General features: G+C 37.9%; 4 protein-coding genes across 5 annotated transcripts in view; all 4 read right to left on the reverse strand.

The window, feature by feature from the left end:
- The window catches only part of LOC122053465 (UDP-glucose:glycoprotein glucosyltransferase-like), a 34,038-nt gene extending 23,882 nt beyond the window's left edge, over window positions 1-10,156 (reverse strand). Inside the window, exons 1-12 of the mRNA XM_042615519.1 lie at window positions 9,763-10,156; window positions 8,833-9,258; window positions 8,576-8,729; window positions 7,581-7,752; window positions 6,124-6,197; window positions 5,924-6,020; window positions 5,678-5,790; window positions 5,467-5,582; window positions 4,512-4,569; window positions 683-835; window positions 473-571; window positions 186-344 (exon numbers count right to left, since the gene is read on the reverse strand). Coding sequence (XP_042471453.1) covers window positions 186-344; window positions 473-571; window positions 683-835; window positions 4,512-4,569; window positions 5,467-5,582; window positions 5,678-5,790; window positions 5,924-6,020; window positions 6,124-6,197; window positions 7,581-7,752; window positions 8,576-8,729; window positions 8,833-9,258; window positions 9,763-9,926 — 1,785 coding nt within the window. The 5' untranslated portion in view covers window positions 9,927-10,156. The remainder of the gene's footprint in view (window positions 1-185; window positions 345-472; window positions 572-682; window positions 836-4,511; window positions 4,570-5,466; window positions 5,583-5,677; window positions 5,791-5,923; window positions 6,021-6,123; window positions 6,198-7,580; window positions 7,753-8,575; window positions 8,730-8,832; window positions 9,259-9,762) is intronic.
- Window positions 10,157-27,362: 17,206 nt separating this feature from the next.
- On the reverse strand, window positions 27,363-28,253 carry LOC122053466 (zinc finger MYM-type protein 1-like). The gene has a single exon (XM_042615520.1). The coding sequence runs from the start codon at window positions 28,251-28,253 to the stop codon at window positions 27,363-27,365; it is 891 nt and encodes a 296-aa protein (XP_042471454.1).
- A 4,434-nt stretch (window positions 28,254-32,687) lies between these two features.
- On the reverse strand, window positions 32,688-49,120 carry LOC122051037 (serine/threonine-protein kinase tricornered-like). Of its 2 annotated transcripts, XM_042611948.1 has the most exons (13): window positions 48,275-49,120; window positions 46,005-46,179; window positions 44,326-44,651; window positions 44,017-44,245; window positions 41,110-41,189; window positions 40,948-41,032; window positions 39,240-39,371; window positions 39,040-39,153; window positions 38,900-38,947; window positions 35,464-35,548; window positions 33,757-33,810; window positions 33,051-33,133; window positions 32,688-32,966 (listed from the first exon to the last, which is right to left on the reverse strand). In XM_042611948.1, exons 1-12 carry the CDS (start codon window positions 48,475-48,477, stop codon window positions 33,093-33,095), a joined length of 1,572 nt encoding a protein of 523 aa, XP_042467882.1. In that variant the 5' UTR covers window positions 48,478-49,120; the 3' UTR covers window positions 32,688-32,966; window positions 33,051-33,092. The 2 variants fall into 2 exon arrangements, 1 of the variants encoding a protein (XP_042467882.1); XR_006131302.1 differs by lacking the exon at window positions 32,688-32,966 and having other exon boundaries at window positions 33,045-33,133; window positions 39,040-39,098; window positions 39,210-39,371.
- Window positions 49,121-50,769: 1,649 nt separating this feature from the next.
- LOC122051038 (probable E3 ubiquitin-protein ligase XBOS34) lies at window positions 50,770-60,301 on the reverse strand. Its single transcript, XM_042611949.1, has 9 exons — window positions 60,041-60,301; window positions 59,865-59,979; window positions 57,012-57,092; window positions 56,830-56,918; window positions 56,646-56,737; window positions 56,416-56,497; window positions 54,749-54,851; window positions 52,230-52,315; window positions 50,770-51,930 (listed from the first exon to the last, which is right to left on the reverse strand). The coding sequence occupies exons 1-9, from the start codon at window positions 60,140-60,142 to the stop codon at window positions 51,148-51,150; spliced, it is 1,533 nt and encodes a 510-aa protein (XP_042467883.1). The 5' UTR covers window positions 60,143-60,301; the 3' UTR covers window positions 50,770-51,147.
- Between the last annotated feature and the right edge of the window lie 647 nt (window positions 60,302-60,948).

Consider the following 60,948-nt stretch of genomic DNA (forward strand, 5'->3'; position numbering starts at 1 on the left):
ATGGGGCAAATTGAGCACAGAAGTCACACAGTTGTTAGATCTAAAGGTACAATAATCATTCATCGTCATTATATCAGTTATAACATTTATCAGAAGTTGATAAATGGATTTTTGATGTTTGCCGCAAGTACCAAAATGCAAATTCCAAAAAGATATTGCATAATGTACATGAAAGTAGGACTTACAAAGCTTGAAACATCTTCTGCCCTCTTGTCATTGTGCAGAGATGTAAGAAGATGGCCATCATTTTTGTTTATAGCCTTGACAAGTTTCGAGGAATACAGTATGATGCCAAATCTCATTGGAATGCTGCTTTGATATAAAGATAGAACCATGTCGATGATCTGAAAGTTTTTTTTTTAAAACACCAAATTAGAAATTTCAGGACTTCAAATATTTAAATAGTGTAAAATGCAAAGAGAAGAAGAAACAAGTTTAGATGTGCTTAATTAAATGGAATGTATTTACATGCCTCAGCACCACAGCTAGTTGCAGGATCAAATACATATACAGCATGGAACAAATTTTTTCGAATGTAACGAAACTGACCAGGGAAGACTGGCATCAATATCTACAGAATCAGAAACAAACATGTTCAAGAACGTAATCATCAAGAAATAACAGAGGGATAAGAAAATAAATAATTTTAGCCTTGTTCATATGGAATAAAAAAGAGAAGCACCTCATTAATGTTGCTTCGCCAACGATTGTACATTGCATCCTCTTCTAGATTATTCAGGTAGTGCACATATCCAGATCGGAAGTCAACACGAAATATATTAGATTCAGAAGGTGGAGTTGCTGACAATAATTTCTGAATCACACTCGAAGGAAGCTGAAGAAAATTTAAAAGAAAAATGTCCTGAGCAGTTCTGATGGGAAGATATGAAAAATACATTACATCAAAAGCAAAAGTTAACATTCAAGCAAACATTTTGAACGTCTTCTCTGTAATAGAGGATACCTTTAACTGAGTTCTTTAGGGCACTTAAGCAGTTATGAGTGATGATAAGCTTAGATGGTGGATAGACTTTACAGATCCCTGTGTTTTATTGATGGTTTTCCAGACACGCAATGGATATCTGAACTACAAATGCATCTCTCTCCTCTGTAGCCATATTGGAAACCAGAATGCATGCAGAGACACATTTAGCATGGTCACCCGGTATTCCCATTGATCGTGTTTAAAAAAATTTAGGCATGCTGGACACTTGATTCCATAATCAAGAAGCCACGACATTAGCTCATTAATCCTTTTGCAGGCCTCAATGCAAATGTGGAACTGGGCTATGCCTATTCCTTGATAAGATCAATGAGAATAGTTCAGGAAGTTGCACCCTATGTAGACCATAATGGAGTGCAAAACTTCTGATCTCATGGACTCACATTGGCCACTCTATAACCTGTACATTTTAGTTTACTTCATCAGAATTATATGTTGGTGCAATCGACCTTTGGTCCAAGTTGACCAAGCTTGAGTTAGCTCGAGTGAGTTGGGTTTCAATGTTTGATTAATAGATTTGATGGTTGAGAACATAATGTCAAGGATAAGGAGAGATTTTTGTCGAGAAAGATTGTTGGTGCAATCGACCTCGGATCAAAATTGACCAGCACCGTTTAAGTGTCGATGTTTAATGGTTGAGCGAAAAGTCAAGTCAAGGTCGACTAGATATTTGAAGACACTTGGCATGAGAAGTGAAGTTCAAGTGGATCATAGAAGATTGGACACTTGGCATAAGACATGAAGTTCAAATGGGTCAAGTTGACCGAATACTTAACAATGGTGGAAGTCCCAACAGGTCATAGAGAACCGGATGTTAAGCATGTGAAGGGAAATCCTAACAGGACATGGAGGATAGATGTTAGGCATGTGGAAGTGAAGTGGTCATGGAGGATCGGATGTTAGGCACGAGTAGTGAAGTCGGTTGTGGAGAACCTGATGTTAGGAGTGAAACAGAAAGTCTAAACAAGTCAAGGAGGACTCGATGTTTGCCAATGATGAAGTCCTAGTAGGTAGACTGATCGGACACTAGGCAATGGTGAAGTCCTGGTAAGTCAAGGTTAATTGAATACTAGGCATGGGTGAAGTCTCGACATGTCAACGTTAACCGAATGTTAGGCAAAAGAAGTTCTGACAAGTCGAGGTTGATCAGATATTAGGTAAAAAAAATCAACTTTGGTAAGGCTGAAACAGAGATATCAATCCACTGATGTGGAGTAACAATTGATTGATAATTAAAACACGAATTCGGAATTTAAGGGGGTTTGCAGTGTGATTAGTCTATTGACACTGTTGGAACAAACCGAATATTTGAAACTCGACTGATCGCCATTAGTCAATTGATGGACAGGAGCAATCGACTATTGTTGAGCTGGATGGAACAATTAGGCTAACAAAGTATGGCAACGTTTGAATCTTGATTAGAGCAATCGACTAATGGGAGCAAGTAGTTGACTGTTAGGCGGATTTCAACCCCAACCTGAAGCCTACAAAGGAAGATTTCGTGGAGGATTTTGAAAGTCAAATCTTGGAGGTTATATGGGAAAATGTTGTTGCATTCCCGACCCTTAAGCGACAATCTAAAAAACTACAACGCGAGCAAAGCAAAAATTTGTGTAAATTAGTTATTTACGTTGTATTCATTTTTCATCTTTATCTTTATATCCGGTTGTTGTTGTTTGTAAGAACAAGTGTGTAAGAGGTTTTGTCCACCTCCAAAAGGTATCCAATAATGAGAAAGCAAAGTGGTGATACCACTAGGATGCTAAGCCGTGAAGTAGAAACGGGGATTTCGAACCACATAAAATCGAGGTGTTGTACGTGTGTTTTGTTTTTTATGTTTGTTTCTTTTATTTGTCGATGCGTATTAACCTTTTGTAGACAAGCATACGAAAGCGAATCACTATCCCCCAGCGACATCAACGATCTCAACATATTATCCCTGCCAACACAATGTCCCGACATCTCATACTTCTCTAGTTCTCTTGCTATATATGTTCCTCCAAAGAATTAAAGATGGTTCTCAAGTACCATATGTGCTCCTTCAAAGTTTGATTCTAGTTTACTATGTTATCAAAGTTCACACCAGATACTTTTAGAAGTTCATGGAAGTTGGAACCATAGTTTCAAATTTCGTTCCGTGCTGGTTGGCATTGGCAAAATTTGTCATCCTGCCTGCCAGCTGGCACACAAGAAGAATTGGTACTTCCTGTATACAAGTGGACGAGCAGAACAGATGTGATAGGTGATTCACATGCTACAAGGGTCTTCTGCAAGCAACAAACCTTCTTCTGAATTCCTTGCGGCTCCTTCCTCATCAGTGCCACTTGCACCACAATGTCAGCACATAAGCATAGTACTGAACTTACAACTGATATAATCTCCTAATCGGGAACCAAAACTCTTAACACAAAATGAAATTGCAAACCTTAATTGAAACAACTAATTAGACAAGGTACAGAACATGGATAATGCATTTGTGAGTCTAAACAATAACCAAAAACAAGGCCAGAAGTTATAGCAAGTCACATAAATGGTTTTCCTTCCATATTCTCACTTGTCATAGCCAGAAGTTAGATATAGTTTGATAAGTACTTTGCCTTGTTCAACTAAACTACAGGGTGCAAGTTCTGTCATTGTTTTGTTGGAGCAACAAGGCCAGGAGAAAGCTTATGAGGCCTGAATCATCCCTCTGCTGAGGAACTCAAATATTTAGTTCAGAAGATCTAGAAACTCAAGAAAGAACGTTCTATAAGAAGGTTTGGCACCAGCCATCGTCTCAATTTTTATGGTGCACAGTTCACATTGTATATTATAGGTAAGGTGTGTTGTGAATTGTGATATCACAATACCTACCCATGCCAAGAGGATAGTACTTACTAGTGTAAGACTAAGAATGGATTCAATCCCCACCCTCCAAGAGAATTGGACTTTTTGCACTCTCAACACTAATAAATGATAACTTGGTTTAGCCAAAGAGAGTAAAATATATAATGATTAGGACAGGCTCAATTGATGAATAAACCTTCACAAAAAAATTAACTTTCACAAGAATTATATGTTTTTCCTATTGGGATGTTTGCAAAATTAAATTTTATAGAAACACAAGAACTATTTTTTATGGACATATTTTCATGTATAAATTAATTTAAATAATTTCTTACTAATAATTGTGTATACATTGCATGGTTGTCTAGATATAGCATATGCAATATGCAGTGATCTGACTGCATATTGTAAGCTTGTGGTTTGTTAAAACCTTATAGATGACAGAGACATTGAACAAAAGATATTGATGGAATGACAGATATCCCCTTTTCCTTCAATGATAAAATTGCCACTGCAGGTAAGAGATAACAATAATAAGGCAGTAAAATCAGATACGAAAATGAAACAGAACCAGAGATATAAAGGATATTAACAAGGTAAAAACCAATATTGAGTATAATAAACAATAATATAAGACTATTATCTATGATAGTGTTGCATGATTCTGTTTATCATAAATCACCTTTAGTTTAGAGAACTGATCAGCGAATGATAACTCTTGTTGAACAAGATCCATTAACCTGAAACCGAGCCATGAGCATCCATCAGATTCAGATTGTAATATCATGGAATGATCTAAAACAAGAATTGGTAATATTAGAAAAAAAAAACAAATTCACGAAAATCCAACACTTGAAATGCCAGCCCATCGCCGAACTTCGGCTTTGTCAGACTTCTACAGATCATGTTATAAACCAATATTAGAAGTAATAAAGGATCGTAATAAAAAATTTATTAAATAATATTATATTATAAAAATACTATTTGTTGATATTAAATTATTATTTAATAATTCACATTATAGATAGTTGTTGGGACCTAAATCAATCTGAATGAAGGTTTATAAAATTTATCCAAACCAATAATATTTCCTTCCAGTCAATTTTGAGAGATAGAAGACATGTTTGGCCTATCTAGTGTTTGTTTACAAGTATTAACAAGATTAAATGATATCGTGAGAATCTCATTGGTGTCAAGGTTGAGAAAATTAAGTTAGAAATCAAGAGAGCAAAGAAGAATATCTCCCTCTTGTGTGCATTTACTAGGATTGAAACTTGGATGAGCAATGTTTGCTAAGTCATTGAATTGTCCAATTGAACCTAAGTCAATGAATTTCAGCTATCTCATCAATTTTTGCTGTGTCATTTCCAATCAATTTCGAGTAGAATCTAACTCATTTCATTTCCAAATAATTTTCTAAAATTTTGAGTCCTTATAAAATTTCAGATGATCTTTGTGAGATAACATACTTCTCGGGTCCAAATAATTTGTCAATACCAATATAACTTGGGCAATCAGCATGAATATTAGTCAATCTTGACAACAATGACATACTGTTTGGAAATGTGCAGCCTTGATAATAAAAAAAAATCCAAAATATTAACAGTTAAAAAAACATAGTGAAAGAAAACTATTACTGATATAGATCAATATCTTCAATATTAATCAAGGCACCATTCAATGCCATTAAAGACTTTCCAGGGGGAACCATTCTCTGGTTTGCTAGTACTTCATCCTTGATTGACTCATTAAGCTACAAAAAAAATACAAAATTAGCACAGATATAACTCATCTACGTAGAATGCTATGAGCCTACCAAATATATATAGCAAATGCTTAAAACCTCACCTTCATACGAGATAATGAAGAGACTATACTCGGGAAATTTTGATTGATTTCTTGCATTGATTGCAAGGGGTCAGAAGCATGAATAATCCTTTGTACTGTTTGGTGACCTAAATCTGCATCAGAGATTGACAGAGGTCAGTTAGAAGTAGGGGCTAAAATTCATAGTAGTATACTCCCACATAATCACATATTAGTTATAATCCAAACTGCTTGAATGGACTAAAAATAAACTGAATATGTCCATACCCTTAAGTTCCCAAACTTCCAAGGCTTCAGACACAGTTGATGACAATAAATATTCCCTAAAAGCCATAACCTCAGTCGCCAATTCTGGTTTGCGTTCCTTTCAAATGAAGAGGGAAATTTATGGAAACAAGTGTCTCAGCATCTTAGTATAATTGAGAAATCTAAATATCACTCAAGGGTGTTAAATCTAAAGGACAAACCAGGATTTTATGAAATATAAATCCACGAATTTCTTGGCTGAGATCCTCAGTCCTAGGATCCTCGAGTATCACACCTGCATAAACCAAGCAAGACATCATAGTCAAGGTTCTGCATGAATTGCTTTGTAAAGCACAATGAGATTCTAATCACCAAATACTAAACTGCTTTCTCAATATGCACCTTAGTTCGAATTACATTTTTCCTAAATGCACTTTTGACATGTGAATGCTGCCAAATGCATCCCACTGTTACATTGACTAGCTAGGTTTTCTCAAATATGTTTTTTTATATTTCAAAGGAAATTTATAATCTAAGTTATTTTTATTGAAAAACTCATGGGACACGGTGTGATAAAGAATAATGTCAAAAACATCAAGAAAGTAACAAATTAAATCTGGTGGTAAGGGTTCATGGTCTTTTTCAAAGTATGCTTAGGGGTTAGCAGACAAGCCAATTCCTGAATCTTACTACAATTAGGCTATAGCTGAATGGGAAACATACATAATTGGTCTTCCCTTTATGTAGTATTCCCATGAAACTGGTCAATAACATCTATTCCTTTTGTTAGCTATAGTTGTAGGTTGTGTTCTATCTGTTGAGTGTATCTGAGCATAGATATACTATCTAGCAAATGTCAACTACACAACAACTTTGGTAGTTTTGCAAGATTATCCACAATCTTATCCAATAAGCTGGCAAACCATAGTAAAACGGCAAAGCTGATCATTAAACCAGCTCTTTAAAGCGTAGATTCAGATCTCATTGTATAGCAAGCGCACCACACAAAAACAATGGCTGAAATTGGAATTGATTTTTCAGCATATAGCAATATGACTGAAGCAGCATCAACACCTCCATAGTACCCATACTTCAGGATACCAAAACTAAGTATTGAACAATATTACCACCTTATGTTAGGAAAACCAATGACAACTTTCATCTCCCAAGGCCTGATTACTAGGAAGGATAAAAGAAAGAAGAGAAGAGATTGAAGAAGATATAGTATAATCAGGGAAAATATTTTTCAAAAAATAATTAAAAAAATATTCTAATTTCCACTCTGGCTAATAAGGATTGGGAAGAAAAAGAGGCCAAATAACCTTTTATCAACTGGTTTGGAGTTTAGATGGGGAATGTGACTTCAATAGGTCACTTAATCAGTTGGGGAAAAATCAACCAATCAAGTATACTATCAACCATTCCTTTTTGGTGAGTTCTGGGATGATAAAAAAGAGAGAAAAATTGTACAAATATTTCTTTTCTTTCCTCCCATTTTATCTCAAGCAGACAAGGGAAAGAAGCAATTCTTCCATTTTAAGTTGTCCTTGTTTTCTTTCCAAATAAAAGGAACCTAAAAGTGAAGTAGCTACTGAATGGAAGAAGAGTTCTCACAAGTTGGTGAGATGTAAAATAAACATAAGTATATAAATTTTCCACAGGAAGCGCCATCTATAACCTTTTCTTACAGTACTGTCATCCATTGCTTTGTACTCCATGTTCTTCAAAGCAAGTTCAACTCCATAACCAGCCAAATTTACTGCATCAGAAGAACCAACAGCACCGCAATAGCTACTGGCTGTTTGGCATCCAGGAAGCAGCACAGGTCTAACAACGTACTTAACTTTTCCCTAAGAAAAAAAGGGAACAAGAATATATAACTAGATAAATAAAAGAGATAAATGACCATGATAGAAAATAGAATACCATGAATATCACATGCTGCTGAGAAGAATAACAAAGATGTTACCATAAAAAAGAAAGAAGGAAAACATTTGTGCAATTATTTCAACAACCACAAAAAAAGGAGCTGTGTGCACCATGAAATGCTTGATAAGATGAAAAAGAAAATGAATAACTATGATCTAGCTGAAACAGCAAGCCTATGTTGGATTAAGCATATTGTTAACCAGCATCAACAACAAACCATGTTATCCCAACTGTTTGTAGCCAGCTGCATAGATCTCATCCAATATTGAACTATTTGTAGCATATTGATATGGGAAGCACCATGCTGAAATTTCAGTACTGATAGGATTGAATGGTTACAGCGCCACGTTGTACTCACATTCAACACCCTTTGGCATGCATCAAAGCATTTGGGTTTATTAATCTACAAGAACAGTATATTATATACCTTGATGGACAGCACAACACTAGATTTCAAACTAACTAACATGTCTGTCAAGAATTGACACGGTATGACATCCATTGACATGGCTAGTACAGGAGAGATTTTTCATATCAATCAATATTTGGACTCATTAATTTATAAGAATATATTTTTATAGTGCTGCCAAGCACGGACTAGATTGGATAGGCCAAATGAATAACAATTTTTGTAATGTCATCTAGAAGGATGATACTTGTAAACATATCTGCCAAGCCTAAGACTTCTTACCTATTAATATGTTATTATTTTAAAAATAAAAGTGCATAAAAAATTATTTAGACCTGTCTTGATGCTTCTGCCAGCAAAACATGAAATTCTCTGAAGCATTCTGTTCCAATAGCTCCATATAAAATGGCAACTGGACTGGCACTGTTTGAACCCGGATAGACATGATCAAATTCAAAAATTTCAATCTGCTCCATGTACTCCTTGAGTCTGCAAACATTTAACCAGAGAGTAAACTGACAAAAAGTGATGGAGTATATGTAGAAAAGTTGAAGAATAAAAAACAAAACTAATCCCTACAGATGCATCTTACCCATTTGATGAGTTTTTGAACCAAACAAGAAGTTCACTGGTGTTAAACAGTAATGCATTCCCAGTGTCCACCCAGCAACAATGTCCTCCATGGTTTCTTGTGATTGGAGTGCTCAAAAAATAGTTTGCATCAGGAATTTGTTTTTCTCCAGTTATAGAAGCTGAGTTGATTTCATCATCTATAGGATAAGATGAGAAGGAATCCTCTGCTAACTGCCGGTAAAGCACTATTCTAGGAGATGCAGATCGAAGAGTGAAAGAGAATTCAAAAATTGATCCCAAAGCTTCACTCAGAAGTGTACGACTATCATCAACAATTTTTTGTATGCAGCATCTAGCTGTCAAACAATCTGAACCTTTATCTGGCTCTAACCAAAGATCAGTGAATTCCCAAAAAAGGTCCTTGCTTTGCTTAGAGAGCAACTCCCTGTTGAAAATATATTTAGTTATGAGAAACAACTCCATAGTATGATTTTGCAGAAGACAAAATGCAAAGACAAACAGAAGATCGTAGAAGTTTTTCCTTCATCTATCATTAATTAAATCAACATGCCCTGACATCATTTCTGTATTGCCTTGTTTTGATGCCTAAGTAGCTTCTGATGCTCAAATTTCATTACCTTGATGAACTATGCAGAGTACTAAGAGCTGCTCACGCATACCTACTGCAACAAGTTTGTTAATTGATCAATCCTAGCTACAGATCACGAATTGGACTGCCAACAATGCGCTGTTCCCGTTACACTATTGAAAATTCTCAAAAGGTTAACAATCATCGTGCTTCGGTTTACCAATAAAATTACAAACTCATTCAAGAGGAATACATGGCGAAGCGGATCGCAACCGTTTTCAACAAATTTTCCAAATTCATAAGAGGTCGATTTTGGAGGGAAGACGCAAGGAAAATAAGAACATAATTTCAATAGCTCACCCCGCTTCCAACAATAATGGAGTCCCGCTCCACTTCGCTCGGAGCGAGACCTGGACGTTCTTCGGTCGGCGGTTCTCAGCGACAACCAGATTTCCACCGAGGCAGTGCAATAGCAGAGAGAACATCAACGTTATCAAAACACTCGATCGCAGGCGGCGCCCCATCCCCGAACCCTTGGAGGGGTAGCGCTCGAGATTAAAGGCAAGGAACGCAGATCCACGAATCAAACGGCGAAGGGTGCCACGGAGAATGGCAGGCGATCGAAGCGCGGAAGTGAAGCCAGGATCGTCTCGGTCTACCTTCCCGTTCCCAAGGCGAAGAGAGGGAGATCTTGTTGGGTGGTCGACTTGAAAAGTAGACTCGGCGGTCGCCGCACTCTGCGAATGCGATTAAGCGAGAGGTTTACTTATGGCCGTGTGTGATACGGAGAAACCATAATTCCTAGGTCTGATAGTGTAAAAAAATTTTAAATATGGGATGATAATGGATCGGGTTCGGATCAGATTTTATATTCTCCGTTCTCATACATATCGGGTATAGGATCTTTAATAGTATACTCATACTTATTAAATGATCGGATATGTTCTATAATTTTTTTTTTCTTTCTATCCAACTATTATCCTTCAACAAAAATATATTAAAATTAACAACCTATTAATATATATATATATATATATATATATATATATATATATATATATATATATATATATATATATATATATATATATATATATATAACTAAAAAAATAGATTAAACATCTATATAGTATCCTCCTAATATCAACAAAAATAGTAAGTTCATTTTTGAAAAAGAAAATTTTCTTTAATATATGTATATGTTCTTGTCGAAAAGCTGAGAAGACGGGCATGCCGGTATGACGTATCTAGAAGGTTGACCACATCCCCATGACCCCGCTGATGAGCTGTCTCCTGTGTTGATCAAGTCGCCCGGAATCCTCTGGTCAACAGTACATGTAGCCAGCGACCAGGTCGCGGCGGTCTCGGGTATCTCGATGCTCGAGGCAAGTCTCATGAATATATAAGTAGCCGCATACTAATGATAGAATAATGAAATAAATGCAGGAAAGGTACGATGACGTACCTTGGCCCCGGGGGGCGCCCTCGAATGGATCGATGAGCTAGTCGGGGTACGGATCGAGTCACTACGATTCTGGAGAGTAGATAGATGTCCACCAGCCGAACTAAGACGGCTCGCAGTCTAGCTGTAGCATCGGCTCGCAGGCCAAAGTAGGGGCACAAAGGCCAAACTACAATAATGGCCCGAAGGCCGAACACTATATCGGCTCGCAAGCCGCATTAAATAAATAGTACTAAACATAAATACTAGGGTGAATCTGAAGGTAATGAATCTGAAGATGACTATTTACAATACTTACAATATTTGGCATTACAGGACGTACAACCGATTTATGACACGTCCTCCTCCGAAGAATTTATCAATCCTTTTGCGAAAGCGGGTGGGAGTAAAGAAAATTCCGAAGATCAAGAAGATGATTTTTCCAATCATCTTATTGCTGCCGCAACATACTAGGAGAAGGAAGTTAGCTGGGTCACTGATTACCCCCAGCTGTCACAGCTTCAAGAACAAATCTATTCTCAAGAAGCTGTCTCAAATTATCGGCCACCTGCTGATACTTCTATGAATCCGGTAGGATACCCCACAAATCGGACCCTTAAAGATGAACCGGTAAGTATGGTACCACCCATTGAGCCAAAAGGAACACCTTTTAAAAGAAAAGATACATCAGAATGGTGGAATCTACCAACGGCGCATCAACAAACTGGAGCACTACTCACTCTGCCAATACAACTCAACAGAGTAGAAGATGTTTTCCTCAGATGGGAGGCAATTACAAAGAATGTAGTAGCTCAACAGAACTTCACTGATGCTCATGACAAGGTGGATTTCATAGAAAATCTATTAGGAGAAACAGAGAGATTGACATGGATACAATGGAGAACAGCATATCCAAAAGGGTATTCTTGTTGGAAGACCCTTTCCAAGGATCCACTGACATGCAGGACAGGGCATACCGAGACCTTGAGAGGCTCTCCTGTTCTCAGGTAAAAGATATAATTACCTTTTTAAATGAATATATGACTTTAGCTGCCAAAACAGGAAGGCTGTTCATCGGACCAGAGTTATCAGAAAAATTCTGGCTAAAGTTACCAGGAGATTTAGGCCGAAGACTCAAAGCTGCCTTTGATGAAAAATATCAAGGCAACACTACTGGAGTCCATCCTAGGGTGATATTTACATACAAATACTTGGAGGAGGAATGCAAGAATGCTGCTTTCAGCAGATCCCTCAAAGATCTATCCTTCTATAACCAAATTCCGATTCCGGGCTATTATGATGGACCAAAGAAGAAATATGGAGTCAGAAGGTCAACAACATATAAAGGAAAGCCACATCAGTCACATGCCCGAATTGAAAAGAAGAAACATTTAATCAGAAACAAGAAATGCAAGTGCTTCTTATGTGGTGAAGAGGGGCATTTCGCAAGAGACTGTCCAAAAGAATACAAGAATATCAGGCGAGTAGCAATGTTTGAAAGTTTAGACCTACCCGAAGAATATGAGATACTCTCGGTACAAGAGGGAGATGACAAGTCTGATGCTATATATAGTATCTCAGAAGGCGAAGACCAGCAGGTTAATTCTATCCTTCATAAGGAATTTCTATTTGTCTTTATAGAAAATACAAATTCCTACATGATAGGTAAAACTGGTGGCTGGCAACCAATGGTTAAAGTCTCTAAGGCACAGCATGACTGCCCGCATATTTGGGAAATAAATGGAAACATTCCCACTGATTATCTTCACTGCCATTGCTGCAAGAGGGAAACTCTGAAACGTCATAGAATGCATTGCGGCGTCTGTAAGATAACATCCTGTGGACTATGCACAAACAACTACTTCGATATGAAGATACCAGTTGAAAGGTCCATACCTATCCCTTTTGTTCCAACTAATGTTATACAGGAACAAGCAATCTATATAGCATGGGCTAAGACAGAAATTGAGAGATTAAACCAAGAGCTACTTAGCGTGCAAGCCTTAGCTAAGCTTCAACTGGAAGAAGCTCAAAAGGCATTTTCCCTTCAAAAGGAAGAAATGATAAGAAGCTCTAAAGCTGATGAATTAGAGTTCACTACTGAAAATGAAGAGCTCAGGTTAAAGGTGGAATTTCTGGAGTTAGAAAACCAAGATTTAAAGAAAAACCTTAAAGATTTAACTCCAACTCTACCCGCTTTAGAAGCTATCGAAGAAGAAGAAGGAGAATACGAAGAAGTAAATGTGCTTATCAATAATGGCAAGGAAAAGGTTTTCTCTATTGAACAAACAAGGCAGCCAGTACCTAAAAACAACGGGCTTTTCAATCTTATTGTGGAAATTGATATTCAAGGAGTTGAGAAGTTCAAAGTCAATGCAATTCTTGACACTGGAGCTACAACATGTTGCATTGATCAGGTATCTATTCCTCCTAAATCAATTGAAGATAACACTTTTATTGTCAATTTCAGTGGCATCAACTCGAAGACTACTGCAAACAAAAAGCTGAAAATGGGTAATATGAAAATTGGGGAACACAATTTCCGGATTCCATATACATATGCGTTTCCTCTTACTTTGGGAGGAAATATAACCATGATACTTGGCTGCAATTTTATAAGAGCCATGTATGGAGGAGTCCGCATCGAAGGAAATGAAGTAACATTCTACAAAAACATTACTACCATCCAGACACAACAAATAGCAACTACTGCCCCAGCTATTGAAGAACTTGAGCTGGAAGAAGAAGAGTACAACCAGATTCAAGAACAGGTATGTACTTGGCAATCTAGCCCAAAATTAGACGATATGATGAAACGTCTAACCAGTACAGGCTACATCGGTAATGATCCTATGAAATACTGGAAGACAAATCAAATACTGTGTATACTGGAAATCAAAAATCCAGATCTTGTTATTGAGGACAAACCCCTAAAACATATTACTCCTCAAATGCAAGATTCCTTCAGAAGGCATATCAAGTCCTTGCTGGATCTCAAAGTTATAAGGCCTTCTAAAAGCAAGCACAGAACCACTGCTATCATAGTATACTCAGGTACTACTGTTGATCCAAATACAGGAAAATAATCAAAAGGAAAAGAAAGAATGGTGTTTAATTACAAACGCCTCAACGACAACACTCACAAGGATCAGTACAATCTACCAAGCATAAATACTATTATTCAACGAGTAGGGAGGAGCAAAATTTATTCAAAATTTGACCTCAAGAGTGGTTTTCATCAAGTTGCAATGAGCCCAGAATCTATTCCCTGGACTGCATTTTGGGTACCAGAGGGTTTGTTTGAGTGGCTTGTCATGCCATTTGGACTAAAAAATGCCCCGGCCGTTTTTCAACGAAAAATGGATAATTGCTTCAAAGGTACTGAACAGTTCATTGCAGTCTATATTGATGATATTCTTGTTTTCTCAGCTACAGAGGAAGAGCATAAGGCTCATTTAAAGATCATGCTAGATATATGCCAGAAGAATGGGTTGATCTTAAGCCCAACAAAGATGAAGATCGGAAGCCCAACAATAAATTCCTTGGAGCAACTATAGGCAATTCAACTATAAAGCTACAAGCCCATATAATTTCAAAGGTGGCGGATTTCAAGGAAGAAGAACTTAAGACCACTAAATGGCTACGTTCGTGGCTCGGCCTCCTCAACTATGCCCGCTCCTACATCCCAAACCTGGGAAAAACTTTAGGGCCTTTATATTCAAAGACAAGCCCAAATGGAGAACGAAGAATGAATGCACAGGACTGGCATCTTATCAGGAAAGTTAAGACTATGGTCAAAAACCTTCCAGACCTCACTATTCCTCCAGAAAAATGCTTTGTCATCATAGAGACAGATGGATGTATGGATGGATGGGGAGGAATTCTAAAATGGAAACAGCAGAAATATGATTCAAAGGCGTCTGAGCAAATTAGTGCCTATGCTAGTGGAAAATTCTCACCGCCCAAATCCACTATTGACGCAGAAATCCATGCTGTCATGAATAGCCTTAATTCTTTCAAAATCTATTATCCAGATAAAGAAGAATTACTTATTAGGACTGACTGTCAAGCCATTATTAGCTTCTTTAATAAGTCAGCCCAAAACAAGCCATCCAGGGTTTGATGGGTCGCATTTACTGATTTCATTACTGGCTTGGGAATTCCAGTACATTTCCAACATATAGAAGGTAATGAAAATATATTAGCTAATGCTTTATCTCGACTTGTCTGCTTAATCACAGGACCATGCAACCTGGAGATGAGAGACCATCAGGTTATAGCCCAAGTAGAAAGCGCTTTAAAGGAAATGAAAGAGAAGCCCAATCTTCAAGCAACCCAATCTCTGATCGGAGTTATCAATTCCTGGCTCAATATGAGTCACTAAGTGGAGGAAATGGCCCATGGGCCTGCACAACGCAAGAAAAAGATTTGCGATCACACCTTGCAGACATTGAATGGACAGTTGGCCAGCATGCCCTTGACCACATCTGGGAGCTCAAGCTTATCTTGGATTCCAAGGAACAAGACTTTACACAAAGGAGCCAGCTCACCAGGGGCCTCCACCTCTACTACGCAGATGCCTTACCTGAAGTGATTGCCACCAAGCGTGAATTATTGAATGCCTTTATTCACATCCAGAGTGTCATTCAACGTATCAGAGACACTCCTCCTTGAATTATTGAAGACAGAAGCAAGTGGTGGGCCTACTATCCCACAAAATCCAAAGAAAAGAGATATGCATATCTCTTTAGCTTTAATAAAGGATTCCTAAATAATGGACTGAGCCTCGAGGAGCCGTCCATCTATCAAAGAAAATTTCCTAGCTTGAATAGGCATTAGCTGTAAAGGCCGTAGGCTTGGTTGTAAAGGTAAAGGAGATAAGAATGAAATTCACATACGTGAATGACGACGGGGCCCAATGAGCACCCGGTTCACATGCGAGGTTTCATTCCTTAACTCTATATAAGCCTTACCCTAGCTCATTGCAGAACACACACCGAGCACCGGTACAAGTTCTACTTTGAGTTCTTTGTAAGTTCCTTTCTTTGAGTTGCAAGTTCCTTTCCTTTCTTGTAAGCTTAGTCTTGTATTTTACTCCTTTATTACACTATCTAAGTTTTGCTTGAAAGAAGCGTTTCCGCTAAATTTTTGGTATCAGAGCTTGTTCTCATGGCTGAGTAGTTTCCAATTCAGGGTACTCAAAAGGGGAGAAGTGTGTTACGGTATTACCTGCACCATAGAAGTTCTTTTCAAAACTATAAAAGATATCTTTCGTTAAAACCCTTAGATTAGCGAATTGCAACTGTTGATCAGTTATAGCGAAGCTTTGGGACGTGACTAGTGAATTGCAACTGTTGATCAGTTATAACGAAATCATGTACTGATATAGTATCTGATTAGCTTAAATTTACTAAGACTTACTGATAGACAGAACTATGATAAGTCGACCGAGGAATTGCGGGTAGATTGCAAAAGAACCAGTCCTAACTTGGCAGTAAAAGGCAAGAGTGCCTAAGAAGAAGTCCAAGGACATACTGGTGTGAGCAAGTAAGCCTTTAAAAACCTCCTAAGACGTAAGTAGTTCTAGAAAGAAGGTAAGTCCTATGTAAAAGGAAGCTAAAATAGTGTTTAGATTATGTCTAAACATTGGGAAGAGAAAATACATGAATGGTATACTAAGTCACACACTTCAAACCTAGAGTACCTTGATTTAGCCCAAACCAATAAACAGCCTACAAAAGGAGAATTAGCTCATAATATCTCGGTAATATACGACCGATTGTGTTTATCCTGCAGAGTGCATCTCAAAAATTTCAAACAAATTCAAGAGCAATTGCGAGAGGTGCAAAGCGAAAATCAAAAGTTGAGAGAGACCTTAGAAAACCTGACTAGAGAAGTAACAGAAAACAAACCATTAACTGAAAAGCAGCTAAAAGGGATACTTGTTCAGATAACTAAGGAACCTAAGCTTATTGAACAACAAGCAATACAGCTATCTGACGACTTAAGAAAAAAGATTGAGAAGGTAGAAGTCCTTCTACGAAAAGTTGAATCCTTCCTTATTTCATGAGTAATAGCTACATAAATACTCAAGCCACAAACTCATATAAGGAAGCCTTACAAGCTACTGAAAACATTGAAGCCCCTGCCCTAGGTTTTTGTAGACCTGCGGAATACAAAGGCACTTCCAGTAGTGTAGCAGCTGTTATAAAACAATCCAACACTCAAATTCAACTTTTAGTCTCAATACTTGAAAAATTGGAGGCACTAGAAGAAAGAATTAAAAGGCTTGAAGAACGAGCAGTGCCAACACCACAAGCACTTCCTGAAGCAATTATTCAAAGCCTTACAGATCGAGTAAAAACTCTTTCTTTACAAGAAAAGCCTAAAGAAGCAAAAGGTACTCTTCGAGTTTTTAAAGATCCATACACAATATTCAAAGAAGAGCAGGCAAAATTAAAAAGGTAATGACTTCAAGAAGCGCAAATCCTCCTGTAACTACGATCACCAGAACCAATGAGAGCGCTCCTTTATTTGAAGATCAAATAAGAGATTACAGACAAAATCAAAGGAGGAGATACAATATTCAAAGGGCAATACAAAGAGTAAGCAGACGACTTACTGGAAGATCCTACAACCATTCATTAGAGCAGCAGATGGACCCTCAGACACAACTGAGGCTTTCTATGCAAGAACGAGCTGCAATAGTACCTGCTGAGGTGCTTTATCATTCAAGAAGGGATGATGCTCACCATCAAGTATATATTCATAGATCTGAAGAAGCCATGCTGGTTACGGAAAACCAAATTGACAGAGCTTTCATCCAACAAGAAAGCTATACTCAGCTTCAGAGAAGCGGTATGAGATTCCTTCATATAGGAGTTATTCAGGTACACCTTCAAATATTGTACCGTCAAGAAGAAGGAACCATGGCTCTAGTTGTCTTCAGAGATAACAGATGGCATGGTGATCAAGCCATCTTCGCTACTATGGAAATAGATCTCACTCATGGTAGCCAGCTAGTATATGTAATACCAGATACTATGCTGACAGTATCTGATTTCTACAGGAATATACAAGTATCTATTTTAACCAGAGGCTATGAAGGATGGAGAAATGGTGAAGCAAACCTCCTTATTACCAGAGGACTGGTTGGCAGGCTATCCAATACACCAAATGTTGGATTTGCCTACGAAGTACAAAACGTGGTAGATTACCTTGTGAGCCACGGGGTGCGAGCTCTTCCTGGAAGAAGCTACAGCACAAGGAATATACTTGGCCACAACTGGATTATAAGGCAGTCAGCTATAAATATCCCAATGCAACCTACAGAGGTAAATACACGAAATCTTTTAGATGGAACTGTCTCTCTGAAATTTGATAGTTATCAAGCTGCCTCAACATCATCTGCACCAAAGTACAATATCAAAGATGAAGAAATTCAGTCTGACGAAGAAGAAATCAACAACCATATCATTGCCGTGCTAATTGAGCAGGAACAAGAAGAAATGTTGGTCAAAAGAATATCTTCCCTTGCTCAACTTCCTGTCCGAGGTACTACAGGAGCTGCAGGTTATGACATCTCAATTACCCATGCACAAGATATACCAGCAAGAGATAAGTCTCTTTTATCTACGGGCCTTTGCATACAAATTCCCAAAAATACATATGCAAGAATTGCCCCCAGATCAAGTGCAACCATAAAGGGTATTATGATAATGGGAGGTGTTATCGATTCAGATTACCGTGGGGAGGTAAAAATCCTTGCTTTCAATACAACTAACAAGGATATTTTTTTGAGTAAGCAGGAATGTATTGCTCAAATAATCCTAGAAAGGATTAGTACCCCAACAGTAAAAGAGGTAGAAGACCTTGAAGGCACCTCAAGAGGAAATAAAAGGTTTGGCTCTACCACAAGGGCACTAACCTTCCGGGATAAGCCAGAGGGAGATGCCGGATTTAATCTCCAAGCTCGATTTATAAACCAAATTACCGATGGTGATGGGAGGTGCTGGCAGACGCTGGAGGCGGCGTCGGCGACCGCGGGAGGTGTCGGCGGACGCTACTGGAGGCGGAGGCAGCGCTCCTCGGCGTCGTCAGCGCAGGAGAACGGAGGAGGTGGAGGGTAAGTAGAGGTGGCCTCGTTAGCCAAAGACGGCCGATGTCGGGGATGCTCAGTAGGAGCGGCGTCGAAGGTGCAGCCGACGACGCACAAGGCGGAGGCAGCAGCGCCGGCCAGGTGACAGTGGCCGAAACCCGAGCACGAACCAACCCCTTCCTCCTAGCGTCGACGCTGGAAGGAAGGCCAGAAAGCTAGAGGACAGGAGGTAGAGAAAAGGAGTGGTCGGCAATCGACGTCGGCACCGCGCGAGGTAGGAGGGAGGTCCTATCGGCGGCGGAACCAAAATGCACACTCAACCCTCCCTCCTAAACCTAGCGGTCGCCCACGAAGAACAGTATCCACTATAAACCCCAAGCCCTAATCATCAAAAGATCGAAACACCCCTCCTTTATTCCCTAATCACTCCACATACCCCTGCTTACATCCGGATCAGTATATATATTATTTAATCGAATATCGAGTATTGATAGTCCTCCATACGAACCATTTGGGTTAGATGTCGGATCCTCCATCAGATTCGGGTGAAATTGTCATCCCTAAATCTGACAGTCGATCCCTAAAAAAATTAAATTAAGATCGAAGATTTTCATATAGAAAATTTTTAGATCAGATAGGGATATTATCGAGTTTAGGATTTAATAGATTTTTTAAAATTAAATTAAATTTTATTTTAAAAATTAATATATTTTTATATGTTAATATCAATATCAATATGATAATTGATCCGATAGTAAGAACAGGGGACCCCGCCCTGTGGGGTCAACGCCACGTGGAAGTCACAGTGGCAGTTGTCCATCCGGAGAGGGTCGGCCGTCCAGCGGAATCGAATGTCCGGAGAGGGATGGGTCCGATCGGCTGGCCGACCGGATGATATCCGGCTGATGGTTAAAGGCGCCCTATCGAAATCAGGGTTCCGGCACTCAGTGGAAAAGGTCGCAGGGCCGAGCGGACTTCGCGCTCGACCAAAGCCATAAGGTAACACTGCTAATAGTCTCCATAGAGCACGTGATGGAGGATCTCCCCAAGTAAACCACCGCATATGTCCGGCTGGATGTTGAGGGAGCTGTCCGCTCGGAAGCCAGATCTGGAGCAAAGAGGAAAAGGACAAGGAACGCCTTTTTCTGACAGTAGGTATGTTTCACGTGCGGGTCATGCTTCAAATCTTGTGACACGGGATTCTGCTGTCCCATCGAGGACATGCTGAGACTGTAGCAGTATGGGTTAGGGAAGCTCACTGACAAGTCCTTACTGGAGTATGGGTCATGGACACGTGTACACCTCGGTAGGTGTACACTCACTTCTTCGCTGCCCTATATAAAGGCCCTCATTCTTTGCCGGAGGTATGCATTCTACGCGTTTTGAAGCCACTGTTGCTTTCTTGAGCTTCTCCTGACTTGAGCGTCGGAGGGTCGCCGTCGGGAACCCCTTCCAGGCCCGACTTCTGTGCAGGTTCGCCGGAGCTTCGTGCCACCAGTCGAAGATCCACGATAGCAGTCGAAGAGCGCCCCGTGCCTAGCGTCCGTTGATTCAGCATTCGGACAGGATCAATTTGGCGCCGTCTGTGGGAACGCTCCTGCATCCGAACGGAAGCAATGGACGAGGCTGGACGACCACACATGGTGATGCTCTCCATGGAGGAACTCGACGCTCTGATAGAGGCAAGAGTAGCTAGGCTCGTGGAGCAACAGGAGCATAAGGCTCAAGTAAAAGGATAACGCAGCAGGCCGCCTCCACCTCTGGGGGTGGCCGAGCGGCCATGGAGGACCGACCGGGAAGTTTCGCCATCCTCCTAGCCTCGATAAATTTCGACGAGTACATTGTATCCACCTCACTCCACGGGTATTCGGGAGTTGAGAAATTGAGTCAGATCTTATGCTGATCGGCAGGTTAGTTTTTCAGATATAGTTTCTTTCGGGCATAGAATTCATCGTAATTTTCCGAACGAAGGCCACGAGCCGTTCGGCCGGAGGTATAATATCCGAGCCAAGCGCTCGACGAACGAAGGCCCCGAGCCATTCGGCCGGAGGTATAATATCCGAGCCAAGCGCTCGACGAACGAAGGCCCCGAGCCATTCGGCCGGAGGTATAGTATCCGAGCCAAGCGCTCGATAACGAAGGCCCCGAGCCATTCGGCCGGAGGTATAATATCCGAGCCAAGCGCTCGACGAACGAAGGCCCCGAGCCATTCGGCCGGAGGTATAGTATCCGAGCCAAGCGCTCGATAACGAAGGCCCCGAGCCATTCGGTCGGAGGTATAATATCCGAGCCAAGCGCTCGACGAACGAAGGTCCCGAGCCATTCGGCCGGAGGTATAGTATCCGAGCCAAGCGCTCGATAACGAAGGCCCCGAGCCATTCGGTCGAAAGTATGTTATCTTAGCCAAGCGCTCGATGAAGAAGACCCCGAGCCGTTCGACCGGGAGTACGATATCCGAGCTGGGGGAAAGGTGCGCTAAATGTAAATTTATACACATTTCGGTCGCCTATGTCCTTGTAATGCAGGAAGCAAGATTATAAAGATGACAAATATCTTCGCCGACCGACTGTATTGAAGTTAGCCTTGAAAAAGGTCGTCGAGCTCCGACGTTAAATATCGAGAGACGAGCCGGCGTCTATAAATCATCCGAGCGGAAAACTATCGAGCTCCGACGTTAAATATCGAGAGACGAGCCGGCGTCTATAAATGTCCGAGCGGAAGACCGTCGAGCTCCGACGTTAAATATCGAGAGACGAGCCGGCGTCTATAAACGTCCGAGCGGAAGACCGTCGAGCTCCGACGTTAAATATCGAGAGACGAGCTGGCGTCTATAAATCATCCGAGCGGAAGACCGTCGAGCTCCGACGTTAAATATCGAGAGACGAGCCGGCGTCTATAAACGTCCGAGCGGAAGACCGTCGAGCTCCGACGTTAAAAATCGAGAGACGAGCTGGCGTCTATAAACCCTCCGAGCGGAAGACCGTCGAGCTCCGACGTTAAAATCGAGAGACGAGCGGCGTCTATAAACCCTCCGAAGCGGAAGACCGCCGAGCTACGACGTTAAAATCGAGACGAGCGGCGTCTATAAACGCCCGAGCGGAAGACCGTCGAGCTCCGACATTAAAAATCGAGACGAGCCGCGTCTATAAACGTCCGAGCAATGACCGCCGAGCTCCGGCGTTAAAATCGAGACGAGCCGGCGTCTATAAACGTCCGAAGCGGAAGACCGCCGAGCTCCGACGTTAAAATCGAGACGAGCCGCGTCTATAAATCATCCGAGCGGAAGACCGCCGAGCTCCGACGTTAAATATCGAGAGAGCCGGCGTCTATAAACGTCCGAACGGAAGACCGCCGAGCTCCGGCGTTAAATATCGAGAGCGAGCCGGCGTCTATAAGCGTCCGAAGCGGAAGACCGCCGAGCTCCGGACGTTAAATATCGAGAGACGAGCCGGCGTCTATAAACGTCCGAAGCGGAAAACCGTCGAGCAGGGCGAAATATCGAGAGACGAGCGGCGTCTATAAATCATCCGAAGCGGAAGACCGCCGAGCTCCGACGTTAAATATCAAGAGACGAGCCGCGTTTATAAATCATCCAAGCGGAAGACCGCCGAGCTCCGGCGTTAAATATCGAGACGAGCCGGCGTTTATAAGCGTCCGAGCGGAAGGCCGTCGAGCTCGACGTTAAAATCGAGAGACGAGCGGCGCTATAAACCCTCCGAAGCGGAAGACCGCCGAGCCGACGTTAAAATTGAGACGAGCCGTCTATAAACCCTCCGGCGGAAGACCGTCGAGCTACGACGTTAAAATCGAGAGACGAGCGGGTCTATAAAGCGTCCGGCGGAAGGCCGTCGAGCTCCGACGTTAAAAATCGAGACGAGCCGGCGTCTATAAACGCCCGGCGTAAGGCCGCCGAGCTCCGGTTAAAATCGAGACGAGCCGTTTATAAATCATCCGAAGCGGAAGACCGCCGAGCTCGGCGTTAAATATCGAGAGACGAGCCGGCGTCTATAAACGCGCCGAAGCGGAAGACCGCCGAGCTCCGGCGTTAAATATCGAGACGAGCCGACGTCTATAAACGCCCGAGCGGAAGACCGCCGAGCTCCGACGTTAAATATCGAGAGGCGAGCCGTTTATAAACGTCCGAGTGGAAGACCGCCGAGCTCCGGCGTTAAATATCGAGAGCGGCCGGCGTCTATAAACGTCCGAGCGGAAGACCGCCGAGCTCCGGCGTTAAATATCGAGAGACGAGCCGCGTCTATAAACCCTCCGAGTGAAAGACCGCCGAGCTCCGGCGTTAAATATCGAGACGAGCCGGCGTCTATAAACGTCCGAGCGGAAGACCGTCGAGCTCCGACGTTAAATATCGAGAGACGAGCCGGCGCCTATAAACGTCCGAGCGGAAGACCGTCGAGCTCCGACGTTAAATATCGAGAGACGAGCCGGCGTCTATAAACGTCCGAGCGGAAGACCGTCGAGCTCCGACGTTAAATATCGAGAGACGAGCCGGCGTCTATAAACCCTCCGAGCGGAAGACCGTCGAGCTCCGACGTTAAATATCGAGAGACGAGCCGGCGTCTATAAACGTCCGAGCGGAAGACCGTCGAGCTCCGATGTTAAATATCGAGAGACGAGCCGGCGTCTATAAACGTCCGAGCGGACGACCGTCGAGCTCCGACGTTAAATATCGAGAGACGAGCCGGCGTGTATAAACGTCCGAGTGGAAGACCGTCGAGCTCCGACGTTAAATATCGAGAGACGAGCCGACGTCTATAAACCCTCCGAGCGGGGAATGCCTATAAAGAGAATACAATTGCACCAGAAACTCACCCTCAATATCACTGAATCGTTTCTACGTTCCGCTCGGCCCGAAGCCAAAAAGTACTTGCTCGATACATAGTGAAGGATCTCTGCTATCAGAGCGGAAAATTAAGTAGGCGAAATATTACATGTTTAGCCGAACGGCATGACAATGCCAAGCACTTGGTAAAAATCCCTTTCGAATACCAGAGGGGTGATAATGGGAGAGCGGATGAACACATATTTTGTTATGAAAAAAGACAGCAAATATAAGGAAAACATTGCATTAATGTTAAAGCTTTAGGCCGAGCGGCCCAATTACAAAAATGGATGATATCCCGGCGAGTGGCCGAATTATAGAAAGCTACTCAATATAATCATAAAGGTCCCTCGGAATGTTATTCAGAAGCGCCACCTGATCGCCGGCCGGAATAGCAGTAGACTCCGGGAGAAGACCCTTAGACTTCAGATAAGTGACGGTGGCGGTCATAGCCATGTCGAAAGGTATATACATCCGCTCGCATATCTTCTCCGAGAATTCAGGCGAGCGGATGTAGCTCTGTCTTAAGGCCGCGATCCGACTCGGCTCGGCATCTTGATATTCTTTGAACGCCGCCTGGGAGCCAGCAAGGGCCTCATTCAGATTCTGAATCTTAGCCGCGTCGGCCGAGCGGCCCACCTTCTCCCTGTTGAGCTGCTCTGTCAATTCCTTTATCTTCAGCTCCAGACCCCGAGCCTCAACGTTCTTCTTCTCCAGATCGGAGATAGCTGTATTCTTCCGAGTGGTGGCCAGGGTTATTTTTGTGTCAAGCGACTTGACTTGCCGCTCGGACTCAGCCAGGGCATGGGCCTGGTTGGCTGTCTTCTTCTGCTCGGCCGCCAGCAGGGTTTGAGCTTTCTTCAGCTCCTTTTGTAGCTCGGAATAGGAAGGACCCTGAAGGTCGGACGGCCCAACTGCGGCCTTCAGTTGTCGTAGCTCTTCATCCACCAAGGCCAAGCGGTTGGAAACCACAATTTCCTCCACCCATCTCTGGCAAAAGAAAATTATAGTTGTTAGCGGCCGATCGGAAGGAATCAAAAGGCAAAAAGGCCGGAGAAAAACAACAGCAAACGAAAGGAGGTTTCAAGGATCGAAACTGAGAAAGAGATGCGGAGGAAACACCGGAAAGGAGGAAGGAAAGATATAAAACCTTGCTGCGGGGAAAGGGATCAAGGAAAAGGCGCCGGAGAGCGTCGGAGAGCAGAAACAGGATCGCCGGAGCTCCAAAGCGCAGGGGGCAATGGTCGAAATCGCGGAGGCAAGTGAGGGAGAGAAGGAAACGAAGAATTTATAGGGTGAAGGCCGGGCGGCCTCCACCGTTGGATCCAGGTCACGAGAGTCAAAGCATGCATCGAGCCGTCCATTTCGAATCGCTTCGATCACATTAAAACACCATGCCACCGCCACCGTACGCTGATGGCAGTGCTCCACGTGGCATTCAATCATTCGGAGCATTTAATGAAAGCATGCTCAACCTTAATGTCGAAGATTGGCGCAGAACATGAGGAGAACCGGTGAAGGCCATTGTTGATTCGCTTAAGGCTACCTCAATGGTTGGCCGAGCGGAGGATACCAGCACGGAGGAGCCGCTCGGCCATATTCTTAGTCCAGTCAGTCGAACTATTCGCCTCCTTCGACTAGACTCGAAGGGGAGGCAAGTGATCCGGTAGTAAGAACAGGGGACCCCACTCTGTGGGGTCAACGCCACGTGGAAGTCACAGTGGCAGTTGTCCATCCGGAGAGGGTCGGGTCCGACCGGACGACCGGCCGGTCGTCCGGCGGAATCGAATGTCCGGAGAGGGATGGGTCTGATCGGCTGGCCGACCGGATGATATCCGGCTGATGGTTAAAGGCGCCCTGTCGAAATCAGGGTTCCGGCGCTCAGTGGAAAAGGTCACAGGGCCGAGCGGACTTCGCGCTTGGCCAAAGCCATAAGGTAACACTGCTAATAGTCTCCATAGAGCATGTGATGGAGGATCTCCCCAAGTAAGCCACCGCATATGTCGGGCCGGATGTTGAGGGAGCTGTCCGCCCGGAAGCCAGATCTGGAGCAAAGAGGAAAAGGACAAGGAACGTTTTTTTCTGACAGCATGTATGTTTCACGTGCGGGCCATGCTTCAAATCTTGTGACACGGGATTCCGCTGTCCCATCGAGGACATGCTGAGACTGTAGCAGTATGGGTTAGGGAAGTTCACTGACAAGTCCTTACTGGAGTATGGGCCATGGACACGTGTACACCTCGGTAGGTATACACTCACTTCTTTGCTGCCCTATATAAAGGCCCTCATTCTTCGCCGGAGGTATGCATTCTAAGCGTTTTGAAGCCACTGTTTCTTTCTTGAGCTTCGCCTGACTTGAGCGTCGGAGGGTCGCCGCCGGGAACCCCTTCCCGGCCCGACTTCTGTGCAGGTTCACCGGAGCTTCGTGCCACCAGTCGAAGATCCACGATAGCAGTCGAAGAGCGCCCCGTGCTTAGCGTCCGTTGATTCAGCATTCGGACAGGATCACACATCTTGCTCAATATATGGTATCAAACAATCATTTACCATATCATCTCCCAACCAATTTAGAAGTGAGGTTTTGATTATTTTCATTGCTGAAAATACTCTCTCTATAGTTGCAGTTGCAACAGGTAATAGCAATGCTAACTTCAAAAGTAAATATACCAATGGATACAGATGATGTTTTTCAATTGAACCATCCTTTTAGCAAGCTGGCTAATCCCCACAACCACAAAGAATTGATTGTTACTCCACATATCAAAAATAAAGTTATCAATTTGGGCTCAAGATGCATTAACTCTATTGGGGAAAAATCAGATGGATAAAACTGAGCAAAGTGAAGTAATTTTCTCTTATCATAAGCAGAGAATGAATTTGATGGATAAAGACAACTCATACACAACAACAACCCCGTGTTCACCTCGTTAAAGCGACTGTTCAACTCCTGAAGTTGCAAATCTATCACTTTATAAAACGTTTCAACACGATAATAGTGAAAATTTGTCCTTCCTTCAATATTTCGTCGTGATCTCCCATGAAAGACGAACAAGTTTTTCATGTGCAGGGTGACTACCTCATACTTAACACAAAATAAAGAAACTTTATTCAGTAACAAATCTCAACCATCATCCATCATAGTTTGTAGTTGATGTTTGCTTGATCTTACAAGAATCATGACATTTACAATGTCTCGATCTTTTCTTTGTAAAGCTTGTGACATATCATTCGTGACTCCCAAAATATTTTTCATTAAGTGCATCTGAAATATAAATTCATATTTTCCAATTAATTACAACAGATTATTTGTTTGCGCCCTTTGCTTGTGATCTTTTCCCTCTTCAACAAATAAAAGCACATCAATAACTGAAGGATACAAGTTTATCAAACTTAATAATGTATTATAATGTGAACCCCAACGTGTGCTCCCAACTCTTTTTAATGTCTTCTCTTGATTCATACCTTGTCTAGTGAAGATAACATCATTGCAAAATCCTTCAATAACTTTTTCAAATTGTTTCTCACGAAGTATATCCCTTCGCTTGCATGATGCTCCAACAATATTGTTCAATTATGCAACCACATCAAAAAAAAGTAGAAATTCTGATGTGATTTTCAACAACAGCTACAAGTGTAAGTTGTAGTTGATGAGCAAAACAATGAACATAATAGGCAGATGGGTTCTCCATCATAATTAAGTTTTTTAAGCCATTGAATTCTCCTCTCATATTGCTAGCTCCATCATATCCTTGCCCCGACAAATTAGATATAGATAATCCATGTTGGCACAATAAAGAATCAATAGTAGTTTTAAGTGATAAGGCAGTAGTGTCGCTTACATGTACAATGCCTTGAAAGCGTTCAACAATATTTCCCCTTTCATCTACAAACCGTAAAGTAACTGTCATTTGTTCTTTAACAGATATATCACGAGCCTCATCAACCAATATAGTAAATAATTCATCACCGAGATCTCCAAGAATAGAATTAGTGGTTAAATAAGCAATGGATTTGATAATATCTTTCTGAATATCAGGCGATGTCAATTTGAGATTTGAGGGAGCATTGTCGAATGCAACTCTATTGATATCCTCATTATGGTCAGCAAGAAATCTTAACAGTTCAAGAAAATTACCATGATTGAGTGAGTTTGTTGATTCATCATGACCACGAAATGCTAATCCTTGACGCACAAGAAATCTTATGCAATCAATTGATGCTGTCAAACGATCACGATAATCGATAACTACTTGACTAGACTGATTGACCAAACAAGTTTCAATATGTTGTTTTTGATTCATTAAATCATAAGCCGCCATCATACACCTGTTGTGAATGCTGCTCTGATTTCCAACATGTTCATTAAATTTTTCTTTCTTTCTCCAATTTTTAAATCCCCCAGTAACAAAAGAATCACCCCACTTTGACCACCATGATCCGCTTTGAATAAATACAATAAAGACAGAAAGCCGCATCTTTTGCAATGCTGTATTCTAGCCAATTAGGATGAAGACTAAACCATATAGCTCGAAATCTTCGTTTCTCTTTTGGACAAGAACGCCAAGGGAATTCATGATTCTTAGGCTGAAAATGACCTTTTTGCAAATAGTAACATCGAACAATCTCCCTTTCATTAATATTATACTCAAGAATATGCTTTCTTAGCCTAGGATCACTAGGATACTCATTTGAGTCAGCATCAAGAGGAGCTAGTGGAAGAGGCGGAAGAGGAGGTGGTGGAGGGGGAGATGACTTGTTTGAAGTAGGTTCATCTCGTATTTTCTTAAAATACCTCAACATTATTATTTCACCTAATTTATCATCAACATAATATTTTAGAAACATAATCATCTAATTTAATGACTATTTGCTTTCAACAATTTATATTCAAAAACAAATAATAAACGAAATTGATAGAACAAAAACATGAATATATGCAAAATTAACACTATATATTTTTTCAATATTTAAATCGCTAATCGAAAGAAATCAAGTAAGAAAATTTTACCTCAATCAAAAGACATTTGTTGTGGAGCGTCGGTAGCATTGTCAGCAAACAATATGATGGCAGCATTGGTAGCAAACGATAGTGGCGTTGGCAGCGGCGTGCGGTGACAGGTTGACAATGATGTGGATGGCAACGACAATGTGCGACGGAGGATTTTGAGGGTAAAATTAAGATTAGGGAAAAATAAGATGAGAATTAGGGGAGGAAGAAAAACATGGGATAGAGGAAAAAGGAAAGGATAATAGTGAAGGAAGAAGAAAATGAAAGAGCGAAAAAACAAGGTTTGATGGGAAGAAGCTTCGCTGATAGGGAACAAAAACAGTAAAAAGAGGAAAACTCAAAAGTCAAAAACTTCGGCGGAAGGAAAAACGAGAGATAGAGAGAACCAAAAAGCTTGGACAAATAAGAGAGAGAAATTAAAAAACTGTGTTAGGTCTTAATTAAAGTTTTTCATAAAAATCTAAATAGTTTTAGATTTATAAATAAATGTTTTTCATAAAAGTACCACTCCTTGCTCCCGAGTCCCGAACAACGCCATTTCTGCCTTCATAGAACCCACTCAAAATTCTCAGATTACACACTTCAGTTTAGAAGAATTTTGTTCGATTGAAATAGTTTACAAGTATAGCGCCCGACTTTCGATTTAACCATACTATTTTTTTTCTCCAAATCTGAGAGGGGGGTGATCGCACCCCAAAGTAGCTACGCCACTGTCGGTGAACAAAATAAATTCATATTATAATGATTATAAAATGCTACGGTATTATAGTAGTTACAATTTTATAAGTGCTACTATAATTATAGTAACTACAATTTTATAGCTAATAGAATACAGATTTATCTTGTTCAATAAATTATATATAGGTCTGTTAATTATATAAATAAAATAAATTCACATTGTAGTAGTTATTATAATGTTATAGTAGCTACAATAATATTATAGCAACTACGATTTCGTAGCTTCTGCCGTAGTTATAGCAACTATAGTTTCATACCTACTACAATACAGATGATACAGATATGTCTGAGAAGGCTTAGGAGGAATTAGAGAAAAAAGGAGGAGTGTTTTGGTCATTTGAGGGGATCCCCTTTTTTAAGGTACTGTTCACTCGTGAAAGAGGGGGCTTCGTTTGGAAGGTGGAGAACGCTTGTGCCAACACCGTCGCCCGTCCTCGCACGGACGCCCACACCAGTGAATGCAAGGGCGGATTTACGTTAGGGCCCGAGAGGGGGCCACGACCCCCCCCTAATTTTTGAATAATATTATTTTTATATAGATTTTTTTATTTTATTAATACATATATTATTTGGCCCCATAAGATTTAGTTGTGTATGTTTGGTCTAATGATAAAATTATGTTTTCTTCAAATTTGTTTCTCAAGCTCGAATTCTTGTTGGATTGAATTTAAATTTTATTTTTCTCATTTATATTTCACATTCTAACTAAATATATTTTTTTCCGTTTATATTTCACATTCTAACTAAATATATAGTAAATTTGGAAAGATCATTAGAATATAATATATTTAACTAAATATATAATATTCGTAAAAATTTGAAGAGATCATTATAATATAATATGTTTAATAATTATTTTCGTTATTTAATATTCTGCCTCGTCATTTAATATACGACCTTGCCAGATCTAAAATTCTGGATCCGCCCCTGAGTGAATGTACCTCGACACCGCGACGAATGTCGCCGGCCACGACATCCTCTTCTTCTTCCTCTGTGCTCGCCACTGCTGCCTCACATGAGAAAGAGGCTGCTTTGGGTTTTCTCCATTGCCGCGACCAGGGAGAAGGGGGGAGACACCACCTTCGCAACCTTCAACGTCGGCTACATCCAACGTTGGTAGCTCCTCGATCTCACGGACGAGCCTCACGTGAGCACGCCAACTTCCTCTCCCTCTCCACCTCATGCGTCGCGGTCGCACGGGCGCATGTCGGTGCCGCCACACGAGAGCACGCCGTCGCCACGAGGGGTCTTCTCCTTCTTCGTTTTCTCCGCTTTACGCTCGCTGCCTCCATCTTACGCAACCCTTGTGCCCAAGCAGCTCGATGCCAACATCCATAGTGCTGCTCTCCGACGCCTCCCACACCCCCCTTTTCTTCCTCATCATAGCGACCAGCCAGGCTTGCCCCTAGCTCTCCTTTCTGTTGAGCTCTCAATGCCTCACCTCCTCATTGACACGCCGACAGTCCACACCTCCTTTCTCACGTCGCAAGGCATGCACCATCTCATACGCCAGCTAGCTATTGCCTTCGTCGGAGGCCTCGCCGTCGCCTCTCCTCCTATACCTTTCTCGTCCATCGTCGGCCATTGCAACCTTGGTTTTTGCCACCTCCGGCGACCTTTGCCTCCCTCACCACTTCTAGCAAGCACCACGGACTGCTACTAGTGGGCCCTGACCACCTCCCTCATCGCTCGCTAGTCTCCGTAACTACCCCGCCGCCTCCAGTGGTCATCGACTCCGCGCCGCTACCCTCTGGATCGCCAGCTTCGTTGGCCACGATTCTCCCTTTCCATCGGGGCAAATCGGAGCATGTTCCGCATTCACTGTGTTCTAGCCTTCGCATCGCTATTGTGTTCTGGCTTGCGAGCCGCGGTTATATTCCGGAATGTGTGCCCTGTATCTAGCCTTCGTGTTGTTGTTATATCCCAGCCTACGTGTCGATGTCATATCCCGGTCTACGTGTTGCTATTAGATCCCGACCTACGTGTTATCTTCCAGTCGGATCCAGGTCGTGCTCGACTAGGCACCGTCAGATCCAGCTTTTCATCCTACTCGGAGTCATCTACTCTTCTAGGTCACGACAACTCGAGCAGCGTCCCGACGAGCTCATCAATCCACCTGAGGGCGTCCCCTTATGCCAAGGTACGTTCTCTATTCTTATCATACACGCATTTCATTATTTTATGTCTTAGTCTGTTACTTATATATTCGTTGGATCTGCCTCAAGTATCGGGGTACCAGGGATCGGGATGACTCGGTAGTTGGTTGCAGGTAGCGTTGATCAGAGGACTTCTGACGACTTAGTCAACATAGAAGTCATCTCAGCATACCCTCCTCCAAACATCACGATTCGGTCAACATTCTATCCACCTCACCCCGACGATTCGACTGAATCAAATTCTGGACAGGATCAATAGACTTATCTTATTTAACAATATTCATGTTATAATAGTTACAAAACGATAACTATTATAGTAATTACAGTCATTACATATCTAATGAACTTATCTTATTCAATAATATTTACATTATAATAGTTATAAAACTATAATTATTATAGTAATTTGATAAAACATAATTTTTTCTTAACAACTAGCCAACTGATTTAAGATTTAATGTGTGTGACAAATATAATAATAATATTAAACCGTATTTGAGAACAACTGTGTCATTAACAATTATAATTTCATAATTACTACACTACATAGAACAATTGACAAACCAATTCAAGAATTAAAACGTATGACAAAAGATAAAAATAAAATAAAAAAGTGCTCAGGTGACATTCAGAAAAAACACAAAAAAAAACCTAAAAAAAATACAAAATCTGCTCTTTCAGATTACTTAGTATAATAAAAGGCTAAAATTTAAAGGAGAACATTTTTATTTTTTTATTTTCCTACTAATTACAAACAAAAATTCATTATTTTTACAGGGTAACGATACAAAATTGCTGATTGTTCTGGAGTGTCAAATAAAAAATCTTGAAAATTTTTTTAAGTGACTTCCGCGGTTTACTTGAGTTTTTCAACTTCAAGAATCACAAACTATATGATATAAAATTATTACCACTCATTGTCGTTATTATTCAAATTAATTACATAGAACTCACGTACACAAAATCAGGGTATTTAGAATGATCCATATGAAATTTCCACTATACAATGATTAAAAAAAGTATAAATTAATGTCTCAAGAGTCCATAATTGTTTTAGAATACGTATTAAATAGTCACCAATAAAAGAAAAACAAAACAAAACGAACCATTCAATCGATTGGAAAATTACAACAAGAATTTTTACAAGAAAATACAACTAGAACAGATCCGCTACTGCTTGAAGTAGCATAATTTGCACTGCCACTATATTTGGTAATTAAAGAATTTGCATAGGCTCTTGCCTCACTCTGCTTGCAAACAGTGTCAAGTGCTCGATTTTGACAAACCTATTTGCATGCCAATGTGATTGTCAAAATGATACAATTCTCAAACTACTGACATTAGATTAAAATGGTATGGTGAAAACGAACCTTGGCTTGAAACGACTCCATAGAAACATTATGGTAGTTTCATTAAACAGGTTCTCCAGATTGACCTTCTGCTTCTGAGGATTCTGAAAACACATTGCACAAAAAAATGTAAGATTGCTAATATTTATTTTTTCTGAACTACGATCACTTTGCCTAGGGTTTAAAAGAAGAACTATATATCACATTGGTTTACAATAGCAGAAACGTGTATATATTTCGAGGACACAAACTTTTGGAAGAGAAATCAAGGGCACTAACACTAGCTATTACCGCATGTTTAGTTTATAAAAGATCTAAGGCTCAATTATTGCACCAATGTATGATAGACTGTGAAAGATTTGAAAATTGACTATGCCTATTACTTGCATTTAATCCTTTGAATCACCCAATGTTTTATGTAACAGTCAGCATGACAAATTATTGTGAAAAAAATATTGTGAAAAAAAAATGTACTAAAATTTTTGCAATTGAAGGTTGAGATGCATGTTTGTTGAGATGGTTGAACAATGCCAATGAATAAACACTGCCTATGATTTTTTTGGGTTTAATTTTATCGCAATACTAGTTACACTTGAAATATCTACTGTCTTTAGGTCATACAATACCAAGAAAATATTATGCACAGGGTCATCGTCAGCCAATTCTTTCTGAGAATATAAGTAACATTTCTTTTTAAAAAATGCATTTCTAGAAAGAAGAGAAATACCAAAAAGTGACTTGATACTTGGCTTCTTAGATTTGCTCTTCTTCTTTAACTCAGCTGAAAAAGACACAAGCTGATCAGTCAATGCAATACTGTCTCTTCAGAGAATTCAAAGGAGCTGCTCTATATATTACAAAAAGGAATATATCTGAAAGAAGTAAATAGGATATAAATACAACAACAACAATCAAGTCTTTTCCCATTAGGTGGGGTCGGCTGAATCCTTTTACGCCATTGAGCTCTATCTCCTATGATATCATCATCTATATTTAAATAAATTTTATCTTGTTTTATTAAATAAGATATAAATAATTTCATAAATATCATAATTAATAAATGAAAACAACAATGTGGCGAATAGAAAACAGAAAGTGGAAATCAAATATTGTATTGCAACAATGTGTGGAATAGAAAATCAGAAAGTGGAATACAAATATTAGAAAAATTCTACCAGAGTAGGGAAGAGCATATTGAAGTAGTGTTGCAATACAGAACTTCAGTCTTCCAAAGTGACTCACTCCTGAAATCAAGATCTATAATAATATTTGTTGCCTATTTTGACAACTTGTTTGCCAATCAATACCAAACTATGAAATAAAAAACACCTACTGCTCCACTCATGTTATGGATCAAGTGAACTGCATTAATATATTCATGGGTACTCAAAAAAATTGTTGCTATCCCTATAAGTGAGGAGGCAACATGAAAGAAACCTTTTTTGCTTTTATAAAAAAGCATTTCTTTTGAAATTTCACTAGGGCCCATTGTATCTCATAAGGGTCCCCCTAATATTTTTTAAAGAATTATGGAAGCACTATGCCAGATGTAGGTTTGATAGTACAATCAAAGTAATGCCGGAATTTGTTCATATTTAGTAGAACTGATAGGTGTTGTGGATGTTGATATAGAGCCAAGAGATGATTAAGTGGCGCTAGCTTGATTATTGGCTTTTGTAGAAGGCGGTCTTCCAAATTTACACCACAAATGATCCAAATGATAATAGGTGCAACTATAGTGAACAAATGGTGGATATGAATTAGGTCCACATCCACTAACAACATCCTCCACCTCCAAATTCTCATCTCGAGTTACAACTTCAGATGGAGACTGAGAGACAACAATTGCAAGTGCCTGGGTAGCCAAGTACTACTCGAACCAAGGCATTTAACGAAGATAAGACTGACACTATGTCTATAAGAACAAAATACCTCTTTTGGTGATTTACCTCCCTTCACATAGTTTGGGACGAGCTATGAGGAGCGTCTGGGGCGCTACAATAAGAACAGAATATAACATCGAAAACAGCTGTTTAATCTTTATATCTTATTCTTATGTCTAGACTTCTAAAGTTATTCAAAAAATGCAACTCCAGTCTACAATTGGAACATTGTGCTCAAACATTCACAGGATTTTGTAAGGTGATTTCATGTAAAAAGAAGGTGACTCATTCATAAAACTAAATTGATCCAATGGTGAATGAATAAACCATGAGTCCCAACTATGTGTGTTGGGTACACCAATCAACCGAGCCTATGTAAGACTGTGTACATTTTCTGACTTTTGAATTACATGGTACAGTTATAGTAAATCTCTATTGTCTGCAATTTTCCATGGACAACCATAGATAGATCTACTGTCTTTAATCTGTTGTAAAAAATATATATATATTATGTAAAAAAATATTAAGTAAAGATAGAAATAAAACAATACCTATTCCAGGCACTTCATGATCATGAACTATTTCAAAGTTCTTATATGTGTATCCCATGAAATTCAGATCCTTGGACGAGAGCATCTGCAGAGGTTCAAAGACGAAATCATTAACAGAATACTAATATTATAAAAAAGAAATATACATCAGAGTACTGTAATAAAAATCATTGTTTTAATGCACTGCATAAGATTTCATATTTTGATCATGCTATAAATTGTTGTTGCTCACAATTTGACATTGAACTGGTCAATTAAAGGGGCATTATGCTGTTACTTAGACTTAAAGCGACAATAAGAACAAGCTAAGGTTTGTATAATGTAGAGCAACATTTACATTCATATGCTAGTGCAATTCTGAAGCTGGCATATATCTATAGTTACACTCTTTGACCATCATGGCTAACAATTTAGGATAAAGTCACAAAATATGTACAACAACAACAACCAAGCCTTTTCCCACTAGGTGGGGTCGGCTGTATGAATCCTTTTATGCTATTGAGCTCTATCTCCTATTATATCATCATCTATATTTAAATAAATTTTATCCTGTTTTATTGTTGCTAACCAAGTCTTTTTTGGTCTTCCTCTTCCTCGTTTGATATGCATGTTTATCATAGTTTCACATCGCCTAACTGAAACATTTATTGGTCGTCTAAGTACATGTCCGTACCATCTTAAACGTGTCTCTCGAAGTTTTTCCTCAATAGATGCAACTCCGACTTTCTCTCTAATGCTCTCATTTCTTATTTTGTCCATCTTCGTATGTCCACACATCCACCTTAACATCCTTATCTCTGCAACTCTCATCTTCTGCTCTGTGCTCGAGTCATAGCCCAACATTCAGCTCCATATAACATAGCAGGTCTAACTGCGGTTTTATAGAACTTACCGTTAAGTTTAAGAGGTACTTTACGATCACATAGAACACTTGACACTCCCCTCCATTTCACCCATCCTGCTTGTATTATATGTAAGACATCTCTCTCAATCCCTCCATCATTTTGTAAAAATGATCCTAAATATTTAAATCTCTCGGTTCCGGGCAACTCGTCCTCTCCTATCTTAACAATTGTTTCATTACTTCTAATATTACTAAACTTAAATTCCATATATTCTGTCTTTAATCTACTAAGCTTAAAACCTTTCCCTTCTAGTGTTTCCCTCCAAAATTCTAGCTTAGCATTTACTCCTTCACGTGTCTCATCTACCAAAATGATATCATCTGCAAACAACATGCACCACGGTACTGTGTCTTGAATGTGTGCAGTGAGTTCGTCCATAATTAGTGTAAAAAGATAGGGACTTAGAGCTGATCCTTGATGTAACTCTATCTTTATTGGAAATGCTTCAGTTACTCCCCCTGAAGTCTTTACTCTGGTCGTTACATCCTCATACATATCCTTAATTAGTTCAATATAAGTTACGCTAACACCTCTCTTTTCTAAAATTCTCCATATAATTTATCTTGGGACTCTATCATAATCTTTTTCTAAGTCAATGAATACCATGTGTAGATCTTGTTTTTGCTCCCGATATTTTTCAATTAATTGTCTAAGAAGATGTATAGCTTCTATTGTCGACCTTCCAGGCATGAACCCAAATTGATTTTTTGTCACTGAGGCCTCCTTCCTTAATCTTTTTTCTATTACTTTTTCCCAAAGTTTCATAGTATGACTCATTAGTTTAATACCCCTATAGTTTGCACAATTTTGTACGTCTCCCTTATTCTTATATAAGGGAACTAGAGTACTTATCCTCCATTGATCAGACATTTTTTTCGTTTTCAATATCATGTTAAATAATTTTGTAAGTCATTCAATACCTTATTTCCCTAAGCACTTCCATACCTCTATCGGAATATCATCTAGTCCAACGGCTTTTCCATTGTACATCTCATTTAAAGTTTGTTTTACTTCCGAAGTTTGAATTCTACGATAAAAATTAAAATTTCTATCCTCATTTGACCTAATTAAATTACCTAAGTTAAGTTGGTCACCTAAAACTTCATTAAAAAGTTGATGAAAATATCTCTTCCACCGCTCTTTTATTTTTCCATCGTTTACTAATACCCTATTACATTCATCTTTAATACATTTTATTTGGCTAAGATCTCTTATTTTTTCTCACTTTAGCTATTCTATAAATGTCTCTTTCCCCTTCTTTTGTATCCAATTTTTGATATAACCGTTCAAAAGTTTCATTTTTTGCTTCACTCATTACTTTCTTAGCTTCTTTCTTGGCTATTGTATATTTTTTCAAGTTTTTCTCGTTCTTACAAATATATAATTCCTTATAAGCTATTCGTTTTTCCTTCACTTTCTTTTGTACTTTCTCATTCCACCACCAAGATTCTTTACTTAGTGGTGCATGTCCCTTTGACTCACCGCGTACACTCTTAGCTACTATTTTCAACTTTGATACCATCTTATCCCATGTTGTATTAGAGTCATCGTATATTTCACCTAATGCTTGTACTGTCACAAAATATGTAAGAGTTAAATATTCTTCCATTATAATTTTCCCATGACCATGGAATTGTAAAAGAAATACAAACTATATTAGATTGATACTTAATCATTTGTGATATGAACAATTGCAGACTTTGTATTAGAATGCTTCACGTTCATCCAAATTTTTTGCCTGAAGTTTCATTCACACATTCCTCTTGCTATAACATTCAAGGCTTTATGGCTGCTTCATTTGGTGTATCTTCCAATCTCCAATAAGAAAGGTAACATTGATTTGTTTTTAACTCTTCAGCTTTCCACTTTGACAAACTATGTCTATTGCATTCACCTATCCATGTCACAGATCGAAGTCTTATCCATCAAAAAATTGTTTGACTAGTGTCTTCCACATCTCTCCATCTGTCTCCATCTCACTCCCAATGGAATGTGGCACTGCCTCTTCCTTTGCATTCACTTCTAGATCTAAGCTTCCTCCTCTGGGATGTGAACATCTTCTCCATGTGCAAACCACCAACTTCAGCAAGAAAAGAAGAATAGAGGATTCACTGACAGTGAAACCCATCTACTGAGATTGATAGCAAAGCCTTGTTCCTCCAGAATGTTTTCCTCTTTTCTTCTCTTAAAACCACCTAGGCCCCTTTTGCATACTTCTAAAGAACCTAGAATATGTTAAAACATAAACTATAAACTGCAACTTGCCTAAATGCGTAAGTGTTTGAGCATAGAAGTTCCTGACACATCATATCTAAGCAGCACAGAAGATGCACATAAACACACATTCAGAAACACACAAATTACATAAACTTAAAGAGATGCAGACACAAGTTATGTGAATTGACTATATAAAAATAAATAGGTAAATAAAGACTCCACGAACCTTTGATCACAAATTACAATGAAAGCATTATAGAAAGACTTAAATCGGGAACAAAGCTGTGAAAGTAGATATATGGAACTAAACTTACTTTTCTCCAAGGGCCCGACTTAGATGAAGTGTGAACATGGGCATCACACTGCAAGGCATTGTTGTAAAGAAAGACTAGCAATATAACTATATATAAATAATAATAATAAAAAAAAGTAAAACCATGTCAAATATTTCAACCTCTTCAAACTTCTCAAAGTTTTGGGTGTCCAACTCATCCTTGACCTCTGGTATAAATGCTGCATCCATTTGATAAAGTTTGTCCCAGTCAACACCAGTGAACCAACAGTGAGCCTGATGTAGATATAAATACATAATGAATTCATCATTCTTGGTACGGAGTCTCTTACATTTGTCGGGAGATAGAGATATGACTGAACCTTTATTTCACTAGCACCATTTGTGCCAAGCCGTTCTTCAACATTACACAATAGTTTACTTATCAAATTTTTTGCTTCTAAAGATAGTTTTGCTTCATCAGGAAACTTTAAGTGTGTTCGCCAATTGACTATCTGTGTGAATATCAAAAAGGAGAAATGTGAAATATTATGAATAACTAGTGAAGAGTTGTGGGTAAAAGCTTTTATCAAATTAATTTTTGCAGGTTCCAAATTCTTATGGAAAAATATAAACTTCCAACTTTAGAAAACAAGTGAAAAACAAGTATAACTGTCTTGACACTTTATCCATCATACAACACTTAATATCCTGGAATGTGAGAGGACTACAGGGAGGAAATAAAAAGAATTATGCTGTTAATCTGCTGAAGAAACACAAATGGGATCTGGTGGGACTTAAAGTAAAGCAAATTGGATTATTAGCAGGTGTATCTCTCTCGTTTGGCACTTTCTATACTAGGCAGAATTGAATCTAATGGGTTGGATGGTGGTATGCTCTATGGGGCTTGCAACGGATTCTTTCATGTTACTGGATAGTGAATTGGGAGAGCATACTTTCACTTGCCTTCTCAAACACCTTAATGCAAATGTTGATATTATTGAGATACAAGAGGCAAAATCCACCCACTCAGGGGACCACTTCCTCGCAATAAGAACTTCAAAGACCCTTCAGAAGGAACTAAAAGGCATCCCTACATAACAATTTTAGTTGACTTCATTCTTTAGCTTTGATTTAATGTTAATTTAGCAATTCAAAGGATTCTTAGATCATTCGGTTGTTGTGTTGAATTTCACAAAGTTTCAAGCATGCAGCAGTGTGACCAAGGAGTGATGCAAATACTTTTTTCAACTATCATGCTAATGGAAGGAAAGTATAAATTAGAAATTATCTTCCACATACACTTCCATCAACAAGGATGTCCTGATAATCTTCTTTCCCACATTGATGTTTTGTGTTTAAATCTGCCTTGTATTTTGAGTTCTGAGTTGTATCTGAACATACTACTTGGCATGTAAAAAACTTTGAGTTAGATACTAACATGTCTTTGATATATTATTGTAGGGAACACTTAATCTTCCCCACTTGTTCATCGAAAAAAAAAGAATAAAAAAAAAGGACAGCCCGGTGCACGAAGCTCCCGTCATGCGGGGTCCCGGGGAAGGATCCATTGTACGCAATCTTACCCTGCTTTTTGCAAGAGGCTGTTTCCAGGATTCGAACCCGTGACATTTTGGTCACATGGCAACAACTTTACCGTTGCTCCAAGGCTCCCCTTCAAAAAAAGGCACCCGGTGCACGAAGCTCCTGCCATGCGGGGTCCCGGGGAAGGATCCATTATACGCAGCCTTACCCTGCTTTTTGCAAGAGGCTGTTTCCAGGATTCGAACCCATGACCTTTTGGCCACATGGCAACAATTTTACCGTTGCGCCAAGGCTCCCCTTCAACCAGGAAAACATTAACATGACAAAGGATCAACAATCTGTAACTTCATCAACACAATTCTTCCATGCCAAAATGGAACTGAGGTTTGAGAATAATATGACATGGAAATAAAGCATAGGCAATCAACTAGTCGATTTGCAGACTGAGATAAAATATAAGAGTAAGACAAGATCAAACTTTTCTATGGTTGGCATGGAGTACTGGAATACTATCATGGTTGTCATTTAAAATATGAAACAAGTTACCTTCCTGCATGTTGCCATAAGTTCATCAGAGTAAAATGGAGGATAGCCAACAAGCATTTCATACATGATGGCCCCTAGTGACCACCTTTACAACAATACAAACACAATTAGAGCACAAGGATTGTTGCAATTATTGTAATTTGTAACAGGTTTATTAAGTACCAATCACACTCCATCCCATAACCCTTCTTAAGTAGAACCTCTGGAGCAATATAGTCAGGTGTGCCAACAGTCGAATATGCCTGATGTATCCAACAATATAGTAAGAGAAAGTGTGAACCAGTTATTCAGCATAATAAATCTGCAACTTAGCAGCATTTACTAGTAATTATCCAAATATGCAAAATGAAAGTTTTATCCAAATCAGAAGTGTCCATTTGCTTCTATAAAGTGTAAAAACCCAGCACTATCATTATTTCATTGTTCTGTCAATTGCATTTCATCATCATATTAGATCAACTGAAAATCACTAAGATATGAATCTCATAATACAAGTTCTCCTGAATACTCTGAGTTATCTTATATCCTTTAGTTCTAAAAAAAACTGGGCACAATGCTTAAGTGTATTCATGGATGTTAGAAATCTTTAGTATATTCATGGATGTTAGAAATATTGTGTGAGTCACAATGCTATTTGCTGTTTTAATGTTAGGTTTAGTTCCATATGAACTGGGCAGATCAAGAACAATGCAGATTTAGAACTGCACTGCATCTTCCTCTCGCTTTTGTCTCAAATTGATGTATTTCTAAGTCCTTTCATCTTCATTTTATTCATTTTCTCATCTATTGGATTTAGGACTTCTCTAAGATTGTTTTCTTTCTTTTCCAACATCTTCTCTCTTCTTTATTGATGTCAGAATATTGCAAACTCCTTTTTATATCTCCCTTTTAATAGTGTAGAATATCAGATGCTTACTCTTTTCCAGATATTTATCCTTTAATCTCTCAGAAAGTAGAAGTTGGAAATCTAGTTTCATTCTGCTACATTTTCTTTGATTCTCTTTGTTGATTGGACCTTTATCTTCTCTTCCTTGTGCTCAAAGTAGTGTTGAAATTTACCAATTTCTTAGATTTTTCTCTTTATTAATATTGCAAGAGAGAAGAAAATGTAATCCTAGTTTAACTCTTATCAGTAATAAATTAAAATTTTCTTTGTAAACCTTATATACTAGTAGTCTCTATGGAAGAAGATCATACTTCTTTTGTCAAGCCATTTCGACATAACACTTCCAAAGCTCTCAATTGTTGCACCATTTTTTATCTTTTACAAACATAACATGTACCAAAATGCTTTTATCCTTGTGGAAGTTTTTTTTTGGTGATTAATTGGCCATAGATTGCAATATTTACTTCAGCAGGGGGAGTATAGAATACATCTAATGTAATCCCAAATAGGTATTATTTTAGTAGTTATGTTAGAAAATTAAGTGCAAGGATCTAAGTTTGGTTCTGTAGTATGTGTGTGTGTTTCTTTCCTATCAACCAGCTTCTCCTATGACAAAGATTAATAAGAAACTAAGAGGAGTTCCCAGAATCCATGTTGTTTGTTCTCAGGCAAGTTGTTGAAATCCATTCATCATTATTTGAAGAATGAAATAGTTACTCGAGTTTCAAATGAGTTGTCTACATAATCAGATTCGGTGAAAGTTTTGCTTTACCAGTAGATTAGTTCCCAAAATTTGACGTGTGAGCAAATGAGACTACAATCTTTCTTTGGGTCACAAACTCTGGAACCAGTGAAACAAACTGGTTTTGCAAAATGCATTTCAGCAGATACACTTGTTAAAATCCCATATAACCAACAACCACAACTACCTTTCACTGTAGCATTTCATTTCTTGTAGCTTCTTAAAGGTTTAGAACTATAGATTCATCTTCTTTTCTTTTGGTCCTTTTTTAAAGAAATAATAATAATATGAAACCATAGGCATGTAATTCTCCACATTGTACATAATTTATTCCATTGAATAGAATATTGGATCTGGGCCCTTTTCCTCAAAAAATAAAAAGAAAACTGATAATGAAAACAAAAGACCAGAAGCTCATAAGAGCAAATCACATATAAAACACAAGAAGCCATCCAACTTAAACTATTAAACTAATCCCACTAACTTAAACTCAACACTATGGGCCCACCAAAAAAACAATCAACATTTCACTAACCGGTATGAGCATGTACTTAGACAATTAATAAATGCTCCAATTGATGTGAAACAATGACAAATACACATTAAATGAAGAAGAGGATACCAAAGAAAACTTGGTTAGTAACGATAAAACAACATAAAATTTATTTAAAATATAATAATACAGTCAACGATAGTCCAATGGCATAGGAGGATTCATTTAGCCAATTCTCATTTAGTGGGATAAGGTTTGGTGGTTGCTGTTATGGTATTGTATATCCAACTATTACTCAATCGATAGTTGGGTGGATGTGATAAGATATAAAAGGTGCTCTAAGCAACCTTCTTGATTCCATTTTATTGATAATGTTTTAGGTAAAAAAATTGTCCATCAAGATGCTGCCCAAGAAGCATCTTGTAATATAGTTATCAGTTTAAGGTAAATTATATGATCAATCTAGAGCTAGATATGATGATAAATATAAATACAGGAGACTGTACATGTGCCTTAATGCAACTAAACTAGAAAAAGATTACACCTCAGTGTAAATGTTAAAATACTAAAATGACAAGCAGATAGTTACTAAATCTCTGGAGTTCAACTATCTAGCCATGCATTCAGGAAGATTCTCTTTTCTATAGCATAAATGAAGTTTCTCACGTGATTCTCATGGAGCATAATGACTTTATAATTATGCCATCTGACTTCGATAACAAATATGATTAAGGTGAATTTGCAGGCATGCTCTAATGGATTTGAATGGAGTATATACCTGTAAATTATTAGCTTTGACCTGTCAGTAAAGGCATTATCAAATTCTTTCATCACGGTAACCAAAATCAAGTTTTAGACAAAGTATTCATGGATCTCCATAGACAAGCAGACCAATATCACTTCAATTACAATACAGATACTGAAGAATAACTAATCAACGAAGATTACCAAATTTCTCCTATTTCTTTGCCAGTGCTCTAACTGTTCCTGTTGTGTACGTTTCGGTATTGATGGCCACTCATCATTCTGTGAAGATCCGCTGCAGTCTCTTTCACTAGCAGTATCCTTTTCTTGCAAATCTGGAAAATTACTGCAATGCAACGGTTTACATAATCCAAAATCTGACAGCTTTAGGTGTCCATATCTATCAAGTAATAGATTATCAGGCTTGATATCCCTGATACGAAACAGTATTAAAGCTTTTAGATGTTGTGAAAAAATAGGTCTGCGAAGAATATTTTGAGTTATTCCACAAACCTGTGAATGTAATTATGTTTATGGATAGATTCAATCGCTAAAACTAATTCACCAATATAAAATCTAGCCTCATCTTCAGTCAGTGTATCTTTCCGCATAAGCAATGTCATTACATCCCCACCAGGTAGGTATTCCATGATGAGATACAAGTATTCATCATCTTGAAAGGAACAATATAACTTCACTATACAATTGCTATCAACCTCAGCAAGTAGGTTCCTTTCCGCCTTAACATGCTCAACCTGGCCTCGGCGAAGCATCTCTGATTTCTTAAGCTTCTTCATTGCATATATATTACCAGTTACTTTCTCCTGACAGACTCTAACCTGCACGTGAAGTACATGCTAAAATGAAGATAACATGATTAAAAGATAGAATGAAATTACAATTTCATTTGTGAAGCCACATTACTTAATTCTTATAACATCCAAGGTGAATGATGAAGTTAGAGCAAACCGAATGAGTTCAGTTGACTCAATCCATTATGGAGTGGGGGTTTTGGTATTAGAATCCCGCCCCATCCTTCATTTTCTCATAATTTACTCCTTCAGTTCTCTGAACCTGGGACTATGGATTTGGTTTTTGGTAATAGAATCCCTCCCCATCCCTTGTTTTCTCACAATTTCTTCCTTCTCCAGTGCTCTGAACCTGGGAACTCTCCCTCCTCCTCCTCTTGATCTCACCCAAAGCCCTTCCCCTCTTCTCCCATAACCTCTCTCTTGCTTACTCGTCCTCCCTAGAGCTGCCATTGGTATCGAGGCCAGAAATTTTCTTAAGTGGGTGCAATGTTATATTAACAAACAAAAAAAAATACAAAAACTTTATCATTAATCAGATTGTGGAGCATAATTAATTTTCAATAACAATGATCAAAGAATTTCACAATTAAAATGGATTATTTAAAATATTAGTTATGTCCTATGTAATAAAAGTAAGCAATCATTTAGTAGCTATGAAGTTCAAGAGTTGTTGGTAGACAAGAAATCCCAGAATGAACTCGTGGCAGTCGAAGTCAAAGAGGTCTTGGCAGATGAGAAATTCTGGAAGAGCAAACTCATGGTAGGTGAATTGAGGTCTTGGTAAATGAAAGACAATAGATGAAAGTCCCGGAGGAGTGAGACTCCTGGCATATGAGAAGCTTCAGAGGAGTAAGTCCTAGCAAGAAAGGAAGTCCGGAGGTGGAACTCCTAGCAAGTATTTGAATTTAGAGGTTGTGTCTATTCACCCCTCCTAGACGCACAACAATCTCAACAAATAGAACATTCTATTTGTGGCCCGTCTTTTTTATTTTTTAGCTAAATGATTGATGCCTTTAATTTTAAATTTATTCAAAATATGAAAGAACCATATTGCAAATTTCTCTCAAAAGTGATAGATCGCCTTGAATCTATACATGCAACATATAAAATTTAGCTTTATATGGCTGGAGAGGATAGCTACTTGATAAGGAATTGCAACCAACCTGATACCGTTAAAAAATTAACTTAAAGACCCATAAAGAGAGTTCATTTTTTAAACACACTACAAACAAACAAGAATTCAAATTTGATATATGGTAGGGAACCTGTATCTTTAACTGTACAAAATAATAATTATTTTTAGCATAAGAGCATTGAGTAAACTTTTGTATGTGATAATTTTAAAGCTATGCAACGTGATAATTTTAAATATAAGCATACCTCCCCAAAAGCACCTTTTCCTATTATTGTAAGTAATTCAAAATCATCAGCTCCCATTCTATGCCTTTGAAGGCGCATGTATAAGGTCTCCTTCTGCTCCAAATACTTTAAAATATTGTATTGATCTTCTTCTGAAACATCAGCTTCAGCTAGTTTCTTCTCCAAACTAACGCGTCTGCGAAGGAGAAGCATATAAATATTTAATTGATTACATGTTACTAAGTAAACATTCTCAAACCACAAATCTATAATTTGGGTCCCTTATCACTTAAGCTTTTGATATAGCGGTCACTCAATCAATTTTTTATAAATGCCATACCGGATTCTCAACTCTCATGCACACCACAGGCTACCTTCAACAAAAATGAATTGGTTCTAGGTTAGTATTTTCAATGAATAATTTAAAATGAAAATTGCTTAAGTGGATGGCTTCTCACAATAAGCTATAATTGGTATAATTACCAATGAGTGTAACTAGTTATTACCAACTTTAAAGTTGACCTGGAGGTAACATCAACAAGTCCTAAGGTAAAGATAGAGAAGGCTTGTCAGCAATTCATGTTGAAATACATAATAGAGAGGTGTGTAACCCAACCCCACTGGAAAGCACATGCCAATTAGACTTCATTCAAACTAAACAACCAAACATATATGACGTAAGAGGAAAATTTGTATTTTTGATTCTTGAAATGTTTTCCACTATAATATCCCCAAATCATGAAATTACCTCAAATAAATAGAGGCTTAACTAATATGAAAATTAAGTGGTAAAAAGGTTTAGAACAGGGATTAATTTTGTACAATACCCGGCAGTATGTACCAGTTAGAGCAAACATCGACACAAAGAGTACCCAATTTCTTCAATATTGACCTGCCCGTACCATACACCATTTGCACACTAAATGATAAGACTAGAATATATGTAAAGCATAACCACCAGAAATGGCTAGCAACTGATTTTAGTTGGTTCCATCCCCATTCAATTATCCATCAAGTTTGCAAATCTCCCAAAAGTCAAACTCACCAATCTCCCTTGGTGAATTACCCATTCCATCCAATATGAGATGTGTACTGCCTGCACTGCTCTGTGCAAAGTGGCATTGAGTAGTATATGTCGTTCATGACAGAAAAAAAAAAGTAGTTAGCAGTTGCTCAATGGTTGTTTCAGACTATGAACACTCACTTAGATCCCTATTTCATCCCCCACTCAATTCTTTCTTCATTTTTTTTTCAAATCTTTATAAACTTCTGCAAATTTCTCAAATTTTATTTCTATAGTACCTAACAACATCCCAGATGGCAAGACACAGAATGATTGGATAAACCCCTTACAGAAGTGCAACAACTATTAATAGAAATATCATTATGGTGGCAACAAATAAGGTTGTAAACAAGCCAAGATGAGCCAAGTTTTGTGGTGTTCAAGTTTGTTTGATAAGGTAACCAAGCCGAGCCTAAAATGAACCAAGCCGTTAAAATGATTGTTCAAGCTTGGCTTGGTTTCTTTTTTATGAGCTTGAGCTTGGTTTGAGCTTGACTTGAGATGAGTTCGTTTAGATATTATTGAGCTCTCGATTCAAGTTTGATTGTTTAAAACTTTTACATTTTAAGCTTGTTTGATTAGTTATTGAGCTTGATAATACAAATTTGTTTATTCATTTTGAAAGTTTTTTTATTTATTTTGCAAGTTGATAAGCGTTTTATTGATGAATATTGTTCACAATCATTATCCACTAATATGTTCACCAACATGTTCACAAACGTTAACGAGCTGAACACATATGTGTGTTCAAGCTTATTCGTTTAGTTAAACGAATTGTTCAAATTTGTTCATTTAATTGATCTTATGTATATTGAACAAACATAAACAAGCTCATACCAAGCCGAACACCAAATTTGTTCACGAGCATTCGGTTCATTTACGGCCCTAGCAACAATACAAGAAAAAAATTATCCTTTATGTTAAAAGTATTAAGAAATTTAATAAAATGTTAAAACACACGCATATTGCTAATCAATATGTAGAGTTTCCAAAAAGCATAAAATAGAATAGTAGTCAATAAATCTTGACTTTGTTCTTGAAATTTTTAGCATAGTCCAATGTTAGGCCTCACTGAGGTCATCGCGCAGTTTTTCTCTCCTGGCTAGGTTTCTCAAAAATTAGCCACAAGCAAATGGACAAAGATATGTCATCCGAATATCCAATTCCAAGATCTTCAAACAAGAGCAAAGGAAGAAGTAACTGGGGAGAAAGTTCATGGAAGCTATACCTTTCCTTGCGCTCTTGCAAGTTTTTCATCTGTTCTTTGTAATGATTTTCTATGTACTGTTTGGCAGCAGCTGCCTTTTGCCTTGTAGCCTTCGAAAGGTTTTCTTCATTTTCATCCTGCTCATCTGATCCAAGTTCATTCTTCTTGGATGTAGGCTTGTCCCTAGGCTGGAATTTGTGTAACCAACTCCTCGCAGAATCCATCAGCAATCACGAGATAATTGACTTAAATCCACCTCAATGTCCAAAACTAGGATTTATACACGCAACTGTAAACTCTTTCTCAAGAAGCAAGGGCAAGTAGTACGGAACGATGGCCTCTCTGCTGCAAATTATTAGGTAAGAAACACATAAATTTCTCTAATCGCAACGTGGTTCTTTTCTACTCAACCGCTTTCATCGAGACAACCCAAGCCCCAAGAAATAACGCATGATCCAATAGGAACCAAGTGAGCAACCAATCCCATTGACGGAAATCTACCCGCTGACATTCCTAAAAGCATCAAAAGCAAATATTGTAAAGAGCCGCCTGGAGATAGAAGCGCAACATCCGAAGGAGACGAGCGGAGGAAGAAGATGGAGGAGGGTGGAGGGAATCCCTCAAAGGTCGGAAGCAGACAACTCGGATTGCGGCAAGAGATATCACCTGATTACATGGGAATGCTATAATTGGAACCCTGAAATTAATCAGGACGAGAAAAGGAAGATGGGAGGAACGAAGGCAAGGCGAAGAACGCTGCTCTCGTTCCATTGCCGACCACAAGCGAGGGTCTCTTCCGCAGAGAGTGGAATCGGGCAGAGAGAGGCACAGGGGTGTCAAACCAAAACACAATCCCATCCGACTGATCAATCCAAATAACCTGCCCGACCCTTTTTTTTTTAAGTATATATTTTTTATAATTTTTTTTATTTTTATCTAAATTATTATATTTTTTATCTCAATTATTACACTGACTTTACGTTATTGAATGGATAAAATATTTTTAATTTTTTAAAATAAAATTTAATTTAATTTTTAAAAAATCCTAATTTATTTTTAAAGAAAATATACTAAATAACTGAATTGATTATGAATATGAGTTTGATAATAAATTGAAATGAGAATAGAAATATAAATAAAATCTACCTAATTATATGAGTTTAGCTGATTTATATAAATATATAAATTATTTTAAATTATCATTCTCAAATCTATAATCCAAATATTATATTTTATTATCATTCCATTCCCTCATTCTCAAATCCATCAACCAAACACCCTCTAAGTGTGTATGAATGTAGAACATAATGTGGACAACACACACGCGCACATATTTATATATATATACCCCACCGGTTGGCACAATTAGTATTTGTATGAGTGTTTGCTCCTGTGCTAGAGTAAAATATCCTCCTGTGCTAGTGTCCATGACGACATGTCATGACCGGTCTCAAGTCCGAATAAAGGAGGAAGGTTGCGTTAAATTTAAAACTATGACAAATATTCAATGTTTTGTAGTGGTATCGATGATATTGGATCATTTGGGACTAGAATATTATCTTACTTATCTTATAAAAAGATAGCCCCGCTATATTAGCAGCCTTTTAGTGTCGGCCCCATAAATATAGAGGGAGGTAAATACAGGTACACAAACCATAAGTATATGATGAGATAAATTCTAAATCATCAGTTCCTAAGAATTAACTCTTAGTTATTACATCAGAAATGTTATACGTTGATTATCTATATTATACTCTAGAGCTACCTACCTATCTTAGAGTACTCATAATATGAGTACTAAGTATATTTTTTCCTTTATTTTTTTTAGAGGTTTAGTCTTTAATATTTAGATTTTGAGTTATAATATTAAAGTTAACAAATAAAAAAAAAAAAACATGGTGTGCGCGCATGATATATATAATTAAATTTAATAGATCAAAAATTACCTTCGTTAAATTTATTCTAATTAAATACATAGGTTGGGTGTGCTGGGATAGTGGGATTAATTATATAAATTGAGCGACTTGTAGAATCAATCATTTACTTTGAAAGTGGAGACTAAATATAGTTTATGAATCAAATAATACTCTCATTGGTTAATACTAAAGATGACTTATCAGTTAAAAGAAAACTAAACTGTAACATCAGCCACCCAAGAACCGTTCCTACGTATATGTAGGAATATAAAAAGAGAGGTAATAACTTATCAATTTTAGCTTAAACTAATGATGACTCAAAATAACTTATCTTTTATTTCAATTTTTAACACTTAAAAAATACTTAACAAGAAAATTTTTGTAAAAAGATATATTTGTTAGCTCAAAATAATTCATTTTATCTGATAATGAGTTGTTCTATGTAGAGCTCGTCCCACCATGATACCTTTATTCTTCCAAAATGATAAAATTTTAACCCAACTGTTTTTTTTTAAAAAAATTTAAGCCTGATTTAATATATAAAAAAGAGCATATATATGAGGGGAAAAAACACCTTTTGTAAATTCCTAAACCAGGAGGTATATTAACAGGAATTAACTCCCACATATCTTTATTCAAATTATCACAATCCCCTGCCCAATAATCCAGAATTTTTTACATTAAACTATTTTACAGACAGCATTAGTCCAAATTCTTGGCATAAAATATCATAAATATAAGGTAGTGTTCACAGCCTGCATGCCCCACCTAAACCTATGATATGCACAACATTAGAAAAAGATTCAGTTGACCATTTAGCTGTAGGAGAATCTTGCAACTTGGAAGAATCTTCTATGCCCAAGATTCAATTGACCACTCAGCACTAGAAGAATCTTGCAACTTGGAAGAATCTTCTATGCCCAATATTCAATTGACCACTTAGCACTAGAAGAATCTTGCAACTCAGATTATGATCCTTCAAACAGCGTAGAGCCTTACAACTTGGTCTATTTTGGCACGGCAAACGGGGCATCCCCATTGCTTGCTTTCAATCTCCTTTAAACATGACATGCAACCGGCCATATGCCCACAAGGAATGCATGCCCCTTCCACCGGAGCATCCAAACAGATAACGCAACAGCTAGATGTGCTACTGCTGCCTGCTTTTTCTTCACTCAACTCGGTTTTGGAGGATGCATCAACAACTTCGGATTCAGCATTATCATGAACAATCTGTGCCATTGTCATGCTCATATCTATGGGACTGCTATCAATGGATGGATAGTGGATAGGGCCATCAAGCAATGTGTCCTCAGATATAGGAGGGGCAGAAGGAGCTACGGTGGTGGAAGGATCTTCATGAGATGGTTGAATAACTGCTGGTTCAGGTTTCTGGATAGATGGCAAAGGGCTCAATGGAACCACAGGCACAGCCCCTCTAGTTGCATCTGGTTCGTTTGTGGGCATTCTATTATTCATCTTTGAAGTAGTATCAACAATCTGGGGAGCCCAGCCATTATACGCGGTATTTTCTGAAGAGGTTCCCCAACCATTCGTGTCACTAGTTTGTGGATTAGATTGAACAGGAGGCACGCCCTCTGCCATAGCCGTTTGTATGGAGGCATTTATAGCCATCTCCATTTCTATATATTCTTGTGTGTGTATAGGCGCAGCTTCTGCTTGTGTTGAAACATTAGAGATTGTTTGTTGTGGATTGGGCATTGAAGCACCTATCGGTGTTTCTGGAAGACTAGTGGGGACCTATACAATGCAAATGATTTGGAATAAGATAATGCAATTAACAAGAAGCAGAAGAAAGTACATTGATAACAAGAATTCCAGTACTCCAGAAAGCTGATTAAAAAACTAATACAGTTAATGATGTACTACAAACAGAGTTCCAAATACTAATGCTATGTAATGATAGACAAATTTTGTTAGTGAAGAAAATAGTTTGAACTTGAAGATTTGCTATTATATTTTTTGCTGGGAGATTGTATGTTCAGTTGCATAAAAAAATCAATGCATAATTAGGAGGGATCTTTGCAAGTGCTGAATACCTGGGAAATTCCTTTGCATGCTCTCAAGAACCACAGCAATTGTTGCTTGTCACCTTCATTTGCAGCAAAAAGCTTATACCGTGTTCCTGGGTGAAAGGAATAGCTAAGCACAGAATCCCATTGTAACTAAGCTGGAAGATACAGACTGTCCTATTGCAACTAAATTGTATTCTGACAAAAGAAGCCAGATTAATGTCCATTATCAAGAATCAGTTCCCATTGACAGGTCCAAGCATAGCAATATAAACATAAACATTTAAACAAGATTGTCTTAACAAAGAACAGTACCATCACAAAAATAATCTTTAAATATTTTCATTTAAAGAATGGATAAATAAAAAGAGCTATATTTTTTCAATTTTTTAATGAAGGTTTAGATGATCAATTTAACTTAGGTAATTTAAGTAGATCAAATGAGTATAAAAATTTAAATTTTTATTATAGAATTCAAACTTAAAAAATAGAACAAGTTTTAAATGGGATGCACAATGGAAAAACCGTTGGACAAGATGATATTCTAAGAGATATGGCAGGGCCAAGGGAAACAAGATATTAAATGACTTGTAAAATTATTTAACATGATATTGAAAACGAAAAAAATATCTTATCAATGGAAGGTAAGTACTTTAGTTCCCTTGTTCTTAAGAGACGTACAAAATTGTGCAAACTATATGAGTATTAAACTAATGAGTCATACTATGAAACTTTGGGAAAGAGTAATTGAGAAAAGATTAAGGAAGGAGGCATGATGACCGAAAATCAATTTGAATTCATATCTGGAAGATCAATAATAGAAATTATACATCTTCATCGACAACTAATTAAAAAATATCAGGAGCAAAAAACAAGATCTACACATGATATTTATTTACTTAGAAAAAGCTTATGATATAATACGAAGATAAATTATGTGAAGAATTTTAGAAAAGAGAGATGTTAGCGTAAAATATATTAAACTAATTAATAATATGTGTGATTTCCAATAAAAATAAGGTTACATCAACGATTAACTCTAAGTCTCTATCTTTTTACACTAATTATGAACGAACTCATTGTAGACATTCAAGACACAGTAGTGCATGTCATTTGAAAATGATATTCTTTTAGTAGATGAAACACATAAAGGAGTAAAATACTAAAAGCGAAAGGTTTTAGGCTTAGTAATTTAGAGACAGAATATATGAAATTTAAGTTTAGCAATATTAGACGTAATGAAATAATTGTTAAGGTATGAGATGATGAGTTGTATGAAAGCTTTAAATATTTGGGATCATTTTGCAAAATGACGAAGGGATTGAGAGATGTCTTACGTAGAATACAAGCAGATAGTTAAAATAAAGGAGAGCATCGGGTATTTTATGTAATTGTAAAGTACCTCTAAAACTTAAAGGAAAGTTCTACAAAATTGCAGTTATATCTACTATGTTATATGTAGCTGAATGTTGGGCAATGACTCAAGCACATGAGCAGAAGATGAGAGTTGCAGAGATGAGGATATTAAGGTGGATGTGTGGACATATGAGGATGGACAGAATAAAAAATGAGAGCATTGGAGAAAGTTAGAGTTGCATTTATTGAGAGAAAATTCCGAAAGACACGTTTAAGATAGTACGAGCATGCACTTAGATGACAAAAAAAATGCTCTAGTTAGGCGATGTGAAATTATGATAAACACGGACATCAAACGAGAAAGAGAAAGGCAAACAAAATCTTGATTAACAACAATAAAACAAGATAAAATTTATTTAAATATAGATGATGATATAGTTCGGGATAGAGTCCAATGACGTAAAATGATTCATATAGTCAACTCCACTTAGTGGGATAAAGCTTGGTTGTTGTAGTATTTAAACCAGAAGCCTTACCTGTGGAAACAGAGTGCATGCAAGTTTGACAATCTATTCAAAGAACACTTTCTAAATTAAGTGCTGCTTATTCAAGAGACAGATAATTAAAAAACTGTTGAGAAAAGCATTTTGTTGGATACTTTATGTACTATAATGGTAATACTCCGGACGGTACCTTTCTTTATGAAAACCCAAAAAGGTCAAGAACTGGTCAAATGCAGTGATAATCAGTAAATACTGGTCAGCATAAACCATCTGAACTGATTTTTTTTTTTTAAAGAAGTTCAAGTCTATTATGTGTATTTATTTTAACCAAAATAGTTGGAGTGATTAATTATGAACCATAGAATTGGTGCCATTTATTTTCTCCCTGATCAGAATGGTTCCAATCATTGTACCAATCCCAATGAGCTGGCATAATGTGCAGGATGACAAATGTCAACTGCTTTGAGCTGGGTGGAAGGGGAGAAAAAGTAGGAGCAAGAAGAGGATGAGAAAAAAGGACGAGAAGCAGCCCACCTAACCTAAGGAAGAGGAAGTTACAATCTAGACTAGGATTGCCTTTTTTAACAAATGCTAAAAGTAATACAAATCATGTTTACTTTATGTTTTTTTTTAAAGCAACAATTTGTTCACAACATAATAATTCTGAAGAAGATCAGAGAAACATACTTGTAGGTTTATCAACAATGACAATAGCAGGATCTACTTGGTTGAACTTGGGTTCTTCAATCTGCGCTTTCCATAGTAAAACAACAGACCGTGGCCTAGAAGTCTATTTTTCAACAGTGAATAAGAATCAATGATCGAGCAAGTGAAATGAGTACTTGCAGACTAATAGTTAAGCTTTGACACGATGAGAGGAAAAAAGGGAACAACTGTACCATAAATAACAAACATAATATTCTACCCTCCTATTGATATGATTTTTTTTTTTTTAAATCATATTCCAATTTTTACACAATTTGGATAATAGGGATCCACAACTATATACAGGAACAAACTATGTTTCCACTGTGGGAGTTACAAAACTGATAGTCTGCTTAAGGCCAAATGGAAAATGATTTAGTTTTAACAAAGTCATCTAACAACTGTTCTAAGAACCAGATGATTATGCTCTGGAATTAGTACTCAGACTTTAATTATGAACAGCCTATGTATTGATTAAGTTCCATAACAAAGTCATTCTGCATCAAAGAGCATGCCGTGGTAGAAACTGCAGGATCATTTTCTTCAACATTTCCTCACATTATCTGATCCATTTTTAAGAAGCTCATTCATAAATTATCTAGTTACTCCAATTATATGTAGTTCTGTTCTGGTAGAGGTATTTCCATGTTAGAAACTCGAAAGTATTAAATCCTTTCATAGTGGCTTTGAATAATGAATATCAACAATTCTTAGACCCTCACTAACTTACCAAACTCATTATGCAAAAAAGGTATAAAAAAATTAGCCAATGCGCAACAAAGATGCACCCTAAGATAGTAAAGATTTTAAAGAGGATGCAACTTAGTCCGTTGAAGTATAGAAAGGCATCTCATTTTATAGAATCAGTCTTTATGGATATAAAAGGAAGCAAGACAACTAATGACAAGAATAGGATACTATAAGGTACATTGACAATGACAAATTCAATATATATGCATATTGAAATTTATTCTTATGCCAATTAGAATTTTTATTAATAAGTACACGTAGAAAACTCTGAAAACTTTCAAGTTCTAAGTGCATGTGTCAGGTAACGTAAAAGTCTTCAAATTCAGATGTTTAAGATGTTGAAACAAAAATGCTTACTCCACATTCTCTATGTAAAAGTTATTCCACCAATAAAAAAACAGAAATTAGTATATCTATTCAAGTCAAAGAAGTATCGAATGAATCTTGGTCACAAATCATCATTATGAGTGTTGATTAGATGTTGAAAGCAATATCTTTAGATCATATGAACTAGTGTAACAATAAGAAAAAAAACTAACAAAAATAGAAATCCTATGTGTCAATAATAGACAAGCATGCTAAACCTCCACTCTGGAAATAGTATGCAAACGTACAAAAACCTGTATCAACAATAGCCATGGGTTTTTTTTATCAGTCATAATTATGACTTACACTTCAACAAATATCTTTCTTAATTCCACAAATAAAGAAACTTATAAAGAACCAACAAAAATTAAATGTGCATGATATGGCTTCGATATGTGGTTGACCAGGTTGTTTATAGGTGTGATTTTGTGGAATATTTTGAATAAATATTTCATATATCACTAAATTGAAGTTAGCTATCTAGATTATTGAAAAACATGAAAACCAAACAAGAACACAATTCTAAACTATACCTGCAAATCAGGATAGATGACTAACTCAAACTTCAATGGATTTGTTGGATTGCGAGGGTCACATGGCAAAACCACAGCCCAACTGTTGAATAAATGAAATGATTAGCATTTGCAGAAATCCTGTGAATATCAATGTAAATTGATATACCCTCATTTATACCGATGTCTCATATTGATCAGCAAAAAAAACATATGGGTGCCATTGAAAATGACTAAAATCATATACATACATTTTGCGGATCAATAGCTGTGGAGCAAATGCTTCCAAAAAACCCGGACCATAAGCCTCCCTAAGCCATCCAGAAAAAAGAGAAATTCGGCTCTGAAAATGGCAAATCAGTTGCAAATTACACAGCACAAAACCAAGTACCAAATGAAGAGGAGTTAATTAGTATTTAACAGCAGCAAGACAACCTCAATGGCCCTGACAACATTTAAATGCCCTCTTTCTCTTGCCAAATCAAGAGCAGTATGACAATCATCATTCAAGACAAAAGGATTTGCTGTGATATTTAAGAAGGGAATTCTCATCACCATGCTAGCATTGACCAAAAAAAAAAAAAGATTTAACATAAAATTTCAGTGATTTAGCTAACCTCCATTGGAAAGGAGGAGCTGAACTGTTTGTTCGCAGCCCTTTTTTGCAGCATGGTGTAAGGCAGTTCCTGCATGGCATCCTATTTTGAAAAAGTAAACGCATTAATATATTCACATTCAGTTTCAGATGCCAGTAATTTAATGAAAATAATATATTAGGAAATATATTAGAAAATACATAAAAGGCCACAGGCATTATTCTTAAACTTTGGAACATAGTTCCAAAAAGCACAGTCGCGTAGGTAGAAATAGAAGGGGACTACTTTGCCTAGTGATTAAGTGGTTCAGGGCCGGCTCAAGGCATAGGCCATTAAGGCCTATGCCTAGGGCCCCAATATTACTGGGGCCCATTGATTGAATAATTAAGTAGATATTAAAAAAATTAAATTGGATCATTAATATTAATTAATGATAGCATACACATCAATAAATATCATGCTAACTCATTAATTGCACCTTATCAATTAATTTATTAATCCTATTTATACCTTACACGTATCTTTATTTTTTCATCATTACAATTAGCTAAGATTTTATTTTATTTTATTTAATCTTATTTCCTCATAATTGTACTTGCCAAGATTTTATTATATTTAATTATATATCTTATAAAACTAATAAACTCTTTCCTACTCAATATCTCTAAAAAATACTAATTTTTCTCTCACCAGTGCTTCGTGCCTATTTGTTTTTTGATCATTAATTTTATATGTTTATGCTCTCGTCGGTATCTTTTTTTCTTTTCTCATTAGTAATTCTGTAAGTTTATGCTCTCTCACCGGTGACACTCTGAGAGAACGCTTAATATTTCTTTCTCAATCTTTCTTTTTCTTCCTCGATAATAACATGAATCAGAAATTTTTTTTATCCTGACAACCTAAAATAAAACGCTTCATCAGAAAAAAAATTCAAAGTTAAAATTAATAAAATTTTATTTACATTCAACAATGTCTTAAAAAGATTAAATAATTTAACAATGTTAAAAAAATTATCTAAATATTAACGAGAAAACTAAATTTTATATAAAAATAATATTTTATTTTTTAAAAAATAAATCAATTTTTTTTAAATCGGTCATTCTTAATCCCAAATTAAAATGAAATAAACTTGAGAAAAAAATTTAAAAATATATTAAAGGGCTTTATTATTATTATTATTATTATTATTGCCTAGGGTCTCGGAGAATCTTGAGACGGCCCTGAAGTGGTTTCTAGGCAATTGTTTCAAGAAAGGCCCACTTAGGTGCTCTAAGCAGCATCTAGGTGGCCTACTTAAGTGACCAAGTCAGCCCAAACTGCGAGTTTAGAAAGATGCACTAGAAAAAGTTTATTTTAAATAATGAGTTGACATATTGTGTTGTTGTTAAGTGATTACCTATTAATTAATACTTGTTTTCTGATGGTTGATTTGTTTATTTTAGTTGAGAAGTTATTTTAATTAATTAAAACACTTTATTTGTGATAATATACACAATATATCTGATGTTGCCTCATTCTACTACTTAAGATTATTTAGTCATGTCAAAGATTCTCATATGTATCATAGCCCTTATTGCCATTACATATGTTGAATTCATATTCTCAATATGTTTTGCAATTTTGAACTAAATGCATGAAAGCATCAAGAATTCAAGATTAATGTATCTAAAATCATACAAATAAAAAGTTTAATATATATGCCATTTTTTTTCCTGCTCTTCTATATTTTATTTTAATATTATTTTATTGTTGGCTACTTAGGCCTCCACCTAGATGTCAACCTACTGCCTAAGCTTTGTGGTGCGTCCACCGCCTATCACTTAAAAGAGCTTTTCAAAACCTTGCTTTGAAGACAAACAAATGGTCAGTAATAAATATACTAAACATACTTTATAGCATATTAACTTGTACAAAGTAAAACAACACAAAAATATTACATTACAATAATATTCACAGAAAAGTCTCGGAAAATATTAATTATCTTCCTACTCCCAACTTATTACACTAGTATATTTTCAGCTTCAAGCTCCTAATTTTTTTAATTAACAAAAGATATATTGGCAAATGACATCTCTAATAAATGAAGATTTCACCCATGACTAAAATCTGTATATGAAGAGTATGCGAGACTAAAAATCCGTACATGAAGAGTATGAGAGAGAACAACTTGTGGGGGTTTTAAGTTTGGTTCTCTTGTGTGGACATTTTTAAGCGATAAATTGAGATAAGACAATCATCCACACATGCATCTATGCCTATCCACAACAACACATTTTTCTTCACTCACCCACAAATTCTGAAAAAAAAAAAAGAGGAAATAAAAAGGTACAACTAATCCTTGATTTCCTCTTCATTTCATCAAAAAGAAGAGAAAAAACCTGAGTGGATTATCTTTTCTTTTCTCTTCTAGCTATCCTTTTTTAAATATTAACTACGCTTGTCTGATAATAATTCCAAAATCAACTGTGGTTCTAGCTTAAAGTCCAGGTCAAATAATAAGTTTAAAGAACACAAAATAAGTAGTACGTTAACACATCCGATTCCTTCTGTTTTTGGCCTTCTTATGAGGTGTCCTACACCACATTGGATACACCACACTGGATGTGAGATTATACTCTATTGCAAAAGTAACAAAGATAAATATTATTTTTTAAATGACTTCCTCTGCTGAATGCTAATAAGTAATAAGTGCATCCTCACAGACAACCACAACAGTACATTTGTCTTAGAAATTTTAGGTTATTGTCTCTAAGTTTCAACAGCACATTGTCCATTAGCATGAACTTAACCTTGAGCGTCTAGAAATGGGATTCTCAAAGGATTTCTCAAATCAATACGAGCGACATAGACTTTAAAACCAGAAGAAGGTCTCACCAGGCCTATAAGCGTTGACGCGGGCGCCCAACTCAATCAGAGCATAGGCAACTGGGACGAGATCGTGCCTCGAGCATGCGACGATCAAGGGGGTCTTCCCTTCTTTATCTACCCACTGCACAAGTTCATCCCGAGGTCAGAGATGTTCAGCTGGCTCAACACTTCACAGCGCTTACCTCGAGTCCAGCTCCTTGACCGCGAAGCGCCCTGATCCCCTCGATATTGCAATAGCTAACCTGCTGGTAGAGCAACTCATCCTTGGATTGTGACGCTCCCATGGCTCGCAGGTGAAATCAATCAGATCAAAGCTTCCAAAGGAGAGCTTGAAGCCTTCGATCGAACACCTCCAACCAAGGCTAAGCTTCGAGGGCCGAAGCCTCGCGGTTCCCCTTCCCCTTCCGCACAAAATAATTGATTATGTCTCGATTTATGGGACTAATTGCATTTTTTCCTTTGTCACGAAGGAAGTAAATCAGGAGAATATTTTAATTTCATAATAATTTGTTTCCATGATATTTGGAAAGGATATTTAATATCCCTAGTATTTCCATTGGAATGGGATAGTACGGAGGTGATTTTTTTTTATTTTTCAACAAAGAAAATTAAAAAATATAGAATATGTTGGAGCAATTATGCTCTATTGTTCATTATTGATATTTGATTAAATAAATTTAAATTAGGTATTATTTGTGATCTAATATAATTATTGAGTACGTAGATATGAAGAAAATATTAAGTATAAAGACTTGGTAAGGAAAGTCCCGGAGAAGCGGCCTTTTGGTAAAAGGAGACTTAGCATGACAAAGCCGAAGGTAGCACTTGAAGGCAAGCGCAAGGATAGGGAGTCGTGGAGATGAAAGCATCCTAAGTGTTAGCTAGAGCCCTAGAGCCAATCATTTGATGATTGTATTTTGGACTTGTTGTATCATATTCAATATAAATAAAGACATTTGGTTTTTGATTATTATACTTACTTGTATTGGTGCCAAATAAACTAAATATAATAACGTCCTTGAGTAGAAGGTTCTTACCTATATCAATCGATTGGTTGAATCGATAGTGAGATGATATAGGGAACACTACT

The sequence above is a fragment of the Zingiber officinale genome, chromosome 3A (assembly GCF_018446385.1).
Source record: "Zingiber officinale cultivar Zhangliang chromosome 3A, Zo_v1.1, whole genome shotgun sequence".
Lineage (NCBI taxonomy): Eukaryota > Viridiplantae > Streptophyta > Magnoliopsida > Zingiberales > Zingiberaceae > Zingiber > Zingiber officinale.

Excerpts from the sequence above, each read along its gene's own strand:
- LOC122053466 (XM_042615520.1), bottom strand. The coding sequence starts at position 28,253 with ATGCGGCTTTCTGTCTTTATTGTATTTATTCAAAGCGGATCATGGTGG.
- LOC122051037 (XM_042611948.1), bottom strand. The coding sequence starts at position 48,477 with ATGGATTCTGCGAGGAGTTGGTTACACAAATTCCAGCCTAGGGACAAG. Across the intron at positions 46,180-48,274 it reads TTGCAAGAGCGCAAGGAAAG|ACGCGTTAGTTTGGAGAAGA; the intron begins GTATAGCTTCCA and ends TCTCCTTCGCAG. Across the intron at positions 38,948-39,039 it reads ACTTTGAGAAGTTTGAAGAG|TGTGATGCCCATGTTCACAC; the intron begins GTTGAAATATTT and ends AATGCCTTGCAG.
- LOC122051038 (XM_042611949.1), bottom strand. The coding sequence starts at position 60,142 with ATGGGAGCGTCACAATCCAAGGATGAGTTGCTCTACCAGCAGGTTAGC. Across the intron at positions 56,738-56,829 it reads ATGTTGTCAGGGCCATTGAG|AGCCGAATTTCTCTTTTTTC; the intron begins GTTGTCTTGCTG and ends TGCCATTTTCAG. Across the intron at positions 54,852-56,415 it reads TCATCTATCCTGATTTGCAG|ACTTCTAGGCCACGGTCTGT; the intron begins GTATAGTTTAGA and ends GTTGAAAAATAG.